A 72,089-nucleotide genomic window follows, 5' to 3' on the forward strand; every position below is an offset into this window, starting at 1 on the left:
ATCGACCCTAATATAATTACTTTGGTTGAATCTGATCCTTTCTATGGCTATGAATCTGAAATTGTTGTGGGACATCTTACTAAATTAAATGATATAGCTACCTGATAACCCACAAGTATAGGGGATCGCAACAGTTTTCGAGGGTAGAGTATTTAACCCAAATTTATTGATTTGACACAAGGGGAGCCAAAGAATATTCTCAAGTATTAGCAGCTGAGTTGTCAATTCAACCACACCTGGAAACTTAGTATCTGCAGCAAAGTGTTTAGTAGCACAGTAATATGATAGTGGTGGTAATAGCAACAAAAGTAAAGACAGCAAAAGTAATGTTTTTGGTATTTTGTAGTGATTGTAACAGTAGCAGCGGGAAAGTAAATAAGCGTAAACCAGTATATGGAAAACTCGTAGGCACCGGATCAGTGATGGATAATTATGCCAGATGCGGTTCATCATGTAACAGTCATAACATAGGGTGACACAGAACTAGCTCCAATTCATCAATGTAATGTAGGCATGTATTCTGTATATAGTCATACGTGCTTATGGAAAAGAACTTGCATGACATCTTTTGTCCTACCCTCCTGTGGCAGCGGGGTCCTATTGGAAACTAAGGGATATTAATGCCTCCTTTTAATAGAGAACCGGAACAAAGCATTAGCACATAGTGAATACATGAAGTACTCAAACTATGGTCATCACCGGGAGTGGTCCCGATTATTGTCACTTCGGGGTTGCCGGATCATAACACATAGTAGGTGACTATAGACTTGCAAGATAGGATCAAGAACTCACATATATTCATGAAAACATAATAGGTTCAGATCTGAAATCATGGCACTCGGGCCCTTGTGACAAGCATTAAGCATAGCAAAGTCATAGCAACATCAATCTCAAAACATAATGGATACTAGGGATCAAACCCTAACAAAACTAACTCGATTACATGATAAATCTCATCCAACCCATCACCATCCAGCAAGCCTACGATGCAATTACTCATGCACGTCGGTGAGCATCATGAAATTGGTGATGGAGGATGGTTGATGATGATGACGGCGATGAATCCCCCTCTCCGGAGCCCCGAACAGACTCTAGATCAGCCCTCCCGAGAGGTTTTAGGGCTTGGCGGCGGCTCCGTATCGTAAAACGCGATGATTTCTTCTCTCTGGTTTTTTTCTCTCTGAAAGCAAATATATAGAGTTGGAGTTGGCGTCGGAGGGTCAACAGGGGGCCCATGAGGTAGGGGCGCGCCCTAGGGGGGCGCACCCCCACCCTCGTGGAAAGGGTGTGGGCCCCCTGGTCTTCATATTTGGCAAGGATTTTTTATTATTTTTTCTAAGGTATTCCGTGGAGTTTCAGGACTTTCCGAGAATATTTGCTTTCTGCACATAAAACAACACCAAGGTAATTCTGCTGAAAACAACGTCAGTCCAGGTTAGTTCCATTCAAATCATACAAGTTAGAGTCCAAAACAAGGGCAAAAGTGTTTGGAAAAGTAGATACGACGGAGACGTATGAATTCCCCCAAGCTTAAACCCTTGCTTGTCCTCAAGCAATTCAGTTGACAAACTGAAAGAAAGAAAGAAAAACTTTTACAAACTCTGTTTGCTCTTGTTGTTGTAACTATGTCAAGCCAGTATTCAAGTTTTCAGCATAAATCATAACTAACCACGTTTGCAATAATTCTCAGGTCTCATCATTACCCATACCAATATCATAATCAACTAGCAAGTAATAATAATAAATCTTGGATGACAACACTTTCTCAAAACAATCATAATATGATATAACGAGATGGTATCTCGCTAGCCCTTTCTGAGACCGCAAAACATAAATGCAGAGCACCTTTAAAGATCAAGGACTGACTAGACATTGTAATTCATGGTAAAAGAGATCCAATCATAGTCATACCCAACATAGATTAATAGTGATGAATGCAAATGACAGCTGTGCTCTCCAGCTAGTGCTCTTTAATAAGAGTGTGATGAGTCAACATAAAAGTAAATGGATAGGCCCTTCGCAGAGGGAAGCAGGGATTTGTAGAGGTGCCAGAGCTTGGTTTTAAAATAGAGGTAAATTGCATTTTGAGCGGTATACTTTCATTGTCAACGTAACAACTAAGAGATGGCGATATCTTCCATGCTAAACACATTATAGGCAGTTCCCAAACAGAATGGTAAAGTTTATACTCCCCTCCACCAACAAGCATCAATCCATGGCTTGCTCGAAACAACGAGTGCCTCCAACATACATCAGGTTCCAGGGGGAGTTTTGTTTGCAATTAATTTTGATTTAGTTTGCATAAAGCATGGAACTGGGCATCCCGATGACCAGCCATTTTCTCGTGAGTGAGGAGCGGAGTCCACTCCTCTTGAGAATAACCCGCCTAACACGGAAGATAAGGACAACCTTTGTTGATACATGAGCTATTCGAGCATACAAAACAGAATGTTTATTTGAAGGTTTAGAGTTTGGCACATACAAATTTACTTGGAACGGCAGGTAAATACCGCATGTAGGAAGGTATAGTGGACTCATCTGGAATAACTTTGGGGTTTAAGGGATTGGATGCACAAGCAGTATTCCTGCTTAGTACAGGTGAAGGCTAGCAAAAGAATGGGAAGCGACCAACTAGAGAGCGACAACAGCCATGTACATGCATTAAAATTAATAAACATTGTATGCAAGCATGAGTAGGATATAATCCACCATGAACATAAATATCATGAAGGCTATGTTGATTTTGTTTCAACTACATGCGTGAACATGTGACAAGTCAAGTCACTTAAATCATTCAAAGGAGGTTACCACCCCATCATACCACATCATAATCATCTCAATAGCATGTTGGCATACAAGGTAAACCATTATAACTCATAGCTAATCAAGCATGGCACAAGCAACTATGATCTCTAATTGTCATTGCAAACATGTTTATTCATAATAAGCTGAATCAGGAACGACGGGCTCATCATATTTACAAAAACAAAAGAGGTCGAGTTCATACTAGCTTTTCTCATCTCAGTCAGTCCATCATATATCATCATAATTGCCTTTCACTTGCACGACCGAACGGTGTGAATAATAAGAAGAGTGCACGTGCATTGGACTAAGCTGGAATCTGCGAGCATTCAAGAAACAAGAGAAGACAAGGCAATATGGGCTCTGGGTTAAATCAACATTAAAGCATATAAGAGCCACTACAACAATTTAATTGTGGTCTTCTCCTACTGACCCCCAAAGAAAAGAAAAGGAAATAAAACTATTTACACAGGAAAGCTCCCAACAAGCAAAAGAAGAACGGGAAATATTTTTTTGGGTTTTCTTTTTAATTACTACTACAACAGGAAAGTAAATTACTACTAATTTTTTGGTTTTTCTTAAGGTTTACTAAACACACAAGAAGAAAGAAGGAAAAGGAAAATAAACTAGCATGGATATTACAGTGAAAAAGTATAAGCACCGACATCTAGCAATGAGTGTGTGTGAACATAAATGTAATGTCGGTGAGAAAAGCGTACTCCCCCAAGCTTATGCTTTTGACCTAAGTTGGTCTATGGCCACGGCTGGCCTGGCGGATATCCATAATAATAGTTGTTGGGGTCGTACTGTGATGAGGAAGAATAGTTGGGATCATATTGTTGTGCAGCGGTTATCGCCTGCTGAGCTGCAGGATGGAGTCGAGCTGCCTCCGCTCTCCTCTCGTACTCTTCTGCCTCCTCTCTGGTAATAAGATATCTTCCTTTTGTCTGTGAATCAAAGAAGGCAGGAGCAGCGAGAGTAATATGGAAAACACGTCGTTTATCAAAAATTATGCGATATAAGAGAGGTGATTCAGGCCTCTCGACAAACTGGTGCGAAGCCATAGAGTTATAATCTAAATATGCAGGAGGCAACTCCATATCACCCTCACGAATGTCTATTTCAAGAAAATGAGCTAAGCGGGTTGCGTAAATTCCTCCAAAGAAATCTCCATTATGTCTATTATGATGCAACCTACGAGCTACAATGGCTCCCATATGATAAGATTGGTCTCCTAACACAACACTCCTAAGAATGCTAAGATCAGGGACACACATGTGACATGCTTCATCCTTAGCATTTATGCATCTACCGATAAAGAGGGCAAAATAATGTATAGCAGGAAAGTGAATGCTCCCTATGGTAGCCTGCGTTATGTCTCTGGATTCCCTCACAGTTATACTAGCAAGAAAGTTTCTAAATTCAGATTTAGGGGGATCCCTAATACTGCCCCGTGATGGAAGTTTGCATGCAAGAGTGAAATCCTCTAAGTCCATTCTATAAGATTTATCATAAAGATCAAACATGACTGAAGGAGAATTACGCGAAGATGAATACTCAAACCTCCTCACAAATGAACTTGTGAGATCATGATACTGGGGGCATTTGTTGGCCTCAAATTCCTCAAGACCGGCATTGCGCAAATATGCTTTGAATTCTTCCTTAATTCCCGCACGGTCCATAAAATTTTCCGACAGCCACTCGCAAGGCCGTACCGGAGCGTCTCTTGGTGGATCCTCGTCAGCATCGCGCATAGCAATCCTGGGTCCTTGCTTCTTAGAGGAACCACCTTGGAACATCTTCCTAAACATATTTTTTTTCTCTGAAAAAATTCTGAAATTTTTAGTAACTTCAAACAAAAGTGAACCAACTTCAATAATATTGATAGTAACTACTCCTACAAGTGCCTAGAGCCTATATCAAGCATTAGAACTACTTGGAACCATATAAATTTGACATGCAAGCTCAAGAACATGGTCACCTATGCAACACAAATTTGCAAAGAATAGAGCACTAGAACAAAAACTAATTGGACCAATGGAGGAGTCACATACCAAGGAACAATCTCCCCAAGCAGTTTTGCGAGAGGTGCCTTGAGCAAGGAGATCGAAAATCACAGCAAAAGTGGCTGGAACTCGTGCTTGAGTTGGTTTTTTGGGTTTGTGTGAGGCAGAGGAAGAAGACGGGTGCTGGGATAAGTGGAGGAGGACCACCATGGGCCCACGAGGCAGGGGGCGCGCCCTATGGGGGGCGCCCACCACCCTTGTGGCCAGGTGGCAGCTCCTCCCGTGGTAATTTTTGCACAGTAAATCCTCAAATATTCCTGAAAAAATCATATTAAATTAGCATGGCATTCTAAGGACTTTTATTTTCGGGATATTTTTATATTGCATAGATAAGACAAGAAACAGACAGAAAAATACTATTTTTACTTTATTTCTACTAATTAACAGAAAATATAAAGAGGGTACAGAAGGTTGTGCTTCTAGTTTCATCCATCTCATGCTCATCAAAAAAAATCCATTAACAAGGTTGATCAGGTCTTGTTAACAAACTCATTCCGATAATCATGAAACCGGAGAAATTTTGAATAACACTAAGTTACCTCAACGGGGATATGCACATCCCCTATAATAATTATATCAAATTTCTTTTTGACCGTAGGAAGATGAAATTCCAAACCTCCAATTATAATTGATGGAATTTTTCCAATGGAGTTGATACTATGAACTTGAGGTTGTTTCCTCGGAAAGTGTACCATATGCTCATTACCATTAACATGAAAAGTGACATTGCCTTTGTTGCAATCAATAACAGCCCCTGCAGTATTAAAAAAAGGTCTTCCAAGAATAATAGACATACTATCATCCTCGGGAATATCAAGAATAACAAAGTCCGTTAAAATAGTAACGTTTGCAACCACAACAGGCACGTCCTCACAAATACCGACAGGTATAGCAGTTGATTTATCAGCCATTTGCAAAGATATTTCAGTAGGTGTTAGCTTATTCTACGATATAAAGAGAGAGGCATAACACTAACACCGGCTCCAAGATCACATAAAGCAGTTTTAATATAATTTCTTTTAATGGAGCAAGGTATAGTGGGTACTCCGGGATCTCCAAGTTTCTTTGGTATTCCACCCTTAAAAGTATAATTAGCAAGCATGGTGGAAATTCCAGCTTCCGGTATCTTTCTTTTATTAGTAATGATATCCTTCATATATTTAGCATAAGGATTTGTTTTGAGCACATCAGTCAATCGCATACGTAAAAAGATAGGCCTAATCATTTTAGCAAAGCGCTCAAAATCCTCATCATCCTTTTTATTGGATGGTTTAGGAGGAAAAGGCCTGGGTTTCTGAACCCAAGGTTCCCTTTCTTTACCATGTTCCCTAGCAACAAAGTCTCTTTTATCATAACGTTGATTCTCTGATTGTGGGTTATCAAGATCAACAGCAGGTTCAATTTCTACATCATTATCATTACTAGGTTGAGCATCATCATGAACATCATCATTAATATTTTTACTAGGTTCATGTTCATTACCAGATTGTGTTTCAGCATCAGACATAGAAATATCATTTGGATTATCAGGTGGTTCAGCAATAGGTTCACTAGAAGTTTGCACAGTTCTATCATTTTTCTTCTTCTTCTTTTTAGAAGAACTAGGAACATCAATATTATTTCTCTGAGAATCTTGCTCGATTCTCTTAGGGTGGCCTTCAGGATATAAAGGTTCCTGAGTCATTCTACCAGTTCTAGTAGCCACTCTAACAGCATAATCATTTTTCTTATTATTTATTTCATGGAGCAATTCTTTTTGAGCTTTAAGTACTTGTTCTACTTGAGTGGTAACCATAGAAGCATGTTTGCTAAAAATTTTAAGTTCACCTTTAATATTAGCCATATAATCACCCAAGCATCTAATCGTATAAGCATTCTCTTTAATTTGTCTACCAAAATAAGCATTGAAGTCATCTTGCTTAAACATAAAGTCATCAAACTCATCCAAACATGGACTAGCAATTTTAGTAGGAGGGACTTCAGCTTTATCATATCTATAGAGAGAATTTACCTTTACTACCTGTGTCGGGATATCGGGAGGTTCTTCAATGAATAAAGGATTAAGATCATATACTTTGTCAACGGGCGGTATATTCAGACCATGTATTTCTTCAATAGGAGGTAAATTCTTAACATCTTCAGCTTTAATACCTTTTTCTTTCATAGATTTCTTTGCCTCTTGCATATCTTCAGGACTGAGAAATAGAACACCTCTCTTCTTCGGAGTTGGTTTAGGAATAGGCTCAGTAATTGGAGCGGGATCTAGCTCAGGAGCTGGCTCAGGAGGTGCCCAATTATTTTCATTTGTTAACATATTATTCAATAGAATTTCAGCTTCATCCGGTGTTCTTTCCCTGAAAAGAGAACCAGCACAACTATCCAGGTAATCTCTCGAAGCATCGGTTAGTCCATTATAAAAGATATCAAGTATTTCAGGTTTCTTAAGAGGATGATCAGGCAAAGCATTAAGTAACTTGAATAGCCTCCCCCAAGCTTGTGGGAGACTCTCTTCTTTAATTTGCATGAAATTGTATATTTCCCTCAAAGCAGCTTGTTTCTTATGAGCAGGGAAATATTTAGCAGAGAAGTAATAAATCATATCCCGGGGACTACGCACACAACCAGGATCAAGAGAATTAAACCATATCTTAGCATCACCCTTTAATGAGAACGGAAATATTTTGAGTATATAGAAGTAACACGATCTCTCATCATTAGTGAATAGGGCAGCTATATCATTTAACTTAGTAAGATGTGCCACAACAGTTTCAGATTTTTAGCCATAAAAAGGATCAGATTCAACCAAAGTAATTATATCTAGATCAACAGAGAATTCATAATCCTTATCAGGAACACATATAGGTGAAGTTGCAAAAGCAAGATCAGGTGTCATTTTATCTCTAAGTGATTCTCTGTTCCATTTAATCAATAACCTTTTAAGCTCATATCTATCTTTGCAGGCTAAAATAGCTGAAGAAGAATCTTTATCAAAAAGATAACCTTCAGGAATAATAGACATATTTTCATCATCACTATCATCATCGTATTCAGTTTCATCAATTTCTCTTTCTCTAGCCCTAGCAATTTGTTCTTCAAGAAATTCACTAAGGGGCACAGTAGTATCAGGCATAGAAGCAGTTTCATCATAAGTAAAATGCATAGTAGAAGTGGCATCATTAATAACATGCGACATATCAGAACGAATAGCAGAAGCAGGTGTAGGTGTCGCTAACTTACTCATAACAGAAGGTGAATCAAGTGCAGAGCTAGATGGCAGTTCCTTACCTCCCCTCGTAGTTGAGGGATAGATCTTGGTTTTTGGATCTCTCAAGTTCTTCATAGTGTCCAGTAGATATAAATCCCAAGTGACTCAAAGAATAGAGCTATGCTCCCCGGCAATGGCACCAGAAAAAGGTCTTGATAACCCACAAGTATAGGGGATCGCAACAGTTTACGAGGGTAGAGTATTTAACCCAAATTTATTGATTCGACACAAGGGGAGCCAAAGAATATTCTCAAGTATTAGCAGCTGAGTTGTCAATTCAACCACACCTGGAAACTTAGTATCTGCAGCAAAGTGGTTAGTAGCATAGTAATATGATAGTGGTGGTAATAGCAACAAAAGTAAAGACAGCAAAAGTAATGTTTTTGGTATTTTGTAGTGATTGTAACAGTAGCAGCGGGAAAGTAAATAAGCGTAAACCAGTATATGGAAAACTCGTAGGCAGCGGATCAGTGATGGATAATTATGTCGGATGCGGTTCATCATGTAATAGTCATAACATAGGGTGACACAGAACTAGCTCCAATTCATCAATGTAATGTAGGCATGTATTCCGTATATAGTCATACGTGCTTATGGAAAAGATCTTGCATGACATCTTTTGTCCTACCCTCCCGTGGCAGCAGGGTCCTATTGGAAACTAAGGGATATTAAGGCCTCCTTTTAATAGAGAACCAGAACAAAGCATTAGCACATAGTGAATACATGAACTCCTCAAACTATGGTCATCACCGGGAGTGGTCCCGATTATTGTCACTTCGGGGTTGCCGGATCATAACACATAGTAGGTGACTATAGACTTGCAAGATAGGATCAAGAACTCACATATATTCATGAAAACATAATAGGTTCAGATCTGAAATCATGACACTCGGGCCCTAGTGACAAGCATTAAGCATAACAAAGTCATAGCAACATCAATCTCAGAACGTAATGGATACTGGGGATCAAACCCTAACAAAACTAACTCGATTACATGATAAATCTCATCCAACCCATCACGGTCCAGCAAGCCTACGATGCAATTACTCACGCACGGCGGTGAGCATCATGAAATTGGTGATGGAGGATGGTTGATGATGACGATTGCGACGAATCCCCCTCTCCGGAGCCTCGAACGGACTCCAGATCAGTCCTCCCGAGAGGTTTTAGGGCTTGGCAGCGGCTTCGTATCGTAAAACGCGATGATTTCTTCTCTCTGGTTTTTTTTCTCTGCGAAAGCAAATATATAGAGTTGGCGTCGGAGGGTCAACAGGGGGGCCACAAGGTAGGGGGCGCGCCCCCCACCCTCATGGAAAGGGTGTGGGCCCCCTGGTCTTCATATTTGGCGAGGATTTTTTATTATTTTTTCTAAGGTATTCCGTGGAGTTTCAGGACTTTCCGACAATATTTGCTTTCTGCACATAAAACAACACCAAGGTAATTCTGCTGAAAACAGCGTCAGTCCAGGTTAGTTCCATTCAAATCATACAAGTTAGAGTCCAAAACAAGGGCAAAAGTGTTTGGAAAAGTAGATACGACGGAGACGTATCACTACCCTGTTCACTAATGATGAGAAAACTCGCTATTATTATATCCTTAAATTATTTCCGTTCTCATTAAAGGGTGATGCTAAGATATGGTTTAATTCTCTTGATCCTGGTTGTGTGCGTAGTCCCCAGGATATGATTTATTACTTCTGTACTAAATATTTCCCCGCTCATAAGAAACAAACTGCTTTAAGGGAAATATATAATTTTGTGCAAATTGAAGAAGCGAGTCTCCCACAAGCTTGGAGGAGGCTTCTCCAATTACTTAATGCTTTGCCTTATCATCCCCTCAAGAAAAATGAAATACTTGATATCTTTTATATTGGACTAACCGATGCTTCCAGAGACCACCTGGATAGTTGTGCTAGTTGCGTTTTCAGGGGAAGAACACCAGATGAAGTTGAAATTCTATTGAATAATATGTTGACTAATGAAAATAATTGGACACTTCTTGATCCAATGCCTGAACCAACTCCTAAGCCAACTCTGAAGAAGAGGGGTATTCTATTTCTTAGTCCTGAAGATATGCAAGAGGCAAAGAAATATATGAAGGAAAAAGGATTAAAGCTGAAGATGTTAAGAATTTACCTCCTATTGAAGAAATACATGGTCTTGATTTACCGCCTGTTGAAGAAATACATGGTTTTAATCCATCACCAATTGAAGAAATACATGGACTTGATAACTTGACACAGGTAGTAAAGGTAAATTCTCTCTATAGATATGATAAAGTTGAAATCCCTTTTACTAAGTTTGCTAGCCCATGCTTGGATGAGTTTGATGACTTTATGGTTAAACAAGAAAACTTCAATGCTTATTTTGGTAGAGAATTAAAACACAATGCTGATATGCTTGAACACTTGGGTGATTATATGGCTAATGTTAAAGGTGAACTTAAACTTATTATTAAACATGCTTCTATGGTTACCACTCAAGTAGAACAAGTACTCAAAGCTCAGAATGATTTGCTCAATGAATTAAATAGTAAGAAAAATGGTAATGTTGTTAGATTTATGACTAGAGGTGGTAAAATGACTCAGGAACCTTTGTATCCTGAGGGCCATCCTAAGAGAATTGAGCAAGATTCCCAGAGAAAAAATATTGATGCACCTAGTCCTTCTAAGAGGAAGAAAAAGAAAAATGATAGGACTTTGCATGCTTCTAGTGAACCTGTTATTGACACACCTGAGAATCCCAATGATATTTCTATTTCTGATGTTGAAACATAATCTGGTAATGAACATGAACCTAGTAATAATGTTAATGATGATGTTCATGTTGATGCTCAACCTAGCAATGATAATGATGTAGAGATTGAACCTGCTGTTGATCTTGATAACCCACAATCAAAGAATCAGTGTTATGATAAGAGAGACTTTGTTGCTAGGAAGCATGGTAAGGAAAGAGAAACATGGGTTCAGAAACCCATGCCTTTTCCTCCTAAACCATCCAAGAAAAAGGATGATGAGGATTTTGAGCGCTTTGCTGAAATGATTAGACCTATCTTCTTGCGTATGCGTTTGACTGATATGCTCAAAATGAATCCTTATGCTAAGTATATGAAAGAAATTGTTACAAATAAAAGAAAGATACCGGAAGCTGAAATTTCCACCATGCTTGCTAATTATACTTTTAAAGGTGGAATACCTAAGAAACTAGGAGATCCCGGAGTACTAACTATACCATGCTCCATTAAAAGAAACTATGTTAAAACTTCTTTATGTGATCTTGGAGCCAGTGTCAGTGTTATGCCTCTCTCTTTATATCGTAGACTTGATTTGAATAAGTTGACACCTACTGAAATATCTTTCCAAATGGCTGATAAATCAACTGATGTACCTATCGGTATTTGTGAGGATGTGCCTGTTGTGGTTGCAAACGTTACTATTTTAACAGACTTCGTTATTCTTGATATTCCCGAGGACGATAGTATGTCTATTATTCTTAGAAGACCCTTTTTGAATATTGCAGGGGCTGTTATTGATTGCACCAAAGGCAATGTCACTTTTCATGTTAATGGCAATGAGCATACGGTACACTTTCCGAGGAAACAACCTCAAGTTCATAGTATAAACTCTATTGGAAAAATTCCATTGATTATTTTTGGAGGTTTTGAATTTCCTCTTCCTACTGTCAAGAAGAAATATGATATTCTTATTGTTGAGGATGTGCATATCCCCGTTGATGTAACCTAGTGTTATTCGAAAATTCTCCGATTCCATGTTATTCGGAATGAGTTCGTTAACAAGATCTGATCAACCTTGTTAGTGGATTCCTTTTGATGAGCATGAGATGGATGAATTTAGAAAACACAACTCTCTGTACCCTCTTTTTACTTTCTGTTATTTATATTAAATAAAGAAAAATAGTAATTTCTGTCTGTTTTCTGAATTATCCATGCAATAAAAAATACCCCGAAAATAAAAGTTCTCCAAATGCCCTGAAATTTAAATGTGTTTTTTTCTGGAATATTTGAGAATATCTGGCACTGAGAACACAGCAGGGGGAGCAAGCACCTGGCCACGAGGGTGGAGGGCCCGCCCCCTGCCTCGTGGGCCCATGGTGGCTCCCCTCCACTTATTCCAGCTACCACACACTCCTTCCTCCCAAAAACATCACTAACCAGCTCAAACCTGATTCCAATCTCGTTTTGCTGCCATTTTCGATCTCCTTGCTCAAAGCACCTCTCACAAAACTGCTTTGGGGGATTGTTCCTTGGTATGTGACTCCTCCAATGGTCCAATTAGTTTTTGTTCTAGTGCTTTATTCATTGCATATTTTTGCTGCTTAGGTGTCTTGAGCTTGCATGTCAAATTTTATATGGTCAAAAGTAGTTTTGATGCATGATATTGCCTCTAGGCACTTGTAGGAGTAGTTGCTATCAATTTTGTTGAGTTTGGTTCACTTTTATTTTGAAGTTACTAAAAATTTCAGAAATTTTCAGAAAAAGATGAAGAGATTTTTGAGGGGCTCATCGAGCCGAAGCTCGAATGACAAGCAAAGTGAGGAGGATAAGAGGCCGAAGTATAATCTCCCTCGCACCGCGGAGGTCCGACCGTGTGAATGGCCTTGTGATAATTTCTTGAGAGCAGCCGGGATTTATGATGATTTCTATGAATTGGCTGAGAATGCAGGCCTCACCACCTTCCTCCACGACCAACGCGAACAGTATCTCTTACTCACCAATATCTTTGTGCAAAACTTTCATTCTATGCTAGGATCTCACCACCTACGGTGTAATTTTATTTATATGATGAGCATAAGGAGATGTCACTTCATGATTTTTGTCGGGTTTGTTTGATCCCTTTCAAGGGCAGCGTAGAGGAACCACATCGTGACAATGTGGATGGGTTTATTGATACCATTACTGTAGGGGAAACGAGGAAGGTTTCCGACACACGAATTACTAGCATACACTTTCCTGTTCTACGCTACTTTGCTATATTTGCTAGTAGATGCTTAATTGGGCGCGGAAACTGTGGAAACCTGAGTGCCCCTGATATTGTTATTTCGTGCCATGCCTTATTTCGTGATGACACATTCAGTATGAGCGCTATTATTGCAAAGCGGTTAAATCTTAACCGTACTAAGGGCCTCGTCCTTGGAGGCATCTTCGCCTCGCGCCTCGCTGCACACTTTAACATACCTATTAGGCATTATGAGAAGGAAGAGAAGTTGTTGCCTCCTGTTTATTTCGATTATAAGAGTATGGTAGCACATGATTTTATTGTTAAGAATAGGGAAAAGGCTCTTAAGTACAAATTAATATTTGGTAAAAATCATCCTGAGACTATTACCTTGCCTGCACCTTCCTTGTTTGATTTATCTGCACGCAAGTACCTTGTTCCGTTGGAGGCCATTCACGCCTACCGGACCCTACATTAGTTACAGAGCCAGAGCTAGAACCACAATTGATCCTCCACGACGGTCTGATTACCAGTGGGATCCGGAGGTGATGCCAACCAGTAGCAATCCGAGGCTTCCTCACAGTACAACCCCAACTATTACTTTGGATATCCACCAGGCCAGCCGTGGCCATAGACCAACTTAGGCCAAAAGCCTAAGCTTGGGGGAGTACGTATTTCTCACCGACATTACATTCATGTTCACACACTCATTGCTAGTTGTCGGTGCTCATACTTTTTCATTGTATCATCCATGCTAGTTTATTTTCCTTTTTTATGCTTTCTTCTTGTGTGTTTAATAAACCTTAAGAAAAACAAAAAAATAGTTGTAGCTTTTAATTAGTTTACTTTCCATGCTTGTAGTAGTAATTAAAAAGAAAACCCAAAAAGATTTCTCATTCTTCTTTTGCTTGTTGGGAGCTTTCCCGTGTAAATAGTTTTATTTCTTTTCTTTCCTTTGGGGTTGAGAGGAGAAGACCATAATGAAAATGTTAAAGTGGCTCTTATATGCACTATCGTTGATCTGACAAAGAGGCCATATTACCTTGTCTTCTCTCTTGAATTGAATGCTTGCAAATTCCAGCTTAGTCCAATGCACGTGCACTATTATTATTATCCACACTATTCGGTCGTGAAAGTGAAAGGCAATAATGATGATTATATGATGAACTTATTGAGATGAGAAAAGCTGGTATGAACTCGACCTCTCTTGTTTTTGTAAATATGATTAGTTCATCATTCCTGATTCAGCCTATTATGAATAAACATGTTTGCAATGGCAATTAGAGATTATAGTTGCTTATGCCATGCTTAATCAGCTAGGAGCTTATAATGGTTTACCTTGCATGCCAACATGCTATTAAAATGGTTGTGATGTGGTATGATAGGGTGGTATCCTCTTTTGAATGATTCGAGTGGCTTGACTTGGCACATGTTCATGCATGTAGTTGAAACAAAATCAACATAGCCTCTACAATATTTATGTTGATGGTGCATTATATCCTACTCATGCTTGCATTCGGTGTTGATTAATTTTAATGCATGTTCATGACTGTTGTCGCTCTCTAGCTGGTCGCTTCCCAGTCTTTTGCTAGCCTTCACCTGTACTAAGCGGGAATACTGCTTGTGCATCCAATTCCATAAACCCCAAAGTTATTCCATATGAGTCCACCATACCTACCTATATACGGTATCTACCTGCCGTTCCAAGTAAATTTGTATGTGCCAAACTCTAAACCTTCAAATAAACATATTGTTTTGTATGCTTGAATAGCTCATGTATCAACTAGGGTTGTCTGTATCTTCCATGTTAGGCGGGTTATTCTCAAGAGGAGTGGACTCCGCTCCTCACTCACGAGAAAATGGCTGGTCACCGGGATGCCCAGTCCCATGCTTTATGCAAATCAAATCAAAATAAGTGCAAACAAAACTCCCCCGGGACTCTTGTTAGTTGGAGGCACTCGCTGTTTCGAGCAAGCCATGGATTGATGCTTGTTGGTGGAGGGGGAGTATAAACTTTACCATTCTGTTTGGGAACCGCCTATAATGTGTGTAGCATGGAAGATATCACCATCTCTTGGTTGTTATGTTGACAATGAAAGTATACTGCTCAAAATAGTATTCATATCTATTTCAAAACTGAGCTCTGGCACCTCTACAAATCCCTGCTTCCCTTTGCGAAGGGCCTATCCATATACTTTTATGCCGAGTCATCATCCTCTTATTAAAAAGCACCAGTTGGAGAGCACCGCTGTCATTTGCATCCATTACTATTAGTTTACATTGAGTATGACTTGACTAGTTCTCTTTTACCATGAATTACAATGTCTAATTAGTTCTTCATCTTTAAAAGTGCTCTGCGTTTATGTTTTGCGGTCTCAGAAAGGGCTAGCGAGATACCATCTTGTTATATCATATCATGATTGTTTTGAGAAAGTGTTGTCATCCGAGATTTATTATTATTGCTCGCTAGTCGATTATGCCATTGATATGAGTAAACATGAGACCTAAATGTTATTGTGAAAATGGTTAGTTCATAATCTTTGCTGAAAACTTGAATGCTGGCTTTACATATTTACAACAACAAGAGCAAATAGAGTTTGTAAAAGTTTTTCTTTATCACTTTCAGTTTATCAACTGAATTGCTTGAGAACAAGCAAAGGTTTAAGCTTGGGGGAGTTGATACGTCTCCGTCATATCTACTTTTCCAAACACTTTTGCCCTTGTTTGGACTCTAACTTGCATGATTTGAATGGAACTAACCCGGACTGACGCTGTTTTCAGCAGAATTGCCATGGTGTTATTTTTGTGTAGAAATAAAAGTTCTCGGAATGACCTGAAAATCAAAGGAGAATTATTTTGGAATATATAATAAATACTGGATGGAAGATCCACGTCAGGGGGGGGCTCCACCTGTCCACGAGGGTGGGGGCGCGCCCCTGCCTCGTGGGCCCCCTGACGCTCCACCGACCTCAACCTGGACTCCATATATTCACTCTCGGGGAGAAAAAACCAGGGAGAAGGATTCATCACGTTTTACGATACGGAGCCGCCGCCAAGCCCTAAACCCTCTCGGGAGGGCTGATCTGGAGTCCGTTCGACGCTTCGGAGAGGGGAATCCATTGCCATCGTCATCATCAACCTTCCTCCATCACCAATTTCATTATGCTCACCGCCGTGCGTGAGTAATTCCATCGTAGGCTTGCTGGGCGGTGATGGGTTGGATGAGATTTATCATGTAATCGAGTTAGTTTTGTTAGGGTTTGATCCCTAGTATCCACTATGTTCCGAGATTGATGTTGCTATGACTTTGTTATGCTTAATGTTTGTCACTAGGGCCCGAGTGCCATGATTTCAGATCTAAACTTATTATGTTTTCATCAATATATGAGAGTTCTTGATCCTATCTTGCAAGTCTATAGTCACCTATTATGTGTTATGATCCGTTAACCCCAAAGTGACAATAATCGGGATACTTACCAGTGATGACCGTTGTCGGTGTCAAAACCGGCGGATCTCGGGTAGGGGGTCCCGAACTGTGCGTCTAGGCCGGATGGTAAAAGGAGACAAGGGACACAATGTTTTACCCAGGTTCGGGCCCTCTTGATGGAGGTAAAACCCTTTGTCCTGCTTGATTAATATTGATGATATGGGTAGTACAAGAGTAGATCTACCACGAGATCAAGGAGGCTAAACCCTAAAAGCTAGCCTATGGTATGCTTGTTGTATGATGAAGTTGTCCTACGGACTAAAACCCTCTGGTTTATATAGACACCGGAGAGGGTTAGGGTTACACAAAATCGGTTACAATGGTAGGAGATCTTGAATATCCGCATCGCCAAGCTTGCCTTCCACGCCAAGGAAAGTCCCCTCCGGACACGGGACGGAATCTTCAACCTTGTATCTTCATAGTCCTGGAGTTCGGCTGAAGGTATAGTCCGGCTACCCGAACACCCCCTAATCCAGGACTCCCTCAGTAGCCCCTGAACCAGGCTTCAATGACGATGAGTCCGGTGCGCAGATTGTCTTCGGCATTGCAAGGCGGGTTTCTCCTCCAAATTCTTCATAAAAGTTTTGTAAACACCAAGAGTAGTGTCCGGCTCTGCAAAATAAGCTTCCACGTATTGCCATAGAGAGAATAACATTAACACCAATTTAATCTGCTGACGTATTCCGCAGCGTGACATCACACTACGGCCAAGCCTTTATTCGAATCGTTTTCACTTCTCCACCTCAGCGTGTTTTGCGAGGCGGTTTCCTTGGCACGTCTTGTCAAAGCAGAGATCGTGTCCCCTTTGTTTACGGGATTTTCGTTAATACAGACATGGGTAACCCAACCGCGCCACTTATCACGGCGCTTGGGAGGCAAGCGAGTTTTACTAGGCTGGTGGGGACGCATAGTCGCATCCGCCCATATAAGGGGATAAGGATCCACCTTTTTACCTACGCCTTCTTCCTCCTTTGCCTACCCATCTTCTACGCACCCGAGCTCCAGCGCCCGAGCCCGCACTTCCTACCTCAACCCTCTCCAACAATGTCCGGAGCGGGATGCAAGTGGATAGTCTCCTCCGTCACGGAGGGCCATGTCAAAAGGTTAAGGAAGGCCGGATACTTGTCCAAAGACATCGCGCACCGGCTTCCCGAGGAGGGGCAGCTTCTCCCCACCCCAAGGCCCCATGAGAGGGTAGTATTTCTTCCCCATTTCCTCCGCGGATTGGGTTTTCCTCTCCACCCATTTGTCTGCGGGCTCATGTTCTACTATGGCCTAGATTTCCATGATCTGGCCCCGAACTTCATCCTCAATATCTCGGCGTTTATTGTCGTGCGCTAGGCTTTCCTCTGCATTCACCCCCATTTCGGCCTCTGGCTCAAGACCTTCAACGTCAAGCCAAAGGTGGTGCACGGCCACCAGGCGGAGTGTGGAGGTGCCATGGCGGGCAAAATCGCCAACGTCCTATGGCTCGAGGGCTCCTTTGTGGAGACCTTGAAGGGGTGGCAGTCAGGGTGGTTTTACATCACCGAGTCACACGATCCAAAGTGGATCGCAGCACCTGAATTCCGATCCGGACCCCCTACGCGGCTCACGTCCTGGAAGGAGACGAGCTTGTTGTGGGGCGACAAAGAAGAGTTGACCGGACTGCAAAAATGCATCAAGTCCCTGGTGATCAAGCAGCTCAAGCTTGTCAACGTAATCTAGGTCATGCTCGTCCGCCGGATCCTTCCGTGTCAAGAACGGGACTTCAATTTGTGGGTGTTCAACCCGGCGCAGCACCGAACTCTAAGCAGGCTCTTCGACACGACGTACGAAGATGTCTGGAGGGGGCTAACCAAAGGCGCCGAGGCTCCCACATCCGCCTCTGCAGACCGCGGATTCAGCTCGCAGCGTCCTGCTGGCGAGGTAAGATATTTCCATCTTTTACAGGATGTTAAATTTTTTCATAGTTTGACTCTATGCGGGATCTAAACTCCCTCACCTTTGATAGGATTGGCGGGAGAAGTCCGGACAGATTAACTGTCCGGCTCCCTTGCCCGAAGACCCAGCCCCTGCTCTCCTAGAGAAGCTGCTGGTTCCGGCACCTTATGTGGTGCCGGAGAAGAAGGCCAAGAAGAAGAAGGCCACGGGGACTCGAAAGAGTTCCCGGCATATGGTGGTGTCGGACTCGTCGTCCGACGAGTCCGAGACGCACTCCTCCCGTGAAAACGAGGAGGAGGAAGAAGAAACCTCTCCCCCTCCAGCGGGGGGAGGAGAGAAGAAGAAGGCCGCCCCAGTAGGGGAAGCCGAGGGGTCCAAGAAGAGGAAAACCCCTCCGTCGGACTATGTCCCCGACGCCGACGAGGACAAAGAGGAGTGGATCGCAGCACCTGCATTCCGATCCGGACCCCCTACGCGGCTCACGTCCTGGAAGGAGACGAGCTTGTCATGGGGCGACGAAGAAGAGTTGACCGGACTGCAAAAATGCATCCAGTCCCTGGTGATCAAGCAGCTCAAGCTTGTCAACGTAATCCAGGTCATGCTCGTCCGCCGGATCCTTCCGTGTCAAGAACGGGACTTCAATTTGTGGGAGTTCAACCCGGCGCAGCACCGAACTCTAAGCAGGCTCTCGACACGACGTACGAAGATGTCTGGAGGGGGCTAACCAAAGGCGCCGAGGCTCCCACATCCGCCTCTGAAGACCGCGGATTCAGCTCGCAGCGTCCTGCTGGCGAGGTAAGATATTTCCATCTTTTACAGGATGTTAAATTTTTTTCATAGTTTGACTCTATGCGGGATCTAAACTCCCTCACCTTTGACAGGATTGGTGGGAGAAGTCCGGACAGATTAACTGTCCGGCTCCCTTGCCCGAAGACCCAGCCCCTGCTCTCCTAGAGAAGCTGCTGGTTCCGGCACCTTATGTGGTGCCGGAGAAGAAGGCCATGGGGACTCGAAAGAGTTCCCGGCATATGGTGGTGTCGGACTCGTCGTCCGACGAGTCCGAGACGCACTCCTCCCGTGAAAACGAGGAGGAGGAAGAAGAAACCTCTCCCCATCCAGCGGGGGGAGGAGAGAAGAAGAAGGCCGCCCCAGTAGGGGAAGCCGAGGGGTCCAAGAAGAGGAAAACCCCTCCGTCGGACTACGTCCCCGACGCTGACGAGGACGAAGAGGAGTGGCCGAACAGGGCCAAGCGTCCGGCGAGATCGTAAGTGTTCGGATACCAGAGTAACTCGTGATATTCGTTTTGTTGCACAGCTTTCCCTAATGTCGGATATAATCATGCAGTCCGCCCAAGGACGGGCTCGGCGAGTCGTCGAGCGGCTCCCTGGATTCATCGGACGTGAATTCAGTTCCGGCCGCTGCTTCCCCCTGTGTTGCGGATGACACCGAAGTGGCGTCACGATAAGCTCCGGGGCAAGAGGAGGTGGTCCAGGAGGAGCCGCGAGGCGACCTCCCGGACTCCAGGAGTGAAGGGGACAAGACCCCCCTAGGTTCCAAGTCTGGCTTTAAGCCGGACACTGCGCCGGAATCATCAACGGTTCCGGACCGCGGTAGGCGAACTCCTGCCAAGAGGAGCAAGCCTACTGAGCCGGCGTCCTCCATCCAACCGGAGGCACTAGACAATCTGCTGGAGGAGCTTAAGGGCGCCTCCATCGACGAGGAGCACCGTGCCATCATGAATACGGTGGTCCAGAAGGTTCGGCCCGCCAAAAGCGGACTGGATGAAGCTTGTGCTAGCCTTCTAACAGGCTTCGAGGTAAGAAAAAATATGTAAAAATATTACCGTATAGACAGTAGCCCCTGATGCTCTGTTTGGCGTTCAGAAAGAAAAGCCGAATAGAGGATCTATTAAATATCGCAGGAGTCTAACTAAAAAGGAGTCAATATACGTATGCAGGCTTCGCTGCTGGCCATCGCCGCACTGACTGCGGAGGTGGGTGCCCTGAAGCAGGGCCTCGAGCGGACCGAGCAAGAGCTCAGCCTTGCCAAACGGCAGCTCGAGGAGAAAGAAGGTAAGAAATACCTTATAGAAAAATACCTATAGGAAGGTGCAATTGCAATAAATGACAGGAGTATACTACTTATTGTAGGGGCCACAACTGAGGTGGCGACCCTCAAGCAGGCGCTGTCCGAGGCCGAGAAGAAAGCGGCCATGGAGCGCACCGAGTGGGAGAAATTTGAGGCGCAGGTCGGCAAGGTGCGGCAAGAGCTTCAGGTTCTCATGCAAAAACATGAGAGTTTGGAGCTCGACTCGAAGACGCGAGCGTCCGAGCTTGCTGCGGCCCTTAAAACTGCCAAATCCGCCAAGGCCGAAGCCCAGAAGGCCCTCCAGGAATTGGATGCGGTGAAAAAGATAGCGGCGGGTAAGGCATTCTATATGCAAAGCAAACATATAAAAGTAAACTACTTGTTACTTACCCAAATCCGGAGCTCTCCAGGGGCATTCGTAGATCTTCCCCATAGCGTATCCGATGCCGCCGCATTCTACCGAGCCGAGGAAGGCAGCTCGACGGATAAGGTGTTCTAGTCTCAGTATGCTGAGGCCGGACACCCTATGCCCTTGAGCGACCAGCTGAAGCAGCTGGTCGAGCTCCACAAGGCGGCCGAACAGGCCCTGAAGGGCTTCATAGTTCGGCTGTGGCCTGGAGAGGCCCTGCCTGGGAGCTACTTCGGACTGGTGCGGCGGCTGGTGGAGGCTTGTCAAAGGCTCGAGGTCATCAAGCGCTCCGTCTGCATCGAAGGTGCCCGTAGGGCCCTTGCCCGTGCAAAGGTGCACTGGGGTAAGCTGGACGGTGAGAAGCTTGTGAAGGACGGGCCGCCGCCGGGGAAGGAGCATCGCAAGCCCGAGAACTATTACAAGGATGTTCTTGCTGGTGCCCGCCTTGTGGCGGATGAATGTACCAAGGATGTAATTTTTGAATGAAAACTTGTTCATATGCCCTAAGCAATGCTTGAATTTAAAATATTACTTTCTGTGCGGTCGTTTATCAAAAAATTGAGAGATGGCCAGTCGTCGGCTTCAGCCCCCATCCCACTAGTGCTGGGGTGTTCAGGATAAACCTGAGCGCTCTTTTTCCCATGATTGGGTCCGTCGAGGGAGGCGGTCAGCACAATGAACAAGGCAATTAGACTATAATGCTTGAACACTCTCACTTAGCCATAGAACTCTATAATTTTAAATTTTGGCGAAGCCTCTAGTATTCGGAAGACCGAGTTCGGGGCGCTATCCACGCCTTGGCCGGAGAAAGCCGGTTCCTCGCTCGAAGCGGCATAAGCCTTTAAGGACTCGAAAAACCTCTCGAACAGCGACCGGTCTCTCGCCTCATCATGACAGTCAGTTTTAGCTTTCTCCACTGAGGTGCTCGGCCCAGCTCAGCTGGGGCACAATCGCAGTGGTTCTCCTAGTGCTACCTTAGCCGATATAGTGGAACGTAAGGCACAAAAACATAGGAGCCAGGCAAACCCAACTATTGACCCAAATCATGATTCGGAGCCGATGCATATAGTGCTATAAGTTCGGGGTGCCGCACTTGTGAAAGTGGACGGACTTCTCACGCCATATTGATGGGTACTGAAGCCCCTGGCGTATTTTGTCGTATCACAGTGTACGGATGCAACATGTTATTGATAAACATATATATAAAAAGAGGGTAATGCAAAAAAATAGACAAAAAGCTATGCATTGTTTATAGAAAGGCTGCTATGAAAGCGGAACGATACAAATAGTGCGATAAGCAAAATAAATTGGACTATTTAACATGTCCTGGCTAGGGGCAGGCCGGGGAATTGTATTAAAAACAGGTATACTGCTCGCAATAGAGACCACCTGGGAGTTCCATAATGCGGCGTGGCTTGTCTGCTTCCCTGGATCTTTCATCATTTGTGCGGCAGTTGAATTGCCGAACAGGTCGTCTGAAGTATAGAGTCCTGAGAGTAAGAGAAAAAAGAAGGAATCCGGCAGCCCCTGGTGCGGTTTAAGCCGTATTTGGGGCGTGCCGTGATAGTGCCCCTTCCCCTGTGCCCATGGTATTTCAAGAGCGTAGTTATGTACGCGAAGCGCTGGTTTCGCTATATCGCAAGGGCTAGGGTTGGGGCCGCATTACTAGGCTAGCTCGGAACGTGCCAGGCGGTCTTGTTGTAGGGTACTCCGGGCGCGCTTGACAGTGTCCGGCTTTTTGAAGGCCGAACTGGAGAACTGCCTAGAGAGGCTGCTTTGTACTTCTGCTGCGAGCGTTGTCGTGTGCTCCTCTATTCGGAGGGAGCGTTCAGTGTTCCCATTGACCGTGATTACTTCTCTAGGGCATGGCATCTTGAGCTTGAGGTATGCATAGTGCGGTACCACGTTGAATTTTGCGAATGCGGTTCGCCCAAGAAGTGCGTGATAGACACTACGGAACGGGACTATGTCGAAGATTAACTCCTCGCTTCGGAAGTTATCCGGAGATCCGAAGACCACTTCCAGTGTAACTGAGCCTGTATAGTTGGCTTCTACACCTGGTATGACGCCTTTAAAGATCGTTTTGGTGGGCTTGATCCTCGAGGGATCTATGCCCATCTTTCGCACTGTATCCTGGTAAAGCAGGTTCAGGCTGCTGCCGCCGTCCATGAGGACTCTTGTGAGATGAAATCTGTCAATGATTGGGTCTAGAACCAATGCGGCGAAGCCTCCGTGACGGATGCTAGTGGGGTGGTCCCTTCGATCAAAGGTGATCGGGCAGGAGGACCATGGGTTGAACTTTGGGGCGACTGGCTCCATCGCATATACGTCCCGTAATGCACGCTTCCGCTCCCTCTTGGGGATGTGGGTTGCGTATATCATGTTCACCGTCCACACTTGCGGGGGAAATCCCTTCTGTCCACTGTTGTTCGGCTGCCTGGGCTCCTCCTCGTCGTCGCTATGCAGCCCCTTGTCCTTGTTTTCGGCTCTTAACTTGCCTGCCTGCTTGAACACCCAACAATCCCTGTTGGTGTGATTGGCTGGCTTTTCGGGGGTGCCATGTATCTGGCACAAGCGGTCGAGTATTCGGTCCAAACTGGACGGGCCCTGAGTTTTTCTTTTGAATGGCTGTTTCCGTTGACCAGATTTGTAGCCTCGGAATCCGGCATTAACTACCATATCCTCGTTGCTGTCGCTGTTAACGCGGCGCTTTTGTTTGTTCCGACATGACCTGTCACTTTTGTCCTTGGTATTCAAATTACCAGTGTTCTTGGTTAAGTTGTTACTGCGAGCTAGCCAGATGTCTTCTCCCGCGCAAAAGCGGGTCATGAGTGTCGTGAGGGCTGCCATAGATTTCGGCTTTTCGTGTCCCGGGTGCCGGGCCAGCCACTCGTCACGGATATTATGCTTGAAGGCTGCTAAGGCCTCTGTGTCCGGACAGTCGACTATCTGGTTTTTCATTGTTAGGAACCGTGTCCAGAATTGCCTGGCCGATTCTTATGGCTGCTGAATTATGTGGCTTAGGTCATCGGCGTCCGGTGGTCGCACATAAGTGCCCTGGAAGTTGTCAAGGAATGCGGCTTCCAGGTCCTCCCAAGAATCGATTGAGTTTGCTGGCAAGCTGTTAAGCCAATGCCGGGCCGGTCCCTTAAGTTTGAGTGGGAGGTATTTGATGGCGTGTAGATCATCGCCGCGGGCCATGTGGATATGAAGGAGATAATCCTCGATCCATACCGCAGGATCTGTTGTGCCATCGTATGATTCGATGTTTACGGGTTTGAAGCCCTCAGGGATTTTATGATCCATTACTTCATCTGTGAAGCATAGTGGGTGTGCGGCGCCTCTGTATTGGGCTATATCACGACGCAGCTCGAAGGAGCTTTGTCTGTTGAGTTCCGCCCGGCCGTATTCATTGCGTCCGGAGTGACGATCACCGTCACGTGTCGTGGGGTGCCTGCGCGATCCGTAGATCGATCTTGTTTGCCTTGCCTTGTCCTCCAGGATGTCACACAGGTCGGGCGCATTTTCCCATGCCTTAGTATGCTTGACGCGGTGCCGGGGCATGGCTTGAGTGGAGGGCCAAGAGGCCTCTCTGTCGCGGCCACGAGGTGGCCGGTCGGCCATGTCGTGCACTGGTGATGTAGGTGCTTCCTCCTCTAGTCGGGGTAGCAGCCTGCGCTTTGGGTAACTCTTGGAGGGGTGTTCGAGTTCATACTCTTCGGCCGCAAGGACTTCAGTCCATCTGTCAGCTAGCAAATCCTGATCAGCTCTAAGTTGTTGCCGCTTTTTCTTGAGGCTGCTTGCCGTGGCCATGAGCCTGCGTTTAAAACGCTCTTGTTCGGCAAGATCATCTGGCACGACGAACTCGTCGTCGTCGAGGCTTGCCTCATCTTCTGAGGGAGGCATATAATTATCGTCCTCAACCTCTTGGTCCGCCGCCCTCTCATGAGGGCTGGCTTCTCTGTCCTCCCGTGCCGAATTTTGCTGGAGGGGGTGTTCTTCGGTGCTATCCGGAGTAGTATTATCTCCCGTGCCGGAATCACCGTTTTTGCTATGGCGGGATTTAGAGCGGCGCCGCTGATGCCGGCGCTTGGGCTGTTTCTTAGAGGTATCATCCATCGCTGTTCCATCGCCATCTCCATCCTTTGGAGTGTCCACCATATATATGTCATATGACAAGGTGGCCTTCCAACGCCCTACAGGTGCTGGTTCTTGTTCGTCTCCTGCATCGTCGTCCATGCCGTCGATGTCTTCGGAGTCGAAGTCAAGCATGTCGGTTAGGTCATCGACAGTGGCGACGAAGTGGGTGGTGGGTGGGTTTTGAATTTCTTCATTGTCCGTATCCCAACCTTGCTGACCGTAGTCCGGCCAGGGCTCTCCTGATAAAGAGAGAGACTTTAGAGAATTCAGGATGTCACTGAAGGGCGAGTGCTGAAAGATGTCCGCGGTGGTGAACTCCATTATCGGTGCCCAATCGGATTCGATCGGCGGGGGCACGGGGGGCATGGAGTTCGGAGAAGAATCCGGCTCCTTGGAGTCACGGGCCATGTGGAGTGCGGGGCTGGAGCTCGGCTCGATCGCCTCTGAGATCGCAGCCCCTGAGGCAGCGTCCAACCACTGATCCTCGATTGGCGCAGTGGGCTCCGAATCAATGGTTGGAACCGATGTGTGTGCGGCCTCCAAGGCGCTGTTCGGCGGCAGAGCTATATCATGCCCATCGAGACAGTGCGGCACGCTTGGCTGTGGCTCGAATCCGTCGAAGATCAAGTCCCCGCGGGTGTCAGCCGTGTAGTTTAGGCTTCCAAACCTGACCTGATGGCCAGGGGCGTAACATTCGATCTGCTCAAGGTGACCAAGCTAGTTGGCCCGCAGTGCGAAGCCGCCGAAGACGAAGATCTGTCCGGGGAGAAAAGTCTCACCCTGGACTGCATCGTGCTTGATGATCGAAGAAGCCATCGGGCCTGAAAGCGACGACACAGAGGAACTCTCAATGAAAGCACCAATGTCGGTGTCAAAACCGGCGGATCTCGGGTAGGGGGTCATGAACTGTGCGTCTAGGCCGGATGGTAACAGGAGACAAGGGACACAATGTTTTACCCAGGTTCGGGCCCTCTTGATGGAGGTAAAACCATACGTCCTACTTGATTAATATTGATGATATGGGTAGTACAGGAGTAGATCTACCACGAGATCAAGGAGGCTAAACCCTAAAAGCTAGCCTATGGTATGATTGTTGTATGATGAAGTTGTCCTACGGACTAAAACCCTCCGGTTTATATAGACACCAGAGAGGGTTAGGGTTACACAAAATCGGTTACAATGGTAGGAGATCTTGAATATCCGCATCGCCAAGCTTGCCTTCCACGCCAAGGAAAGTCCCCTCCGGACACGGGACAGAGTCTTCAATCTTGTATCTTCATAGTCCTGGAGTTCGGCTACCCGAACACCCCCTAATCAAGGACTCCCTCAACCGTAGTTTGAGGAGTTCATGTATTCACTATGTTAATGCTTTGTTCTGGTACTCTATTAAAAGGAGGCCTTAATATCCCTTAGTTTCCAATAGGACCACGATGCGGGAGGGTAGGAAAAAAGATGTCATGCAAGTTCTTTTCCATAAGCACGTATGATTATATTCGGAATACATGCCTACAATACGTTGATGAATTGGAGCTAGTTCTGTGTCTGTAAGTGCATCTAGTGCCTCTTAGTGATTTTGGTGTATTGAAGACTTATAGGTTAAGGGACTGATGCGTTTTTGAGTGTACACAGGTATATAAGTCTATGAGGAGTTTGATATTTACAAAGAAAGTCGACCCCTAAAAATGAAGTTCTTTGACTGAAGACTTTGAATTTCTGGAGACTTTGAAAGTGAAGAAATTGGTGTAATCCTGAAGACTTGGTATTCATTCGAGGAACATGAAGCATGAAGAATTTTGTTTTCGTAGTTTCATTTTCTCTTTCTTGAGTCATAGGAAACACCGTACTATTAAAGGGGGTCGAGGAAATACAAACGAAAATTTTCCATGTGATGCTCAACTCAAAATCCTACACCTACCAATCCCTTCGAGTGAAGCCATTGGAAATCTTAAACAGTTCAGTCAAATTTCTTCAATGACAGAGACGAAGTTCTTCAGGTCTCTAAGGAATTTGTTCTGACTGAGGAGTTAGTAATTCGCCAGTGTTGATTGCCTACACAGTGAGGAACATGATAGCCCTGACGAATTTGATACTCAAAATTCTGACCGTTGCTGTGCTATGCGCCAGCTGTCCCAAAATATCTACCCACCTAACGGTCATATCATTGAAGGGCATTTATGTCTTATCATGTCGGGCTGCTCCCTAGGCTATAAATAGCCGCCCCCTACAACCACTAGCTGGTTGGCTGCTCCGAGAAAACTGACACTTGTCATTTGAGAGCATCCCATCCTCCGAGGACTTTGAGTGAAAATCATCAAGTGAGGAAAACCCAAACCCAAACACCTACAAACCCCAAGTGATTGAGCATCACTGAAGAGATTGATCATGCGTGGATCCGACGCTTGTTACCTTTGAAGACTATGCATCTTCTAGACGGTTAGGTGTCATGGTCTAGAGCATCCAAGAGGAAATTGTGGATCAGCGAGTGACCGAGTCTGTGAAGGTTTGGAAGTCACCTGAATACTTACCACGAGTGATTGGGCAAGGTCTGTGTGACCTTAGCTCAAGGGGAATACGGTGAGGACTAAGTGTCCTGGACTGTGTGTTCAGGACTGGGTGTCTGGGACTGTGTGTCCTTAGGTTTAAATACCTAGCCGCCCTAACCAGACGTACAACTGTCACAGTAGTTGGAACTGGTCTACCAAATCATTGTCTTCACCAAGCTTAACTGGTTCTATTTCCTCAACCCTTCCGTTCCCTCTTATCTATGTTGTGTGCTTGTTCATATCTGTTTGAAGACTTTAACCGGAGACTTTCTCTATTTCCTTAGTTCAACTTCTTCAGTCAGTCTGTCTTATCCTATGTTATCCTGTGTTTACGCTTTCTGTACTCTATGCTTGTTTTCATTTCTTCATGAAGACCATGCTCATGCTCGGTTATGTTTACTTCTGAGTACTTATTCCGCTGCAAGTAGTTCTTCACTCAGGAATTTCCTCACCCTGAAATTCCTCAGTGAAGAATTCATAAAAATCGCCTATTCACCCCCCTCTAGTCGATATAATGCACTTTCAATTTGTATCACAGCAAGGTACTCCCTTGTTCTGTGTGATTTTGGTTTAACCGCCTGGAGTTTTAGTTATGTCGACCATAGGAATGAAGACTGTGACATGCCCCATCTTTGACGGCCATGATTATCCCAAGTGGGAGGCCATGATGAAAGAAGCGCCTCATGGAAATGAACATTGAACTCTGGACTGTCACCGAGATTGGTCTTACTCACCTATGCAAGATGGAGGAGGCTGATGATATTCGCAAATACACACTTCTCAACCTCATGGCGAAGTACATCATCTGCTCCAGCTTGTCACAAAATCAGTTCAGGAACATTATGCATCTCAACGATGTGAAACTCATCTGGGACCGACTCTCTGAGGTTTATGAAGGTCATCGATCTCACCACGAACCCTGGTTTGAAGAGTTCATGGAATTGCGCAAGGCTATGACTTTCAATCCAGAATCATCATCCTCTACATCATGCCTTATGGCAAAAGGTGCTAAGGTAACTGAATGCTACCTATCCGAGTCCAGTGATGATGAATCTAGTGATGAATTTGGGCCCAGTTATGTCAAACTTGCTTCCCTTGCCACTAAATAACAAAGAGCTTTGGAAAAAGTTCAATACATGCTGCATAAGAGCGATGATATGTTGGGTGAAGAAATGGATCAGTCGGAAGCTTTGGCTGATAGTCTTCAGAGATTTCAGTCTAAGTTTGACACCCTTCAAGCTCATCATAACACTCTCCTATCTGATCATGAGAAGCTTTCTTATGAATTTCTTCAAAGAAAGCTAGATCTTGAGCAGTTAAGAGTGAGTTGTGAAGATCTTTAGAAGGAGCGTGATTCATTACTTGCTCAACAGATCAGCACTACTCAGGATGTGATGCCCCGAGACCGATGTGCCAGGTGTCTTCCGGTTATTCGCTGTTGTTGCCTTGCCTTTTGTTTGTGTGTTGCATCTTGCCATGTCATCATCCGCATTGCATCTACATGTTTTCAAAAATTGCATTCGTCCCAGTCTCCTCGTTCTGTCCGTTGTCCGTTCAGAGCCCAGACACACTTGCACGCGCCCGCGGCATGTCCGAAATAGTATTTTATAAGTGGCCGGAGAATGTTCTCGGATTGGGTTGAAAGTTGGCGTGCGGTCTTACTATAGTGTAGATAGACCGCCTGTCAAGTTTCATCGCATTCGGAGTTCGTTTGACGCCCCAACGATTAACTATAGCGACATTATAGTCGGTCAAACGTCGGACGTTTTCGGTCTCCAGAAATAGTCGCCGGGTCTTTCGCTCTTCTCTTTTCTCAGCCTAAGGCCTTCTGCATAGTACACTACCTACCGCCAGGCCCAACCGAACCTCTTTCTTCAGCCCACGGCCCTCCTCGCGCGCGCGGCCAAAAGTTGTCCCGGACCCGACCCGGACAGTCGTTACCGTTGTGCCCGGATCATCCCCAAACATCTACAAAACGTCTCTGTTTTGTAAATTGGACTTCCTAGCATATTTTTTCTCGATCGCTCGATTTTATTGGAGGGACGGTTTAGCCCCTAAACTCTCCCTCTTTCCTTATATATATACTCCCTAGTCTAAATCTAGACCAAACCCTAAAATCTAGGGGAACTGTCCCCTCCTTCCTCCTTGCCGCCGCCACACTCAAATCACATCGGGATCCTCCCCGATCCCCTTCTCCTCGTTCTCCTCCTCCATCCAATCGAACCAACCACCACTCCAGCTCGTTGTCAACACCGGACAAACCCGCAACCAACCAGAGCCCAAATCCCGATTGGATCGAGGCCCTTCTGCCTCCCTCCGCGCCATCCAGGTGATCCCCGAGCCAGAGCTCGTCCGTGAGCAGAGCCGCCGTCGCCCGTCCGGCGCATCCTGGCAACTTGCCGGACCAGGGCCCCGTTGCCTTGCTCCTCCTCATCTCCCTACATCTCCTTTTCTGTTCGGCCTCTGTTTGCTCATCCTCGTCGTTTTCTTCTTAGGATCAGCGCTCGCTCGTCTCCATGCTCGTTTTGGTTCGGGAGAGGAGCTCCTGACCATGCCTTCCCACGTTGCCGCCTGCTCGCCGGAGCGCCGTCGCCGGTGACCACCTTCAGCAAGACCCCGAGCCCCTTCCTCTCATTTCTTCTTTGCTGAAGCCCTCTCTCTCTTTCCCTCACGATCTCTCTTTCTCTCTATTGTCTTCGCAGCATCGCCATGGATGGCCTCCCGCACATCCACCAGGTCGATCCCTCTCGGGACTTTGCTGCTGCTCCTCCCACCGGAGAGCGCCACTAGCAGCGCCGCCAGGCCTCTGCTCCATTCCTTTTCCCTTTCCTCTGGCCCGAGCAGAGCTCCGCCTACGCTCGATCTGCTACCCTCCGCCTATGCCTTGCCCCGCGCCCTGGGTCCTACCGGGAACCAGCTCCCCGTCGTCAGGACTCCTCAGATCCGTGCCGCCGCCTCGCGATGCCCTGACCTCGAGCTCTTCCCGCTGCCGCCTGCTTCTTCTCGTCAGAGGAGACGAGCACACCGCGTTGACCGCTTCCCTCCAGTGCCACATCATGAGGCCCAGCGGACCGCCTCTACTAGCGCCCCTTTCAGCCTCCCTCCTCTGCCGACCGGGCCTTGGCCCATGGTGAGGAGACCCCCCAGCACCTCCTTTTTTCCTTTCTTTGGCCCAACTGGATTTCGTCCCATTTGTTTTTTTTCCAGATCTGTGATTTTAGCTTTTTCCAGAGAGTGCCAGTTTTACAGAAAAGACCCTCATGTTCATTCATTTAATATCTCACAAACTAAGCATCACATGTAAAAACTTTGTATATGAAAAATGCTTAGAATCTTGTCTAGTTTCATAATATGCAATTTTCATCCATGTTTAAAATGTTGTTTGATTAATTTTTGCTCTATGCCAGGCTAAAATGCTTTATTTCATAACTAATTAACCGTAGCTCGGATTTAAATAATCTTTATATGTAAATGGGGTAGAAAAATGCCTAGTTTAGCATGGTGGCATCACTTTGCGTGTTTAACAACTCTAAAATTGTATAGAGGGCAGAACAGTACCAAACCTGATATATGCATATGGGGATTTACCGGAATTGTTGTTCGTTGCTTCCGGCCTCATTTAAACTTGACTAGATAGGTAGTTTTTACTTTGCTTCATCCTCTTGCCATGTTTAACAACATTTAATATTGTTGAGTACATAAACGAGATTGAAACTAAATAACTTGTTGTGGTGTTTCGTCAATATGCAACTCGTTGCATATTGAGCTCCACTTAATTTGTAGAATTGCTTGTGCACTTTGCCATGCCATGCTTCATTAAACCGGACATGCATCATACTTGGGTGTGCATCGTGCCATGCTTATGTGATGGTTGTTTACGATGTTGTTTGCTTCTTTCCGGTATGCTTCTTCAGGTTGGTTCCGGTAATGTTGCGTTTGTGAGGATACGTTGGCTACGTCCGTTTGTCTTCTTCATGGACTCGTTCCTCTTCCTTGCGGGATCTCAGGCAAGATGACCATACCCTCGAAATCACTTCTATCTTTGCTTGCTAGATGCTCACTCTTTTGCTATGCCTATGCCGCGATACCTACCACTTGCTTATCATGCCTCCCATATTGTTGAGCCAAACCTCTAACCCACCTTGTCCTAGCAAACCGTTGTTTGGCTATGTTACCGCTTTGCTCAGCCCCTCTTATACGTTGTTAGTTGCAGGTGAAGATTGGAGTTTGTTCCATGTTGGAACATGGATATTTTGTTGGGATATCACAATATCTCTTATTTAATTAATGCATCTATATACTTGGTAAAGGGTTGGCAGTTCGCTTTGAATAAAACTACTCCAGCAAGGCCCAACATTGGTCTTACTATTCGCCTCATAGCCTTTTTCTTTCCCTTGGGTCGGCCAACCCAAGGGTCATCTTTATTTGACCCCCCCGGGCCAGTGCTTCTCTAAGTGTTGGTCCAACTGAGCGATGTCCGGGGCTACCAGGGGCAACTCTGGGCTGGCCTACCCGACGTCTTGCTCATCCGGTGTGCCCTGAGAACGAGATATGTGTAGCTCCTATAGGGATTTGTCAGCACATCTGGGTGGCTTTGCTGGACTTGTTTTACCATTGTCGAAATGTCTTGTAACCGGGATGCTGAGCCTGATCAGATTGTCTTGGGAGAAGGAATATCCTTTGTTGACCGTGAGAGCTTGTGATGGGCTAAGTTGGGACACCCCTGCAGGGTTTTGAAGTTTCGAAAGCCGTGCCCGCGGTTATGGGCAGATGGGAATTTGTTAATGTCCGGTTCTAGAAAACCTGAAGTTGATCTTGATTAAAATACATCAACCGCGTGTGTAGCCGTGATGGTCTCTTCTCGGCGGTGCCCGAGAAGTGAACACGGCGTTGGATTTATGCTTGACGTAAGTAGATTTGGATTGCTTCTTGATCATACTTTCTCGAACGTGCTTTGCCTTCTCTTCTCGCTCTCACTTGCATATATGTTAGCCACCAAATATGCTAGTCGCTTGCTGCAGCTCCACCTCATACTTTTACCCTTCCTATTAAGCTTAAATAGTCTTGATCGCGAGGGTGTGAGATTGCTGAGTCCCCGTGACTCACAGATGCTTCCAAAACCAGCTTGCAGGTGCCGATGATACCAAGCAGGTGACGCAACCAAGCTCAAGGAGGAGCTCGATGAAGATCTTGTCCTTTGTGTTGTTTCGTTCTAGTTGATCAGTAGTGGAGCATAGTTGGGACGATCGAGGATCTGTGTAGCATTTGGGGTAGTCTTCTTTCATTTTGGTTCCGTAGTCGGACCCTGATTGTATCGGGATGATGTAATTCTTTATTCATGTATTGTGTGAAGTGGCGATTGTAAGCCAACTATGTATCTTTTTCCCTTATGTATTACATGGGTTGTGTGAAGATTACCTCACTTGCGACATCGATTTCAATGTGGTTATGCCTCTAAGTCGTGCTTCGACACATGGGAGATATAGCCGCATCGAGGGCGTTACAAGTTGGTAATCAGAGCCTTCCCCGACTTAGGAGCCCCCTGCTTGATCGAATCGCTGGCATTGTTGAGTCTCGAAATATGTTTTGAGTCATTTTGGATTATATATATTGGAGAGTTAGGAATTCTTTGTACTCCTCAGTCCCTTCGTCGCTCTGGTGAGGCATCCTAACATAGAGTTTTGACTCTTCTCTTCTCAAATTTCACGATTTTTTTAGGATCACGCGGGTATCTTGGAATCGTTCTGATGGTTTTGTGACGAGAACATTGTTCTTGGTGCCTCCTGACATTTAGGGGTTGTGGCAGTGTCCTGGGGAGTTGAACTCCGAGGTGTTGTCATCACAATTTTATCGTTGCAGTTCTGGAATACCTGAGTTTTGCCGACATCGAAAATGTCTTTTATGCAGTTGTTGGTGAGATAACCTCGACGCCACCCAGTACTGGGGTAGGAGTTGAGGAGTATTGCCATAACTTGTATAACGGATGCTTTTCGAAGGTTGAGGTAAACGATTTCCGAAGGTTTCTTGGTTATGTGTTGAAGGATGGATACAGCTGGATGTAGGATTGTGTAGTTTTGGGTGAGATATTATGCTTCCCCTGTATCCCCAACACCTGATTGCATAACCAGAAAGTTTCGGGAGTTTATAAGTGGGAATTCAAGTAGCTCGTAGGATATCTTTCCGACAGATGTATGATATGAAATTGGGGTTCGACGTCTAGTGGTACTCCTATCCACGGTTGGTTTTAAAGTGGTCTCGTTGTGTCTTAAAGAGTCCTTGGCTATGCCGACTCGGGGACGCTTCATATGTCATGTGCACTACCTTGTACATGATGGTGTTGTACGATCGAGCCCGTGTAGGCCCCACCACAAAAACTTCGGACGAAATCTCTATCATATGTTTGTTCCGGCTTATTTTGCAAGCCAATCCTTTGTTTTGTGTTGAGTTGTGGTATTCGAGTTGCTTCGAAGTCAAATGTTGATTCCATACCTTTCCTAAGTGGTGTTCTCATATTTCAATGTGAATACTAATCCTTCATGACAATCGAGATCGTCATGCCAATCCTTTTCAACCGGTGTGTTTCTCTTCAAGTGGATCCGATCATTTCAACATCCGCAAGATCAACTCAGTTCTTCCCAACGTTGTTTGTTTCATTCGTCCCAAGTTGCCTTTGTTTTCCCGCCCACCCACCCTTTTTCTTCAAGGAATCCGATGTCTTAATCAAGTATCCTTTTATTATTGTGAAGTCTCTCCATCCTTTCCTGTTAATATTATTATCTGGTGATTCTCATGAAGATCCTAACGGAGCCTCAAGTTCATCATTATTTGTTTTTTTCTTCTCCGGTGGAACCAATTCAAGCTTTTGGTGTTGATCATATCCTTTTTCCTCGTTTCAAATGCCTTCTCATGCCAGTGCTCCTCATATTCATTCATTTCTCGCTATTCAATTGTTCCGGAGTGCTGAAGATATCTCAGAAGGCTCGTCTTTTCATTCAAGATCCGTTTAAACCTATCTCGAGGTTGTTATCTCATTCAAGCCATTGGATTCAACCGGTGCAATCTCTCTCTCTTTAAATCTTTTCAATGGTGTTGCTCTAGAGAGGGCCTTAACCCACAGGTCTTTTCCCAGGATCTTACCTGACTCTTCTTATTTTCTCGGAGCTATCCTCAAATTTCTTTTCGAAGTTTGACGTAAGAATGATTTATCATCAGTCAAATGCCTTTCTCCAAGATCGGTTAAATTATTTTCATCATTGGCTCAATCTCTTCGCTTTTGATTCTTCCGGAGTGCCTCAACAATTCTCAGTGGTGGTTCTCATCATCATTCTCAGAATTTGAAGACCGAAGAAGAATTTTACCTCCATATCTTATCAGTTCTCTCAGAGATTCATGGTTCTAGTTCGAGGCCATCCTCTCTTAATTGTTTTGATTGTGAGAATTCTTTTCACCCATCCGGTGCAATTCAAGGGTCTTTTCAGTTTGATTCTCCGAAGGCCATCATTTCGGGATTATTCATTCTAGCTTTTAGCTCTCATCCTCTAAAATTTACCGGTGCATCAATCAAATATCCTCTAGTCAGTGCATGATCTCTTCGTTCTCTCATATCTAAATTCTCTCAAGCATCTTCATTCATTTGCTAATTCTTCCTGTTGTTTCTTTATCTTCTCTTCGTTCATTTTCAATTCTTATGGTGGCTATTCAAGATTCTTCTTCCTTTGTTTATCATATCAATGCATTCGTTCTTTCCAATCCTACCAGTGGTTCATTGAAGGTTTTCCCAAGGTTGTGCTATATCTATCTTAATCCTTTCTACGAGAATAAGTGGTATGCCAAATATGTTGCTCGTCATCAATTTAATTGGTGAAGGATACACATAACATAATTCTTATTTTTGATTCACCCAAATGGATTAATTCTTTATTCCAGAGGCTCATCAAATTCTCGGTTTAAATTGTTCCATCTTTTCTTTTCTGGAGTTCCATGTTTTTCGCATTATATCATCACGAAGATCCATCTAAATCATTGCAAGGCTTCAACCTTATTCTTTTCATCCGTCATTTCGTTTGTTCATTCTTTTCTTACCGGAGTTCTTCATGGAGGCTCTACATGATGGTTATTCAAGGACTTAATCCGTTCTCGAAACGTTCATCAAGATTCTTTTCAGAGGAGTTCAAGCATTCTTCATCTTGCAATTCAGAGTGCAATTGTTTTCTTCCTTATCTTTTGAGGGGGTAATATATCATTATTTGTTCACAAGAATGAGATATGTAAACCCATCAATCTCTTCATTCGAGTTATCTTGGGTTATATTTCACCTAAAGCTTTCCCTAAGGATTGTTGCTTTTATGGTGCTTATAAATGATCCAAGTTCTTCATTTATCCTCCCGGTGAAATTAGTTTCTCGTCTCCTTGTTCTTATCAATACAATCTTGTTTTCGTTAGTGGCGGATTTTCACCTTACGTTTTGGGATGTTTTCATAAGCCCACAAGCAGCTTTTGTTTTCATTGTTGATTTCCCAACAACTCTGTTCAATACTTCTTTTTAAGGATGCTTTTAAAATTCTATTGTGGTAGAAGATGTCATTTTCTTCTCAACTTTTTCCTTTCCAACGATCCAACTTTTATTCTTTTGTTCCGAAGGCATTGTGATGTTGCTCTCTTCAACCCATCTTCTTGTTTTTTCAGGATCGTGTTCTTTTCATGCTTATCAATTTAACCGGAGTGTTGTGTCCTCTGTGCAAGATCTTTTCGCCTTATCAAGTCTTGCATCTCTTTTCAACCGGAGTGCTGCCCGAATTTGTTCTACCTTCTTCCTCCTTCCTAACGAGGTGTTTTCAACTTCGTTCATCTCCGTTGTATTATTTCTTTCAATTTGTTCAACCTTCCAAGGTTCTTTGGTTCCACTCATTTGTCAGAGAAGCAACTTAGTTTTACCTCTTCTCTTTCTCTTCCGTTTTTCCCTCCGGTGCCATTCTAGATATCGGGACGAGATCCTCTTGTAGTGGTGGAGTGTTGTGACGCCCCGAGACCGATGCGCCAGGTGTCTTCCGGTTATTCGCTGTTGTTGCCTTGCCTTTAGTTTGTGTGTTGCATCTTGCCGTGTCATCATCCGCATTGCATCTCCATGTTTTCAGAACCTGCATCCGTCCCGGTCTCCTCGTTCCGTCTGTTGTCCGTTCAGAGCCTAGACACACTTGCACGCGCCCGCGGCATGTCCAAAATAGTATTTTATAAGTGGCCACAGAATATTCTCGGATTGGGTTGAAAGTCGGCGTGCGGTCTTATTATAGTGTAGATAGACCGCCTGTCAAGTTTCATCGCATTCGGAGTTCGTTTGACGCTCCAACGATTAACTATAGCAACATTATAGTCGGTCAAACGTCGGACGTTTTCGGTCTCCGGAAACAGTCGTCGGGTCTTCTCTCTTCTCTTTTCTCAGCCTGAGGCCTTCTGCATAGTACACTACCTACCGCCAGGCCCAACCTAACCTCTTCATTCAGCCCGCGGCCCTCCTCGCGCGCGCGTCCAAAAGTTATCCCAGACCCAACCCGGACAGTCATTACCGTTGTGCCCGGATCATCCCCAAACATCTACAAAACGTCTCCGTTTTGTAGATGGACTTCCTAACATATTTTTTCTCGACCGCTCGATTTTATTGGAGAGCCGGTTTAGCCCCTAAACTCTCCCTCTTTCCTTATATATATACTCCCTAGTCTTAATCTAGACCAAACCCTAAAATCTAGGGGAACTGTCCCCTCCTTCCTCCTTGCCGTCGCCACACTCAAATCACATCGGGATCCTCCCCGATCCCCTCCTCCTCGGTCTCCTCCTCCATCCAATCGAACCAACCACGCTCCAGCTCGTTGTCAACACCGAATGAACCCGCAGCCAACCAGAGCCCAAATCCCGATTGGATCGAGGCCCTTCCGCCTCCCTCCACGCCGTCCAGGTGATCCCCGAGCCAGAGCTTGTCCGTGAGCAGAGCCGCCGTCGCCCGTCCGGCGCATCCTGGCGACTTGCCGGACCAGGGCCCCGTTTCCTTGCTCCTCATCGTCTCCCTACATCTCCTTTTCTGTTCGGCCTCTGTTTGCTCATCCTCGTTGTTTTCTTCTCAGGATCAGCGCTCGCCCGTCTCCATGCTCGTTTTGGTTCAGGACAGGAGCTCTTGACCATGCCTTCCCACGTTGCCGCCTGTTCGCCGGAGCGCCGTCGCCGGTGACCACCTTCAGCAAGACCCCGAGCCCCTGCCTCTCCTTTCTTCTTTGCTGAAGCCCTCTCTCTCTTTCCCTCACGATCTCTCTTTCTCTCTGTTTTCTTCGCAGCATCGCCATGCATGGCCTCCCTCACATTCGCCAGGTCGATCCCTCTCGGGACTTCGCTGTTGCTCCTCCCGCCGGAGAGCACCACCAGCAGCGCCGCCAGGCCTCTGCTCCATTCCTTTTCCGTTTCCTCTGGCCCGAGCAGAGCTCCGCCTACGCTCGATCTGCTGCCCTCCGCCTATGCCTTGCCCCGCGCCCTGGGTCCTACCGGGAACCGGCTCCCCGTCATCAGGACTCCTCGGATCCGCGCCGCCGCCTCACGATGCCCCGACCTCGTGCTCTTACCGCTGCCGCCTGCTTCTTCTCGTCAGAGGCGACGAGCACACCGCGTTGACCGCTTCCCTCTAGTGCCAGATCACGAGGCCCAGCGGACAGCCTCTACTAGCGCCCCTTTCAGCATCCCTCCTCTGTCGACCGGGCCTTGGCCCATGGTGAGGAGACCCCCCCCCCCAGCACCTCCTTTTTTATCCTTTCTTTGGCCCAACTGGATTTTGGCCCATTTGTTTTTTTCTAGATCTGTGATTTTAGCTTTTTCCAGAGAGTGCCAGTTTTACAAAGAAGACCCTCATGTTCATTCATTTAATATCTCACAAACTAAGCATCACTTGTAAAAACTTTGTATATGAAAAATGCTTAGAATCTTGTCTATTTTCATAATATGCAATTTTCATCCATGTTTAAAATGTTGTTTGATTAATTTTTGCTCTATGCCAGGCTAAAATGCTTTATTTGATAACTAATTAACCGTAGCTCGGATTTAAATAATATTTATATGTAAATGGGGTGGAAAAATGCCTAGTTTAGCATGGTGGCATCACTTTGCATGTTTAACAACTCTAAAATTGTGTTTAGGGCAGAACAGTACCAAACCTGATATATGCATATGGGGATTTACCGGAATTGTTGTTCGTTGCTTCCGGCCTCATTTCAACTTGACTAGATAGGTAGTTTTTACTTTGCTTCATCCTCTTGCCATGTTTAACAACATTTAATATTGTTGAGTACATAAACGAGATCGAAACTAAATAACTTGTTGTGGTGTTTCGTCAATATGCAACTCGTTGCATATTGAGCTCCACTTAATTTGTAGAATTGCTTGTGCACTTTGCCATGCCATGCTTCATTAAACCGGACATGCATCATACTTGGGTGTGCATCGTGCCATGCTTATGTGATGGTTGTTTACGATGTTGTTTGCTTCTTTCCAGTATGCTTCTTCGGGTTGGTTCCGGTAATGTTGCGTTTGTGAGGATACGTTGGCTACGTCCGTTTGTCTTCTTCATGGACTCGTTCCTCTTCCTTGCGGGATCTCAGGCAAGATGACCATACCCTCGAAATCACTTCTATCTTTGCTTGCTATATGCTCGCTCTTTTGCTATGCCTATGCCGCGATACCTACCACTTGCTTATCATGCCTCCCATATTGTTGAGCCAAGCCTCTAACCCACCTTGTCCTAGCAAACCGTTGTTTGGCTATGTTACCGCTTTGCGCAGCCCCTCTTATAGCGTTGTTAGTTGCAGGTGAAGATTGGAGTTTGTTCCATGTTGAAACAGGGATATTTTGTTGGGATATCACAATATCTCTTATTTAATTTATGCATCTATATACTTGGTAAAGGGTGGAAGGCTCGGCCTTATGCCTGGTGTTTTGTTCCACTCTTGCCGCCCTAGTTTCCATCATATCGGTGTTATGTTCCCGGATTTTGCGTTCCTTACACGGTTGGGTTCTAATGGGAACCCCTTGACAGTTCTCTTTGAATAAAACTCCTCCAGCAAGGCCCAACATTGGTTTTACCATCCGCCTCATAGCCTTTTTCTTTCCCTTGGGTCGGCCAACCCAAGGGTCATCTTTATTTACCCCCCCCCCCGGGCCAGTGCTTATCTAAGTGTTGGTCCAACTGAGTGATGTCCGGGGCTACCAGGGGCAACTCTGGGCTGGCCTACCCGACGTCTTGCTCATCCGGTGTGCCCTCAGAACGAGATATGTGCAGCTCCTATCGGGATTTGTCGGCACATCTGGGTGGCTTTGCTGGACTTGTTTTACCATTGTCGAAATGTCTTGTAACCGGGATGTCGAGCCTGATCGGATTATCTTGGGAGAAGGAATATCCTTCGTTGACCGTCAAAGCCTTTGATGGGCTAAGTTGGGACATCCCTGCAGGGTTTTGAACTTTCGAAAGCCATGCCCGCGGTTATGGGCAGATGGGAATTTGTTAATGTCCGGTTGTAGAAAACCTGAAGTTGATCTTGATTAAAATACATCAACCGCGTGTGTAGCCGTGATGGTCTCTTCTCGGCGGTGCCCGGGAAGTGAACACGGCGTTGGAGTTATGCTTGACGTAAGTAGATTTGGATCGCTTCTTGATCATACTTTCTCGAACGTGCTTTGCCTTCTCTTCTCGCTCTCACTTGCGTATATGTTAGCCACCAAATATGCTAGTCGCTTGCTGCAGCTCCACCTCATACTTTTACCCTTCCTATTAAGCTTAAATAGTCTTGATCGCGAGGGTGTGAGATTGCTGAGTCCCCGTGACTCACAGATACTTCCAAAACCAGCTTGCAGGTGCCAATGATACCAAGCAGGTGACGCAACCAAGCTCAAGGAGGAGCTCGATGAAGATCTTGTCCTTTGTGTTGTTTCGTTCTAGTTGATCAGTAGTGCAGCCCAGTTGGGACGATCGGGGATCTGTGTAGCATTTGGGGTAGTCTTCTTTCATTTTGGTTCCATAGTCGGACCCTGATTGTATCGGGATGATGTAATGCTTTATTCATGTATTGTGTGAAGTGGCGATTGTAAGCCAACTATGTATCTTTTTCCCTTATGTATTACATGGGTTGTGTGAAGATTACCTCGCTTGTGACATTGCTTTCAATGCGGTTATGCCTCTAAGTCGTGCTTCGACACGTGGGAGATATAGCCGCATCGAGGGCGTTACACAGGATGAATTTGTTCCTCCATGTTTGAAGTGCATTGAACGTGAAACTGCTAATTCTTCACCTGAATGCTAAAATACTTCCATTGCTGCAAATTCTTCAACTGCCTCTCCTATCACTAACTCCTCATCTGAGGACATTACTAGTATCACTGATGATGCAGGGCTGAAGGAATTGTATATGATAGGCATGTACAAAATCCTCAAAGGGCATCAGGCTCTTTGTGACGTGCTTAAAAAGTAGATCCTCAACAGGAACCCTAGGAAAGAGGGTATTTCCTTTGAGAGGAAAATCAATGCTGATGGGACCTACTGGAAACCTGAGCAGTATCCCAAAACCTTATGGGTTGCTGCAAAGGGACCTTCAGTGGATCCATCTACTTTATCTGGCTTTACATGTGAATCTTCATATTCTTCTGATGAGTCAATTGACTCCAACTATAAACTGTTCAAAAATCAGAATGGTGAAGTATTTGCTAGATATGTTGGCACTAACTACAGGACCGGTCCTCCTATGAAGAAAATCTGGGTTCCCAAAAGGTGCCTTGAAAATCTTCAGGTGAATGTCATCATGACACCACCTGTGAAGAATAGGAATCCCAAATCAAATTCTTCATATGGACTAAATTCTTCATATGGATCCAAGTCCTCATACGGACCAAACTCCTCACATGGGTTAAATTCCTCAAAAGGATCAAAGTCCTCATATGAACATCATCATGCTAACATGCATGTTTCGCAAGGAAGATCGAAGGATTATGGATATGTGCATTATTCTTCAAATCATTATATTCATAAGTCCTCGAAGAATTTCTCTGCTTACTCTTATGCTTACCCTAACCCCTCTTATGTGAAGCAAAGTGGATTGGCATCTATGCCACCTTTCTCTTATGGAGCTCACAGAATGATGAACTCTTTTCCACCCCTTCAGATGCGGGTGGTGAAGAAAAAGAACTAATCTCTTATATAGGGTCAGGTCTCCAAACGAACTTAATCATCTGAAGAATTTGCTGGAGACCTGAATGTGCTTGAAAGGACACAAGATAATCATGAAGAAATGATTTTTCATTTCTCACGTCCTCCTACTGCTTTATCTGTTTTATTGTCTGATAAAATTAATACCATATTCTTCACTGATGAAGTATATGAATTCGTAAGCTGCACTAATTCATCTGCAGGATGGTCAACCCAAAGCCACTGAGTGGGTCCTCGATAGTGGATGTACAAATCACATGACTGGTGATAGGAGCTTATTGATGGATACTTCTTTATCTCCATCACATCTGAAGCATATCACCTACGCCGACAAAGGCAAAAGCAAGGTATTGGGTCTAGGTAAGGTTGCAATCTGAAAGAATCGACACATGGACAAAGTCATGCTTGTCGAGTCCTTAGGGTTCAACCTCATGTCTGTCTCAATACTTTGTGATCTTGATATGGTTGTTTTCTTTGGCAAGTATCTTGTGTTGTGATCATGGAATCTGACAATTCCAAAGTCTCCGAAGGCTTTAGGAGAGGAGATTTGTATATTGTTGATTTCTCTACAGGACCACAACCTACTACATGTCTACCTGCAAAAGCTTCAGAAGGCTGGCTATGGCATCGACGATCGTATAAAGTTTATTTTCACCCACACTAATAAGTCATACATATTTAAAGAGTAATTTTTATTGCTTTGCACCGATGACAACTTACTTGGAGGATCTTACTCAATCCATAGGTAGGTATGGTAGACTCTCATGGCAAAACTGGTTTAAGGGTATTTGGAAGCAGAAGTAGTATCTCTACTTGGTGCTATGAATTTGGCTAGCATGAGAGGGAAAGGCAAGCTCAACCATGTTGGATGATCCATGACAATATAATTTATTTCAGATGTAAGAAAACATAACCCATTACGTTGTCTTCCTTGTCCAACGTAAACTCTTTAGCATGTCATATTTTAATGAGTGCTCACAATCATAAAAGATGTCCAAGATAGTATATCTATGTATGTAGACCTCTCTTTCTTTATTACTTCCTATTAATTGCAACGATGACCAAAACTATGTTTGTCAACTCTCAACAACTTTTATTCAACATACTTTTCTATGTGAGCTCATTACTCTCCATAAGATCCATATGATCTCTTTGTTTCCTTTTTTATTTATTTCTCTTTTCTTTTATTCACTTAGGATCATGGAAAAATAATCAAGCCCTTGACTCAACACTAATCTTTATTATATATAGCTCACAGACTCGATTACATAGAGGGAGCATAAAGCAAAACTCACAACTAGATCATACTAAGAACTTTTATTCTACTAGATCAAGATATTACCAAAAGGATCGAACTAAGAAAAACGGTAAGATAAAAGTGATGGTGATACGATACCGGGGCACTCCCCCAAGCTTGGCAGTTGCCAAGGGGAGTGACCATACCATATACTCAATTCTTCTTTGTTGGTGGAGAAGGTGATGGTTTTGTTGATGGCGTAGGCTTCTTCCTTAATTTGCGCTTGAGGACAGAATTTTGGTCCCTTAGGTCCTCGATCTCTTGCTCCAGGCTCAGTATCTTTTTGCATAGTTCTTGTTTGTTTTCCTGCAAGAGGCGCAAAGGGATAAACTCGATCTTAGGTTTCTTTACTCTATCAGGGAGGCTTGACTTTTTGAACTCCACATGCATGTCCCCAGGTTGAGGTAGTGGGACTTCATCTTCATCTGAGCTCGTTTCCTCCTTTCCCTTAGGTTCATAGTCCTCTTCTTCTTCCGTAGTCCAACCACAATGCTCCACATCCCCATAGACTTTAGGATCTGCAAGGTAATCAGCCACATAGCTCTCTCCTTCCGAATCATGGGACGACATGTTGCTCAAATCTGCAGCAGGACAGCTCGAAACAAAGACAAGAGATATTTGCGTGATACGGGAGTCAAAACCTCTGGGAGATTATAGAATGAATTTTTACTGACCAAAATACGTGTCGTGTAAGAAAATGGAGTCCGGGAAGCGCACGACGTGCCCACGAGGTAGGGGGCGCGCCAGGGGGTAGGACGCGCCCTCCACCCTCGTGGAGGTCTCGTGTCCTTCCCGGACTGCTACTTATTTTTCTATTTTTCTAAATATTCCAAAACGGAGAAATGTTGCCTTAAAACTGTTTTGGAGTCGGTTTACTTACCGTACCACATACCTATTCCTTTTCGGAGTCTGAAACGTTCCGGAAAGTGTCCCTTATGTATTCCTCCAGGGTTATGGTTTCAATAACATTGGTTTCAACATTTATAGGATTACCTGAGATATAATGTTTAATTCTTTGACTGTTCACCACCTTCGGATTTGTGCCTTCGAAATTGTTGATTTTTATGGCACCGGAATGATAGACCTCCTTGATAACGTAAGGACCTTCCCATTTAGAGAGAAGTTTTCCTGCAAGAAATCTTAAACAAGAGTTGTATAGCAATACATAATCACCTACGTTAAACTCACGCTTTTGTATCCTTTTATCATGCCATCTTTTAACTTTTTCTTTAAACAACTTGGCATTTTCGTAGGCTTGGGTTCTCCATTCATCGAGTGAGCTAATATCAAATAACCTCTTCTCACCGGCAAGTTAAAATCATAATTGAGTTCTTTAATAGCCCAATATGCCTTGTGTTCTAGTTCGAGAGGTAAATGACATGCTTTTCCATAAACCATTTTATACAGAGACATACCCATAGGATTTTTATATGCAGTTCTATAGGCCCATAATGCATCATCAAGTTTCTTGGACCAATTCTTTCTAGATCTATTAACAGTCTTTTGCAAAATTAATTTGAGCTCTCTATTACTCAATTCTACTTGACCACTAGACTGTGGGTGATAAGGGGATACAATTCTATGATTAAGATCACACTTAGCAAGCATTTTACGGAAAGCACCATCAATAAAATGTGAACCACCATCAGTCACTAAATATCTAGGGACTCCAAATCTTGGAAAAATGACTTCTTTAAGCATCTTAATAGAGGTGTTATGATCAGCACTACTAGTTGGAATAGCTTCTACCCACTTAGTAATGTAATCAACAACAACTAAAATATGTGTATATCCATTAGAGGAAGGAAAAGGCCCCATATAGTCAAAGCCCCAAACATCAAATGGTTCAATAACAAGTGAATAATTCATAGGCATTTCCTGACGTCTACTAATATTACCAATTCTTTGACATTCATCACAAGATAAGACAAACTTACGGGCATCCTTGAAGAGTGTAGGCCAATAAAAACCAGATTGCAATACCTTATGTGCAGTTCTATCTCCAGCATGGTGTCCTCCATAAGCTTCGGAGTGACACTTGCGTAGGATCTGTTCCTGTTCATGCTCAGGTACACAACGTCTAATAACACCATCTACTCCTTCTTTATAAAGATGAGGGTCATCCCAAAAGTAATGCCTCAAATCATAGAAGAACTTTTTCTTTTGTTGGTATGTGGAACTAGGTGGTATGAATTTAGCAACAATGTAATTAGCATAATCAGCATACCATGGAGCAGTATGAGAAGTATTTATGACATTTAATTGTTCATCAGGAAAGCTATCATCAATAGGTAGTGGGTCATCAAGCACATTTTCTAACCTAGACAAGTTGTCTGCAACGGGGTTTTCAGCTCCCTTTCTATCAACAATATGTAAGTCAAATTCTTGTAGCAAGAGAACCCATCTAATAAGTCTAGGTTTAGCATCTTTCTTTTCCATAAGATATTTAATAGCAGCATGATCAGTGCGAATGGTTATTTTAGAATCAACAATATAAGGTCTGAACTTATCACAAGCAAATACAACTGCTAAGAATTCTTTTTCAATAGTAGCATAATTTCTTGAGCATTGTCTAGGGTTTTACTAGCATATTGAATAACATTTAATTTCTTATCAACTCTTTTCCCTAGAACAACACCTACAGCATAATCACTAGCATCACACATAATTTCAAAAGGTAAATTCCAATAAGGTGGCTGCACAATAGGGGCAGAGATCAATGCTTTCTTAAGTATTTCAAATGCTTCTACACAATCATCATCAAAGACAAATGGTATATCTTTTGTAATAAATTAGTCAGAGGCCGAAATTTTTTTGAGAAGTCCTTAATGAACCTCCTATAAAATCCGGCGTGACCAAGAAAACTTCTTATACCTTTGATGTCCTTGGGACGTGGCATCTTTTCAATAGCATCAACCTTGGCTTTATCAACCTCAATACCTCTTTCAGAAACTTTATGCCCCAGGACAATACCTTCATTAATCATAAAGTGGCACTTTTCCCAATTCAAGACAAGATTAGTTTCTTCACATCTCTGCAAAACTCAATCAAGGTTGCTTAAGTAGTCATCAAAAGAAGATCCATAGATGGAGAAATCGTCCATGAAAACCTCACAAATCTTTTCACAAAAGTCAGAGAATATAGCCATCATGCATCTTTGAAAGGTAGCAGGTGCATTACAGAAACCAAAAGGCATACGTCTATAAGAAAAAGTACCAACAAGGCAAGTAAAAGTAGTCTTTGATTGATCTTTGGACGACACAAGTATTTGAGAGAAACCAGAATAACCATCTAGAAAGCAAAAATGTGTATGTTTGGATAATCTTTCTAGCATTTGATCAATAAAAGGTAAGGGGTAATGATCCTTTTTAGTGGCCTTATTTAATTTGCGGAAATCAATTACCATCCTATAACATGTAATAATTCTTTGAGGGATCAATTCATCTTTATCATTAGGAACAACAGTAATACCTCCCTTCTTGGGGACACAATGGACATGACTTACCCACTGACTATCAGCAACGGGATAAATTATACCTGCCTCAAGGAGCTTTAGTATTTCCTTTCTTACCACTTCTTTCATTTTAGGATTCAGCCGTCATTGATGATCACGAACTGGTTTAGCATATTCTTCCAAATTTATTTTATGTTGACATAGACTGGGACTAATGCCCTTAAGATCATCAAGAGTATACCCAATAGCAGCACGGTGCTTCTTTAGAGTTTTCAATAATCTCTCTTCCTCATGCTCTAAAAGGTTAGCACTAATATAACAGGATATATCTTTTTCTCATCAAGATAAGCATATTTAAGAGTATCAGGCAACGGTTTAAGCTCAAACACGGGTTCACCCACTACAAAAAAAGATACATCCATGACATTTTGGGCCAAACGAAATTTTTTTGTCATACATATGACACTTCTATGACGATAATTGTGACAAAACCCGGTATCATCATAGATGTGGTGGGCCCCTACTTCTATGACAAAAAATCATGACAGAAAATGGGCTTTTCGTCCTGGGCGGGCCGGAGACGCAGCTGCATGACATTCTTTGGGCCGTCCATGATGGAAAAAACCATGGTAGAAGCGAGGGCGAGGAAAATTTCAGGAAGTTCCCTGTTACGGTGGGAGGTCGGGGGCCGAGCGATGCACGTTTCTCTCGTACACGTACGCGCGTGTGTGCGAGGCATTGGCTCTAACTAAACCCGAGTGAGGCGTTGGGCTCTAACTGAACCCGAGAGATTGCACTGCAGGCTACACGTTACTGAACCCGAGCGATCGATCGATGGCTGTTAACTGAACCCCATCGAGCGATTCCTTCGCTACTGCTGCTAACGGAAGCCGATCGATTGGATGAACAGTGAGTGTTGCGGGGGGGTTGGATGAACGGTGACCGGTGGCGTTGCCTCTGGATGAACAGGACCCCGTGGTGTGGAGGGCTGGATGAACAGTAGACGGTGGAGGGGTGCCCGTGGAGGGGTGGTTGAACAGGACCCCATGGTGTGGAGGGCTGGATGAACAGTAGACGGTGGAGGGGTGGTTGAACGGTAGCCGGTGGAGTAGCGCACGGTGGAGGCTGGATGAACAGGAGCTCGTGGAGGCTGGAGGAGGTCGACAGTAGCCCGTGGAGGCTGGAGGAGGTCGACGGTGGAAATGAACAGTATCCCGTGGAGTCCCGTTTTGCGGTACGCCACACCCCTCCCGATGAACAGGACCCCCGTTTCGACCGTAGTGCTCCAACACAATTCCGTTTCGTCCATTTTGCGGTACGCCACACCCCTCCCGATCAACAGGACACCTGTTTTGACCGTAGGAGGTCTGTTTCCTCCATTTTGTGGTACGCCACACCCCTCCCGATCAACAAGACCCCCATTTCGACCGTAGGAGGTCTGTTTCCTCCATTTTGCGGTACGCCACACCCCTCCCGATCAACAAGACACCGTTCCAAACGTAGGAGGTCCGTTTCCTCCATCTTGCGGTACACCAGGCCTCGTTTCCATCGCATGTTCCGTCCAAGCCCTCCCGATGAACACGACCACGCATTCTGTTCCGACCCAGCCGGTTGGCTCCCACGCGTTCCGTTGCCTCCCGATGAACACGAGGCATGCCGTTGCCTCCCCATGAACACGACGACAACGATGTTTCTCCGATCCGACCCAGCCATGTACACGAGCCCTGGCCGTACGTATGCGCGAGTAGGCGTGCGAGACCCCGCCCGTATGTACACATACGTGGCCATATTTTCTTTCTTGCACCCTGGCCACCGTACGTACGTGTACATGCTACGTGCGCGCCTCTACTATGACACGTGCGCGCTTCTACTACGACACATGTGCTCCTCTACATCGACCAGTATGTGCGTACACGTTCGCGACCAGAATGACAACGCTACGTACGCTTCGACCAGATTGGTCCCGACTGTCAGGCACTTCCTTGCGTGCGAAGATGTAGCTGGTGGGTCCCAGCAGTCAGGGGGCGAATCATTTTGTTTTTTTGTTTTTTCCCGGACGCACTTCCTTGCGTGCGAAGGTGTAGCTGGTGGGTCCCAGCAGTCAGGGGGGAAACGTTTTTTTTTGCGAAATACGATGGCCCGTCCGGTGGGTCCCTACTGTCAGGTTTTGCACGTAATAAGGAGGCACTTCCTTGCTGCGGCCGTGGACCTAGCTGTCAGCCTCTCCACGTACAGTCCACGTCCGATGGAAGTCGTTCCTTGACCACGTTGACCACGCCGCGCCAAGAACACCAGGGCGGTGGACGACGGCGAGGCCTAGGAAGGGGACGACGCGGAGCCGGGGAAGACGCGGCAGTGGATGCCCACGCGTAGAGGAGTATGATGGTTCACTGGTTTGCTGTGGTGTGAGGCTGCCGTCGCCACAGAATAACAGGGGTGTGGGTGAGTAGAGGGATGGCCTGGCCAGCGGTAGGAGTAGTAGGGGGCGGTGAGGCCTCTGCCGCATCACAGCCGGCCACGGGAGGCAGGAGCACGAGGCACGACTGGCGCTGGTTTGGGCGGCTGGAGCAAGAAGACCACAGGTTGAAAAAGCACTACGGCCGTTGGATGGACATCGTACGGTCACTGGAGCTAGAATCGTGCATATTGACTAAGTTGACAAAGACCTCCGTCCCCGTCAACTTAGTAGGCCCACAAGTCAGCCTGCCACTATACTGGGTCCCAGCTAACAGGGGGTATTCATTTTTTTGTGCGTAATAAGGAGGCACTTCCTTGCGTGCGAAGATATAGCTGGTGGGTCCGAGCTGTCAGTGGCGGTAACAGTTTTTCGTGAAAAACAGAGGCCCTTTCGGTGGGTCCCTGATGTCAGGTAGATGAATCATTATTTTACGCGTAATAAGGAGGCATTTCCTTGCATGCGGCCGTGGACCCAGCTGTCGGCCTCTCCACGTACACTCCACTTCAGATGCATGTCGGTCGTTGACCATGTTGACCAAGCCGCACTGAGAGCACCAGGGCGGTGGACGACGGCGAGGCCTAGGAAGGGGACGACACGGAGGCAGGGAAGACTCGGCAGTTATTTCCCACACGGAGGGGAGTACGACTATATGAGGGTTTACTGGTTCGTCTGCCGTCGCTGGAGAATAACAGCAGGTGTGGTTGAGTAGAGGGATGGCTAGGACAGAGATGGGAGTATGGTGGGGCGGTGAGGCCTGCGCGGCAGCAGAGCCGGCCGCTGGGAGGAGGGAGAAGGCAGTCCCGCCGCCGCTTGTTTGAGCGGCTGGAGCAGGAAGAGCAGAGATTGAAGAAACACGACGGCTGTTGGATGGACATCGTACGGTCACTGGAGCTAGAATCGTTCATATTAACTAAGTTGACAAAGCCCTCCGTCCCCGTCAACTTAGTAGGCCCACAAGTCAGCCTCCCACCATGGTGGGTCCCAGCTAGCAGGGGGAGTGTTCATTTTTCTGTGTGTAATAAGGAGGCACTTCCGGTGGGTCCGAGCCGACAGCGGGGGGAACATTTTTTTCATCAAATACGATGGTCCGTCCAGTGGGTCCTAGCAGTCAGGGGCAAACGTTTTTTTCACGAAATACGGTGGCACGTCTGGTGGGACCTAGCAGTCAGGGGGGAAACGTTTTTTCCGCCAAATACTAGTGGCCCGTCCGGTGGGTCCCTGCTGTCAGGTGGAGGAATAATTATTTTGCACGTAATAAGGAGGCACTTCCTTGCGGCTGGCATGGACCCAACTGTCAGCCTCTCCACGTACAGTACTCTTCCGGTGGAAGTCGGTCGTTGACCACATTGACCATGTCGTGCCAAGAGCACCACGGCGGTGGACGACGGCGAGGCCTAGGAAGGGGACGACATGGAGCCGGGGAAGACGCGGTAGTGGATGCCCACGCGGAGAGGAGTATGAGGGTTCACTGGTTCGGCTGCAGTGTGAGGCTGCCGTCGCCGCAGAATAACAGGGGGAGTGAGTGAGTGGAGGGATGGCCTGGCCAGTGATGGGAGTAGTATGGGGATGGTGATGCCTCCGCGGCAGCACAGCCGGCCACGGGAGGCAGGAGCATGCGACACGACCGGCGCTGCTTTGGGCGGCTGGGGCAGGAAGACCAGAGGTTGAAGAAGCACTACGGCCGTTGGATGGACATCGTTGACCACGCCGCGCCGAGAGCACCAGGGCGGTGGACGACGGCGAGGCCTATGAAGGGAACGACACAGAGCCGGGGAAGACATGGCAGTGGCTGCCCATGCGGTGGAGAGTACGAGGGTTGACTGGTTCGGCTGTCATCGCCGGAAAATAACAGGAGGTGTGGGTGAGTAGAGGGATAGACAGGCCAGGGATGCGAGTATGATGGGGCCGTGAGGCCTGCCCGGCAGCACTGCCGGCCACGAGAGGCGGGAGCTGGCGGTTCCGACGGCGCTGGTTTGGGCGGCTGGGGCAGGAAGATTAGAGACTGAAGAAGCACGATTGCCGTTAGATTGACATCTAATGGTCTGACGCTGGTAGAGTCGATTGTTGACTAAGTTTCTTTTTTGAGACACCTTGTGTACACATGAACTTAGTAGGCCCACAAGTCAGCCTCCAAATATGTGGCAGACAACATAAAGCCCATTTGCTATTTTTTATAATTTGCAGCCCATTTGCTAATTCTTAAGTAATTTATTACAGCCCATTTTCTGCCCAGGACCACGGTCAAAAAGTTCAACCTTATTTTGCATATTTCGGTGGAGTCCGAACTATTGTAATCCCGAAATGACAAACATTTTTTAAGAACTTATTGATTTGCCAAAAAAATCGTTTTGTTTTTGTAAGCAAATAAGACGTGGGACAATTGAGTTGGTTTAAGGGAAAACCAGTGGTAAAAAAATCAGCGCTGGGTGGGAAAAAACAACAAAAATAAGGATGTAAATATGAAAAGGGAATTTTATGTGCTTTCAATATAATGATATGTGTATATGAACTAGTAAAACTATAGGTAGAGATTAGAAAACGGATGTAGGACATGCGTTTCAAGAGGAAAATAGAACTGGGCTGTGTGTTTGATTTAGTAAAAAAACTGCATGCAGATGTTGTAAGACAAAATATAACTAACGCTGGCGGTCCAGAGGCCAGCAGATACCTGCGGGATCTTTGTGCCCCGTTGTCGTCATGGGCTGGGCCTGTTAAAAACAAAACCAACCCTGGGCAGTCTACAGCCCAGTTGAAACTTGCTCGACCTGAAAAAACAATATACGTGCTCAATAAACGAGAGAATTCTACAAGTACAGACTGATAACTAGGATGCACTTGTTTCAAAAAAATTGGAGAACTGGGAATTCGAACGGCGGGTGCTTATGCTACCCATCAAATAAAAATCAGGTGCCTAAAAATTTGTTTCGAAACAAATGATTCAGCTTTATATCCACGTCGACCCTCGGCATGATGGTTGGAAGCAAATGCAAGTTCATACCAAAAGATCGTTAACAACAATACCAACTTGCGGACAACAAGGTAGTACAACTACCAATACTAAACTAACTTATAATCTTTTTACTCCTGACCCTAGTGTTTGTCTGGTAGAAAATCTTGCAGAGGACCAGCTCCCGCTCCTTCTCTTGCTCCAAGTCCCCGAGGTGGTACTGGTGCATCACCCAGTTGGTCCTCTGTTGGTCGACGTTCTTATTGGTGTGCAGCACCAGAACCTTTTTTGCTGCCCGTCTGCCGGTCGTTGACCATCACCGGCAAGGCATTACCGGTCTTGTGCCACATCGCGTGCATACCGCACTCCGACTGTATCTTGCGACGCGTCCACGTGTCCCTTTTGAACGCCCTGGAATTGCACTAGAAGAAATGCTTCCTTAGGCCACTCAGTGTGATACCTGCAGTATTGTGGAATACAGGTTTTAGTGTACCTAGTTGGCATTTTCATAACATCTTTGGCATGTTGCGGTCACTTGTTTCACTTTTTATTAACTGTCAAATTGTAATTGCTTCACCAGGTCTGTGTCTAAAAAGAAAATTAGAGCTATAAACAAAGGAATATGTTTGTGCAAGTAGACGGCCGATTGGTGTCTTACCTGGGAGTTTCTCAAGTTGGGTGCAGCATATGCCGTGCTCGCTGTCGATGGTTGGTATGAACAAATCGATGAGAGACTGAAATCTCGCGCTGTCAGCACTCACTTTGGCCTCAAGGTGCTCGATCAACTTCTGATCCGTGGGATCGAACTTGACGCAAGCCGGCACCACCGGCCAATCCTTCTTCGACTTGCATAGGTAATTCCAATTATATGGTACTCAATGTATGATCAATCGACTATTTTAATTGAATGATGAAAGATTTCGACAGATAATGGTACTCCAAATCTGAAGTCCAGAATACCAGAACACGCCGCCGGGGTTCTTGTGTAACCTCACGCGCAGCGTGTTGTCACGTCAATTCAATGTGTGGACATGATGAATAATTTGACCGACGTATACTAGTACTGCTACTGTACTACTTACTAGTCATATTTAGTGTCACAATTTATACATAGGTTTAACTAACAAGTACGCACTTGAAGCCTAACTGATATATATATATGGCTTCTGCACAGCATCTCCATCATCATTATCAGTACATCCTACGCAGGTGAGTTAGGATGCACTTGATCCCAGGAAGGTATCTATCCTTCAAACCAGAGGAGTGCTTCAAACTAACAACATTACAAAATATCCAACAAAAGAGGGTCGTGCTACAGCAGCAGAATACATGGCTCAGTCTAGATATCAGCACAAATCAAGTTGTGCATATTTGCTGTTGGCATGAACCACATCGCTGCATGTCGGGTTTGCAAAAGCCATCCATCGCATGGAAGCTTGATGCCTTTCACACACTGAAGATTATCTGGCAAGAAGCTATGTCGAGAATCTCTGGATATGGTGATTCATGAAACCCATGGTATGATGTGTAAACACAGCCCCCCTCGTGAATGGAAGTTGCATAACACAGTAATCATCGCCGGTGATATGATCGATGATTGGTTGGATGATCGGATAATTGAGCCCGAGGAACAAGGAGTGGTTGCCGAGGCTGCAAACCCGCCTCCAGTTGAATACGCCTGGCCCAACGGAGCTGGGATCTTTCTTGAACACGAAGCAGCCATAGCCATCAATGTCACGAACGCCCCATGCATTGTACTGCATGTGGTTTGATGTAATGGTTTGGTCAATTTGGTACGTGCGAATGAGCATCAAATGACCGCCGTCAGTTGAACGAGCGATAAACCACCACCCATCGGCTGGTATGATTCTAGGTCCTAGAATCATGAAGGCCAGCGCATTTGCGTCTGCTGCAATAGTTCAAATTGGAGACCAAAAGGACAAAAATAAACAATCATGTTCAGAGTATGTGTGGAATTAAGATTATTATAACAGTGACACATATCATAGACAGAGAATTGCAATGCCCAGGTCATAATCATACCCCAAGTTAAAAAAGTAAGCCAATGGCTTTCATATTCTAGAAATATGTCATGGTTCAAACATCATGTAACAATGAGAGGAAAACAGCTATGACAGCGCGTACTCATATTCCACCATAACGCTTACTACTACTGTTCTCATATCAACTCTAAGCAATAACATGCGTTGTTATAAAAATCTTGTAAACGAGAGTAACATATAGCAATCATGATGTTATGCTCATAATATGTATTCTAACAATCATTAGATGCCAATTGTTCTTATATCAACTCTAACAATAATATGTGTGGTCATAAAAATCTAGGAAATGAGAGGAACATATAGCAATGATGTGGTTATAGACATGCTATGCATTCTAAATTTGTAACAAATGAACAGGCAGTCGTATTCATAAGGTAAAGATGAGATGAGATAGAGCAATTACACGACGATAGATTCCACCAGTATAGGCAGCCAATCTGTGCGTCGACCGCGTAAACGATGCCATCATGCACTATAGCATCAGACAGAAATGTTGCCTCAACAGGATTGATGATGAGCCATAACCATGTATGGCGACCGGATTCCAGATAGACTAATCCCATGTTGAACAAGGCAATGAGCTTGTAATCCATGTAGTCTTCTGATGGTGTGGGCACTTCACAGATTACAACTTTCTGCAAACAGAGGTCGAGCCAAAAGCTTGACGTGTCTCGTGCGTAGTAGGCAGGAGTGTCCGACGGGCCGCGAGGCTCGATGGCGGCGGTATCCAACGATGGAAGGGTGATCTCTCGCTGGGTGTAGATATCCACGAGACGCCACGGACTACCGGTGTGGTGGATGAGGACGATCCAGTTGGCCTTCATGCCCGCCTAGTAGTGGTCGTGCATGAACGACAGGTGGACGGGTAGTGGTAGCATGTCGAGGGGCACCATGGCAACCTCCGTAGGATCGTCAAGTCGGTGTCTGGGCTACCTGCGAGGATTGGGCATTAGCAAGCAGGGTGTCTTGAAAAGAGCCGACCGGTTGCAGACCAGTAGACGGTACAAAGACACCGAGCATGCGGCCAGACGGACGGTGCTGAGTAGGTCCATACGACTACAGATCTGCTCCAAGGGAACATCGGGGAGGGAATTCCAATCGCGGCTCTACGTGTCAGTTGGTTCTGCCATTGGGGTTTTCGGTGCCTGCGAGCCAGCGGGGAAGTGGATTCGGGCGGGCAAGCGAAGAAGCTTCTCCTCGTGTGGCCAAGCAGTGAGCGGGGGGATATGGTACGCGCGAGCTACCAAGGAAGATGGCACGGGCGGGCGAGCAGTGAGCGGGGGTAAATGGTGTGCGGCCGACGATGGGGAAGAGAGGAGGAAGAAGAAGAGAGGAGGAAGAAGAAGAGATGGCAGTACTTGGTAAGACTGATTTAGTAACACCAACACGCTGGTTCAGCTTATTAGTTACGTGTCCCATCCGCTGCAGCGTGTATTGTCACTTCACTGCGAAGACTAGTTGAATAGTTCTCTCTGACCGAGATGGGGAATAATGGATCGCGAGGACTTCCTTTCTACAGTATCCCTATGCCTCTATGCTCACTTCACTCATTTTGCTCCGTACCTAGTCACTTGTTGAAATATGTAGAAAGACAAATACTCCGTATTTGGGAATAGAGGGAGGCTTTTACTCCGTACTATTTGGGAACAGAGGGAGTATCACCATATGGAGGGAACAGAGGAAGCTTGAAATATGAACATGTCAATGGGAGGGAGTAAGCCCCATGCATGCATGCATGCATGCATGCAACATGCAACACTCACACGTACACATGGACGCACGCAACACTCACGCACCCATGCGGTACACAGCACACGACGCAACACACACGCTCATGCTCAAGTGCTCAACCTACTCCCTACGTCCGTGAAAGATTGTACATTTAGAGATTTACACATTGACCAGGGCATAATTAACGCCGAAAAGTAGCAGAATCTGCGAGCATTGGACTAAGCTGGAATCTGCGAGCATTCAAGAAACAAGAGAAGACAAGGCAATATGGGCTCTGGGTTAAATCAACATTAAATAATATAAGAGCCACTACAACAATTTAATTATGGTCTTCTCCTACTGACCCCCAAAGAAAAGAAAAGGAAATAAAACTATTTACACAGGAAAGCTCCCAACAAGCAAAAGAAGAACGGGAAATATTTTTTTGGGTTTTCTTTTTAATTACTACTACAACAGGAAAGTAAATTACTACTAATTTTTTGGTTTTTCTTAAGGTTTACTAAACACACAAGAAGAAAGCAGGAAAAGGAAAATAAACTAGCATGGATATTACAGTGAAAAAGTATAAGCACCGACATCTAGCAATGAGTGTGTGTGAACATAAATGTAATGTCGGTGAGAAATGCGTACTCCCCCAAGCTTATGCTTTTGACGTAAGTTGGTCTATGGCCACAGCTGGCCTGGCGGATATCCATAATAATAGTTGTTGGGGTCGTACTGTGATGAGGAAGAATAGTTGGGATCATATTGTTGTGCAGCGGTTATCGCCTGCTGAGCTGCAGCATGGAGTCGAGCTGCCTCTGCTCTCCTCTCGTACTCTTCTGCCTCCTCTCTGGTAATAAGATATCTTCCTTTTGTCTGTGAATCAAAGAAGGCAGGAGCAGGGAGAGTAATACGGAAAACACTTCGTTTATCAGAAATTATGCGATATAAGAGAGGTGATTCAGGCCTCTCAACAAACTGGTGCGAAGCCATAGAGTTATAATCTAAATATGCAGGAGGCAACTCCATATCACCCTCACGAATGTCTATTTCAAGAAAATGAGCTAAGCAGGTTCGTAAATTCCTCCAAAGAAATCTCCATTATGTCTATTATGATGCAACCTACGAGCTACAATGGTTTCCATATGATAAGATTGGTCTCCTAACACAACACTCCTAAGAATGCTAAGATCAGGGACACACATGTGACATGCTTCATCCTTAGCATTTATGCATCTACCGATAAAGAGGGCAAAATAATGTATAGCAGGAAAGTGAATGCTCCCTATGGTAGCCTGCGTTATGTCTCTGGATTCCCCCACAGTTATACTAGCAAGAAAGTTTCTAAATTCAGATTTAGGGGGATCCCTAATACTGCCCCGTGATGGAAGTTTGCATGCAAGAGTGAAATCCTCTAAGTCCATTCTATAAGATTTATCATAAAGATCAAACATGACTGAAGGAGAATTACGCGAAGATGAATACTCAAACCTCCTCACAAATGAACTTGTGAGATCATGATACTGGGGGCATTTGTTGGCCTCAAATTCCTCAAGACCGGCATTGCGCAAATATGCTTTGAATTCTTCTTTAATTCCCGCACGGTCCATAAAATTTTCCGACAGCCACTCGCAAGGCCGTACCGGAGCATCTCTTGGTGGATCCTCGTCAGCATCGCGCATAGCAATCCTGGGTCCTTGCTTCTTAGAGGAACCACCTTGGAACATCTTCCTAAACATATTGTTTTTCTCTGAAAAAATTCTGAAATTTTTAGTAATTTCAAACAAAAGTGAACCAACTTCAATAATATTGATAGTAACTACTCCTACAAGTGCCTAGAGCCTATATCAAGCATTAGAACTACTTGGAACCATATAAATTTGACATGCAAGCTCAAGAACATGGTCACCTATGCAACACAAATTTGCAAAGAATAGAGCACTAGAACAAAAACTAATTGGACCAATGGAGGAGTCACATACCAAGGAACAATCTCCCCAAGCAGTTTTGCGAGAGGTGCCTTGAGCAAGGAGATCGAAAATCACAGAAAAAGTGGCTGGAACTCGTGCTTGAGTTGGTTTTTTGGGTTTGTGTGAGGCAGAGGAAGAAGACGGGTGCTGGGGTAAGTGGAGGAGGACCACCATAGGCCCACAAGGCAGGGGGCGCGCCCTATGGGGGGCGCCCACCACCCTTGTGGGCAGGTGGCAGCTCCTCCCGTGGTAATTTTTGCACAGTAAATCCTCAAATATTCCTGAAAAAATCATATTAAATTAGCATGGCATTCTAAGGACTTTTATTTTCGGGATATTTTTATATTGCATAGATAAGACAGGAAACAGACAGAAAAATACTATTTTTACTTTATTTCTACTAATTAACAGAAAATATAAAGAGGGTACATAAGGTTGTGCTTCTAGTTTCATCCATCTCATGCTCATCAAAAAAAATCCACTAACAAGGTTGATCAGGTCTTGTTAACAAACTCATTCCGATAATCATGAAACCGGAGAAATTTCGAATAACACTAAGTTACCTCAACGGGGATATGCACATCCCCTATAATAAGTATATCATATTTCTTTTTGACCGTAGGAATAGGAAATTCAAAACCTCCAATTATAATTGATGGAATTTTTCCAATGGAGTTGATACTATGAACTTGAGGTTGTTTCCTCGGAAACTGTACCGTATGCTCATTACCATTAACATGAAAAGTGACATTGCCTTTGTTGCAATCAATAACAGCCCCTGAAGTATTAAGAAAAGGTCTTCCAAGAATAATAGACATACTATCATCCTCGGGAATATCAAGAATAACAAAGTCCGTTAAAATAGTAACGTTTGCAACCACAACAGGCACGTCCTCACAAATACCAACAGGTATAGCAGTTGATTAATCAGCCATTTGCAAAGATATTTCAGTAGGTGTCAGCTTATTCTACGATATAAATAGAGAGGCATAACACTAACACCGGCTCCAAGATCACATAAAGCAGTTTTAATATAATTTCTTTTAATGGAGCAAGGTATAGTGGGTACTCCGGGATCTCCAAGTTTCTTTGGTATTCCACCCTTAAAAGTATAATTAGCAAGCATGGTGGAAATTTCAGCTTCCGGTATCTTTCTTTTATTAGTAATGATATCCTTCATATATTTAGCATAAGGATTTGTTTTGAGCACATCAGTCAATCGCATACGTAAAAAGATAGGCCTAATCATTTCAGCAAAGCGCTCAAAATCCTCATCATCCTTTTTATTGGATGGTTTAGGAGGAAAAGGCATTTGTTTCTGAACCCAAGGTTCCCTTTCTTTACCATGTTTCCTAGCAACAACGTCTCTTTTATCATAACGTTGATTCTCTGATTGTGGGTTATCAAGATCAACAGCAGGTTCAATTTCTACATCATTATCATTACTAGGTTGAGCATCATTATGAACATCATCATTAATATTTTACTAGGTTCATGTTCATTACCAGATTGTGTTTCAGCATCAGACATAGAAATATCATTTGGATTATCAGGTGGTTCAGCAATAGGTTCACTAGAAGTTTGCACAGTTCTATCATTTTTCTTCTTCTTCTTTTTAGAAGAACTAGGAACATCAATATTATTTCTCTGAGAATCTTGCTCGATTCTCTTAGGGTGGCCTTCAGGATATAAAGGTTCCTGAGTCATTCTACCAGTTCTAGTAGCCACTCTAACAACATAATCATTTTTCTTATTATTCATTTCATGGAGCAATTCTTTTTGAGCTTTAAGTACTTGTTCTACTTGAGTGGTAACCATAGAAGCATGTTTGCTAACAATTTTAAGTTCACCTTTAATATTAGCCATATAATCACCCAAGCATCTAATCTTATAAGCATTCTCTTTAATTTGTCTACCAAAATAAGCATTGAAGTCGTCTTGCTTAAACATAAAGTCATCAAACTCATCCAAGCACGGACTAGCAATTTTAGTAGGAGGGACTTCGGCTTTATCATATCTATAGAGAGAATTTACCTTTACTACCTGTGTCGGGATATCGGGAGGTTCTTCAATGAATAAAGGATTAAGATCATATACTTCGTCAACGGGCGGTATATTCAGACCATGTATTTCTTCAATAGGAGGTAAATTCTTAACACCTTCAGCTTTAATACCTTTTTCTTTCATAGATTTCTTTGCCTCTTGCATATCTTCAGGACTGAGAAATAGAACACCTCTCTTCTTCGGAGTTGGTTTAGGAATAGACTCAGTAATTGGAGCGGGAGCTACCTCAGGAGCTGGCTCAGGAGGTGCCCAATTATTTTCATTTGTCAACATATTATTCAATAGAATTTCAGCTTCATCCGGTGTTCTTTCCCTGAAAAGAGAACCAGCACAACTATCCAGGTAATCTCTGGAAGCATCGGTTAGTCCATTATAAAAGATATCAAGTATTTCAGGTTTCTTAAGAGGATGATCAGGCAAAGCATTAAGTAACTTGAGTAGCCTCCCCCAAGCTTGTGGGAGACTCTCTTCTTTAATTTGCATGAAATTGTATATTTCCCTCAAAGCAGCTTGTTTCTTATGAGCAGGGAAATATTTAGCAGAGAAGTAATAAATCATATCCCGGGGACTACGCACACAACCAGGATCAAGAGAATTAAACCATATCTTAGCATCACCCTCTAATGAGAACGGAAATATTTTGAGTATATAGAAGTAACGCGATCTCTCATCATTAGTGAACAGGGCAGCTATATCATTTAACTTAGTAAGATGTGCCACAACAGTTTCAGATTCATAGCCATAAAAAGGATCAGATTCAACCAAAGTAATTATATCTAGATCAACAGAGAATTCATAATCCTTATCAGGAACACATATAGGTGAAGTTGCAAAAGCAAGATCAGGTGTCATTTTATCTCTAAGTGATTCTTTGTTCCATTTAATCAATAACCTTTTAAGCTGATATCTATCTTTGCAGGCTAAAATAGCTGAAGAAGAATCTTTATCAAAAAGATAACCTTCAGGAATAACAGGCATATTTTCATCATCACTATCATCATCGTATTCAGTTTCATCAATTTCTCTTTCTCTAGCCCTAGCAATTTGTTCTTCAAGAAATTCACTAAGGGGCACAGTAGTATCAGGCATAGAAGCAGTTTCATCATAAGTATCATGCATAGTAGAAGTGGCATCATTAATAACATGCGACATATCAGAACGAATAGTAGAAGTAGGTGTAGGTGTCGCTAACTTACTCATAACAGAAGGTGAATCAAGTGCAGAGCTAGATGGCAGTTCCTTACCTCCCCTCGTAGTTGAGGGATAGATCTTGGTTTTTGGATCTCTCAAGTTCTTCATAGTGTCCAGCAGATATAAATCCCAAGTGACTCAAACAATAGAGCTATGCTCCCCGGCAACGGCGCCAGAAAAAGGTCTTGATAACCCACAAGTATAGCGGATCGCAACAGTTTTCGAGGGTAGAGTATTTAACCCAAATTTATTGATTCGACACAAGGGGAGCCAAAGAATATTCTCAAGTATTAGCAGCTGAGTTGTCAATTCAACCACACCTGGAAACTTAGTATCTGTAGCAAAGTGTTTAGTAGCACAGTAATATGATAGTGGTGGTAATAGCAACAAAAGTAAAGACAGCAAAAGTAATGTTTTTGGTATTTTGTAGTGATTGTAACAGTAGCAGCGGGAAAGTAAATAAGCATAAACCAGTATATGGAAAAGTCATAGGCAGCGGATCAGTGATGGATAATTATGTCGGATGCGGTTCATCATGTAATAGTCATAACATAGGGTGACACAGAACTAGCTCCAATTCATCAATGTAATGTAGGCATGTATTCCGTATATAGTCATACGTGCTTATGGAAAAGATCTTGCATGACATCTTTTGTCCTACCCTCCCGTGGCAGCAGGGTCCTATTGGAAACTAAGGGATATTAAGGCCTCCTTTTAATAGAGAACCAGAACAAAGCATTAGCACATAGTGAATACATGAACTCCTCAAACTATGGTCATCACCGGGAGTGGTCCCGATTATTGTCACTTCGGGGTTGCCGGATCATAACACATAGTAGGTGACTATAGACTTGCAAGATAGGATCAAGAACTCACATATATTCATGAAAACATAATAGGTTCAGATCTGAAATCATGACACTCGGGCCCTAGTGACAAGCATTAAGCATAGCAAAGTCATAGCAACATCAATCTCAGAACATAATGGATACTGGGGATCAAACCCTAACAAAACTAACTCGATTACATGATAAATCTCATCCAACCCATCACGGTCCAGCAAGCCTACAATGCAATTACTCACGCACGGCGGTGAGCATCATGAAATTGGTGATGGAGGATGGTTGATGATGACGATGGTGACGAATCCCCCTCTCCGGAGCCCCGAACGGACTCCGGATCAGTCCTCCCGAGAGGTTTTAGGGATTGGCAGCGGCTTCGTATCGTAAAACGCGATGATTTCTTCTCTCTGGTTTTTTTTCTCTGTGAAAGCAAATATATAGAGTTGGCGTCGGAGGGTCAACAGGGGGGCCACAAGGTAGGGGGCGCGCCCTAGGGGGGGCGCCCCCCACCCTCGTGGAAAGGGTGTGGGCCCCCTGGTCTTCATATTTGGTGAGGATTTTTTATTATTTTTTCTAAGGTATTCCGTGGAGTTTCAGGACTTTCCAAGAATTTTTGCTTTCTGCACATAAAACAACACCAAGGTAATTCTGCTGAAAACAGCGTCAGTCCAGGTTAGTTCCATTCAAATCATACAAGTTAGAGTCCAAAATAAGGGCAAAAGTGTTTCGAAAAGTAGATACAACGGAGACGTATCACTACCCTGTTCACTAATGATGAGAAAACTCGCTATTATTATATCCTTAAATTATTTCCGTTCTCATTAAAGGGTGATGCTAAGATATGGTTTAATTCTCTTGATCCTGGTTGTGTGCGTAGTCCCCAGGATATGATTTATTACTTCTCTACTAAATATTTCCCCGCTCATAAGAAACAAGCTGCTTTAAGGGAAATATATAATTTTGTGCAAATTGAAGAAGCGAGTCTCCCACAAGCTTGGAGGAGGCTTCTCCAATTACTTAATGCTTTGCCTGATCATCCTCTCAAGAAAATTGAAATACTTGATATCTTTTATATTGGACTAACCGATGCTTCCAGAGACCACCTGGATAGTTGTGCTAGTTGCGTTTTCAGGGAAAGAACACCAGATGAAGTTGAAATTCTATTGAATAATATGTTGACTAATGAAAATAATTGGACACTTCCTGATCCAATGCCTGAACCAACTCCTAAGCTAACTCTGAAGAAGAGGGGTATTCTATTTCTTAGTCCTAAAGATATGCAAGAGGCAAAGAAATATATGAAGGAAAAAGGATTAAAGCTGAAGATGTTAAGAATTTACCTCCTATTGAAGAAATACATGGTCTTGATTTACCACCTGTTGAAGAAATACATGGTTTTAATCCATCACCAATTGAAGAAATACATGGACTTGATAACTTGACACAGGTAGTAAAGGTAAATTCTCTCTATAGATATGATAAAGCTGAAATCCCTTTTACTAAGTTTGCTAGCCCATGCTTGGATGAGTTTGATGACTTTATGGTTAAACAAGAAAACTTCAATACTTATTTTGGTAGAGAATTAAAACACAATGCCGATATGCTTGAACACTTGGGTGATTATATGGCTAATGTTAAAGATGAACTTAAACTTATTAATTAACATGCTTCTATGGTTACCACTCAAGTAGAACAAGTACTCAAAGCTCAGAATGATTTGCTCAATGAATTAAATAGTAAGGAAAATGGTAATGTTGTTAGATTTATGACTAGAGGTGGTAAAATGACTCAGGAACCTTTGTATCCTCAGGGCCATCCTAAGAGAATTGAGCAAGATTCCCAGAGAAAAAATATTGATGCACCTAGTCCTTCTAAGAGGAAGAAAAAGAAAAATGATAGGACTTTGCATGCTTCTAGTGAACCTGTTATTGACACACCTGAGAATCCCAATGATATTTCTATTTCTGATGTTGAAACACAATCTGGTAATGAACATGAACCTAGTAATAATGTTAATGATGATGTTCATGTTGATGCTCAACCTAGCAATGATAATGATGTAGAGATTGAACCTGCTGTTGATCTTGATAACCCACAATCAAAGAATCAGTGTTATGATAAGAGAGACTTTGTTGCTAGGAAGCATGGTAAGGAAAGAGAAACATGGGTTCAGAAACCCATGCCTTTTCCTTCTAAACCATCCAAGAAAAATGATGATGAGGATTTTGAGCGCTTTCCTGAAATGATTAGACCTATCTTCTTGCGTATGCGTTTGACTGATATGCTCAAAATGAATCCTTATGCTAAGTATATGAAAGAAATTGTTACAAATAAAAGAAAGATACCGGAAGCTGAAATTTCCACCATGCTTGCTAATTATACTTTTAAAGGTGGAATACCTAAGAAACTAGGAGATCCCGGAGTACTAACTATACCATGCTCCATTAAAATAAACTATGTTAAAACTTCTTTATGTGATCTTGGAGCCAGTGTCAGTGTTATGCCTCTCTCTTTATATCGTAGACTTGATTTGAATAAGTTGACACCTACTGAAATATCTTTCCAAATGGCTGATAAATCAACTGATGTACCTATCGGTATTTGTGAGGATGTGCCTGTTGTGGTTGCAAACATTACTATTTTAATAGACTTCGTTATTCTTGATATTCCCGAGGACGATAGTATGTCTATTATTCTTGGAAGACCCTTTTTGAATATTGCAGGGGCTGTTATTGATTGCACCAAAGGCAATGTCACTTTTCATGTTAATGGCAATGAGCATACGGTACACTTTCCGAGGAAACAACCTCAAGTTCATAGTATAAACTCTATTGGAAAAATTCCATCGATTGTTTTTGGAGGTTTTGAATTTCCTCTTCCTACTGTCAAGAAGAAATATGATATTCTTATTGTTGAGGATGTGCATATCCCCGTTGATGTAACCTAGTGTTATTCAAAAATTCTCCGATTCCATGTTATTCGGAATGAGTTCGTTAACAAGATCTGATCAACCTTGTTAGTGGATTCCTTTTGATGAGCATGAGATGGATGAATTTAGAAAACACAACTCTCTGTACCCTCTTTTTACTTTATGTTATTTATATTAAATAAAGAAAAAATAGTAATTTCTGTCTATTTTCTGAATTATCCATGCAATAAAAAATACCCCGAAAATAAAAGTTCTCCAAATGCCCTGAAATTGAAATGTGATTTTTTTTGGAATATTTGAGAATATCTGGCACTGAGAACACAGCAGGGGGAGCAAGCACCTGGCCACGAAGGTGGAGGGCGCACCCCCTGCCTCGTGGGCCCATGGTGGCTCCCCTCCACTTATTCCAGCTACCACACACTCCTTCCTCCCAAAAACATCACTAACCAGCTCAAACCCGATTCCAATCTCATTTTGCTGCCTTTTTCGATCTCCTTGCTCAAAGCACCTCTCACAAAACTGCTTTGGGGGATTGTTCCTTGGTATGTGACTCCTCCAATGGTCCAATTAGTTTTTGTTCTAGTGGTTTATTCATTGCATATTTTTGCTGCTTAGGTGTCTTGAGCTTGCATGTCAAATTTATATGGTCAAAAGTAGTTTTGATGCATGATATTGCCTCTAGGCACTTGTAGGAGTAGTTGCTATCAATTTTGTTGAGTTTGGTTCACTTTTATTTTGAAGTTACTAAAATTTCAGAAATTTTCAGAAAAAGATGAAGAGATTTTTGAGGGGCTCATCGAGCCGAAGCTCGAATGACAAGCAAAGTGAGGAGGATAAGAGGCCGAAGTATAATCTCCCTCGCACCGCGGAGGTCCGACCGTGTGAATGGCCTTGTGATAATTTCTTGAGAGCAGCCGGGATTTATGATGATTTCTATGAATTGGCTGAGAATGCAGGCCTCACCACCTTCCTCCACGACCAACGCGAACAGTATCTCTTACTCACCAATATCTTTGTGCAAAACTTTCATTTCCATGCTAGGATCTCACCACCTACGGTGGAATTTTATTTATATGATGAGCATAAGGAGATGTCACTTCATGATTTTTGTCGGGTTTGTTTGATCCCTTTCAAGGGCAGCGTAGAGGAACCACATCGTGACAATGTGGATGGGTTTATTGATACCATTACTTTAGGGGAAATGAGGAAGGTTTCCGACAGACGAATTACTAGCATACACTTTCCTGTTCTACGCTACTTTGCTATATTTGCTAGTAGATGCTTAATTGGGCGTGGAAACTGTGGAAACCTGAGTGCCCCTGATATTGTTATTTCGTGCCATGCCTTATTTCGTGATGACACATTCAATATGAGCGCTATTATTGCAAAGCGGTTAAGTCTTAACCGTACTAAGGGCCTCGTCCTTGGAGGCATCTTCGCCTCGCGCCTCGCTGCACACTTTAACATACCTATTAGGCATTATGAGAAGGAAGAGAAGTTGTTGCCTCCTGTTTATTTCGATTATAAGAGCATGGTAGCACATGATTTTATTGTTAAGAATAGGGAAAAGGCGCTTAAGTACAAATTAATATTTGGTAAAAATCATCCTGAGACTATTACCTTGCCTGCACCTTCCTTGTTTGATTTATCTGCACGCAAGTACCTTGTTCCGTTGGAGGCCATTCACGCCTACCGGACCCTACATTAGTTACAGAGCCAGAGCTAGAACCACAATTGATCCTCCACGACGGTCTGATTACCAGTGGGATCCGGAGGTGATGCCAACCAGTAGCAATCCGAGGCTTCCTCACAGTACGACCCCAACTATTACTTTGGATATCCGCCAGGCCAGCCGTGGCCATAGACCAACTTAGGCCAAAAGCCTAAGCTTGGGGGAGTACGTATTTCTCACCGACATTACATTCATGTTCACACACTCATTGCTAGTTGTCGGTGCTCATACTTTTTCATTGTATCATCCATGCTAGTTTATTTTCCTTTTTTATCCTTTCTTCTTGTGTGTTTAATAAACCTTAAGAAAAACAAAAAAATAGTTGTAGCTTTTAATTAGTTTACTTTCCATGCTTGTAGTAGTAATTAAAAAGAAAACCCAAAAAGATTTCTCGTTCTTCTTTTGCTTGTTGGGAGCTTTCCCGTGTAAATAGTTTTATTTCTTTTCTTTCCTTTGGGGTTGAGAGGAGAAGACCATAATGAAAATGTTAAAGTGGCTCTTATATGCACTATCGTTGATCTAACAAAGAGCCCATATTACCTTGTCTTCTCTCTTGAATTGAATGCTTGCAGATTCCAGCTTAGTCCAATGCACGTGCACTATTATTATTATCCACACTATTCGGTCGTGAAAGTGAAAGGCAATAATGATGATTATATGATGAACTTATTGAGATGAGAAAAGCTGGTATGAACTCGACCTCTCTTGTTTTTGTAAATATGATTAGTTCATCATTCCTGATTCAGCCTATTATGAATAAACATGTTTGCAATGGCAATTAGAGATTATAGTTGCTTATGCCATGCTTAATCAGCTAGGAGCTTATAATGGTTTACCTTGCATGCCAACATGCTATTAAAATGGTTGTGATGTGGTATGATAGGGTGGTATCCTCTTTTGAACGATTCGAGTGGCTTGACTTGGCACATGTTCACGCATGTAGTTGAAACAAAATCAACATAGCCTCTACGATATTTATGTTCATGGTGCATTATATCCTACTCATGCTTGCATTCGGTGTTGATTAATTTTAATGCATGTTCATGACTGTTGTCGCTCTCTAGCTGGTCGCTTCCCAGTCTTTTGCTAGCCTTCACCTGTACTAAGCGGGAATACTGCTTGTGCATCCAATTCCATAAACCCCAAAGTTATTCCATATGAGTCCACCATACCTACCTATATACGGTATCTACCTGCCGTTCCAAGTAAATTTGTATGTGCCAAACTCTAAACCTTCAAATAAACATATTGTTTTGTATGCTTGAATAGCTCATGTATCAACTAGGGTTATCTGTATCTTCCATGTTAGGCGGGTTATTCTCAAGAGGAGTGGACTCCGCTCCTCACTCACGAGAAAATGGCTGGTCACCGGGATGCCCAGTCCCATGCTTTATGCAAATCAAATCAAAATAACTGCAAACAAAACTCCCCCGGGACTCTTGTTAGTTGGAGGCACTCGCTGTTTTGAGCAAGCCATGGATTGATGCTTGTTGGTGGAGGGGGAGTATAAACTTTACCATTCTGTTTGGGAACCGCCTATAATGTGTGTAGCATGGAAGATATCGCCATCTCTTGGTTGTTATGTTGACAATGAAAGTATACCGCTCAAAATAGTATTCATATCTATTTCAAAATCGAGCTCTGGCACCTCTACAAATCCCTGCTTCCCTTCGCGAAGGGCCTATCCATATACTTTTATGCCGAGTCATCATCCTCTTATTAAAAAGCACCAGTTGGAGAGCACCGCTGTCATTTGCATCCATTACTATTAGTTTACATTGAGTATGACTTGACTAGTTCTCTTTTACCATGAATTACAATGTCTAATTAGTTCTTGATCTTTAAAAGTGCTCTGCATTTATGTTTTGCGATCTCAGAAAGGGCTAGCGAGATACCATCTTGTTATATCATATCATGATTGTTTTGAGAAAGTGTTGTCATCCGAGATTTATTATTATTGCTCGCTAGTCGATTATGCCATTGATATGAGTAAACATGAGACCTAAATGTTATTGTGAAAATGGTTAGTTCATAATCTTTGCTGAAAACTTGAATGCTGGCTTTACATATTTACAACAACAAGAACAAATAGAGTTTGTAAAAGTTTTTCTTTATCACTTTCAGTTTATCAACTGAATTGCTTGAGAACAAGCAAAGGTTTAAGCTTGGGGGAGTTGATACGTCTCCGTCATATCTACTTTTCCAAACACTTTTGCCCTTGTTTGGACTCTAACTTGCATGATTTGAATGGAACTAACCCGGACTGACGCTGTTTTCAGCAGAATTGCCATGGTGTTATTTTTGTGCAGAAATAAAAGTTCTCGGAATGACCTGAAAATCAACGGAGAATTATTTTGGAATATATAATAAATACTGGATGGAAGATCCACGTCAGGGGGGGCTCCACCTGTCCACGAGGGTGGGGGCGCGCACCTGCCTCGTGGGCCCCCTGACGCTCCATCGACCTCAACCTGGACTCCATATATTCACTCTCGGGGAGAAAAAACCAGGGAGAAGGATTCATCACGTTTTACGATACGGAGCCGCCGCCAAGCCCTAAACCCTCTCGGGAGGGCTGATCTGGAGTCTGTTCGACGCTTCGGAGAGGGGAATCCATTGCCATCGTCATCATCAACCTTCCTCCATCACCAATTTCATTATGCTCACCGCCGTGCGTGAGTAATTCCATCGTAGGCTTGCTGGGCGGTGATGGGTTGGATGAGATTTATCATATAATCGAGTTAGTTTTGTTAGGGTTTGATCCCTAGTATCCACTATGTTCTGAGATTGATGTTGCTATGACTTTTTTATGCTTAATGTTTGTCACTAGGGCCCGAGTGCCATGATTTCAGATCTAAACCTATTATGTTTTCATCAATATATGAGAGTTCTTGATCCTATCTTGCAAGTCTATAGTCACCTATTATGTGTTATGATCCGTTAACCCTGAAGTGACAATAATTGGGATACTTACCAGTGATGACCGTTGTCGGTGTCAAAACCGGCGGATCTCGGGTAGGGGGTCCCGAACTGTGCGTCTAGGCCGGATGGTAAAAGGAGACAACGGACACAATGTTTTACCCAGGTTCGGGCCCTCTTGATGGAGGTAAAACCCTATGTCCTGCTTGATTAATATTGATGATATGGGTAGTACAAGAGTAGATCTACCACGAGATCAAGGAGGCTAAACCCTACAAGCTAGCCTATGGTATGATTGTTGTATGATGAAGTTGTCCTACGGACTAAAACCCTCCGGTTTATATAGACACCGGAGAGGGTTAGGGTTACACAAAATCGGTTACAATGGTAGGAGATCTTGAATATCCGCATCGCCAAGCTTGCCTTCCACGCCAAGGAAAGTCCCCTCCGGACATGGGACGGAGTCTTCAATCTTGTATCTTCATAGTCCTGGAGTTCGGCTGAAGGTATAGTCCGGCTACCTGAACACCCCCTAATCCAGGACTCCCTCAGTAGCCCCTGAACCATGCTTCAATGACGATGAGTCCGGCGCGCAGATTGTCTTCGGCATTGCAAGGCGGGTTCCTCCTCCAAATTCTTCATAAAAGTTTTGTAAACACCAAGAGTAGTGTCCAGCTCTGCAAAATAAGCTTCCACGTATTTCCATAGAGAGAATAACATTAACACCAATTTAATCTGCTGACGTATTCCGCAGCGTGACATCACACTATGACCAAGCCTTTATTCGAATCTTTTCACTTCTCCACCTCAGCGTGTTTTGCGAGGCGGTTTCCTTGGCACGTCTTGTCAAAGCAGAGATCGTGTCCCCTTTGTTTACGGGATTTTCATTAATACAGACGTGGGTAACCCAACCGCGCCACTTATCACGGCGCTTGGGACGCAAGCGAGTTTTACTAGGCTGGTGGGGACGCATAGTCGCATCCGCCCATATAAGGGGATAAGGATCCACCTTTTTACCTACGCCTTCTTCCTCCTTTGCCTACCCATCTTCTGCGCACCCGAGCTCCAGCGCCCGAGCCCGCACTTCCTACCTCAACCCTCTCCAACAATGTCCGGAGCGGGAGGCAAGTGGATGGTCTCCTCCGTCACAGAGGGCCATGTCAAAAGGTTAAGGAAGGCCGGATACTTGTCCAAAGACATCGCGCACCGGCTTCCCGAGGAGGGGCAGCTTCTCCCCACCCCAAGGCCCCATGAGAGGGTAGTATTTCTTCCCCACTTCCTCCGCGGATTGGGTTTTCCTCTCCACCCATTTGTCTGTGGGCTCATGTTCTACTATGGCCTAGATTTCCACGATCTGGCCCCGAACTTCATCCTCAATATCTCGGCGTTTATTGTCGTGTGTGAGGCTTTCCTCTGCATTCGCCCCCATTTGGCCTCTGGCTCAAGACCTTCAATGTCAAGCCAAAGGTGGTGCACGGCAACCAGGCGGAGTGCGGAGGTGCCATGGCGGGCAAAATCGCCAACGTCCTATGGCTCGAGGGCTCCTTTGTGGAGACCTTGAAGGGGTGGTAGTCAGGGTGGTTTTACATCACCGAGTCACGCGATCCGAAGTGGATCGCAGCACCTGAATTTCGATCCGGACCCCCTACGCGGCTCACGTCCTGGAAGGAGACGAGTTTGTCGTGGGGCGACGAAGAAGAGTTGACCGGACTGCAAAAATGCATCCAGTCCCTGGTGATCAAGCAGCTCAAGCTTGTCAACGTAATCCAGGTCATGCTCGTCCGCCGGATCCTTCCGTGTCAAGAACGGGACTTCAATTTGTGGGAGTTCAACCCGGCGCAGCACCGAACTCTAAGCAGGCTCTTCGACATGATGTACGAAGATGTCTGGAGGGGGCTAACCAAAGGCACCGAGGCTCCCACATCCACCTCTAAAGACCGCGGATTCAGCTCGCAGCGTCCTGCTGGCGAGGTAAGATATTTCCATCTTTTACAGGATGTTAAATTTTTTCATAGTTTGACTCTATGCGGGATCTAAACTCCCTCACCTTTGATAGGATTGGCGGGAGAAGTCCGGACAGATTAACTGTTCGGCTCCCTTGCCCAAAGACCCAGCCCCTGCTCTCCTAGAGAAGCTGCTGGTTTCGGCACCTTATGTGGTGCTGGAGAAGAAGGCCAAGAAGAAGAAGTCCACGGGGACTCGAAAGAGTTCCCGGCATATGGTGGTGTCGGACTCGTCGTCCGATGAGTCCGAGACGCACTCCTCCCGTGAAAACGAGGAGGAGGAAGAAGAAACCTCTCCCCCTCCAGCGCGGGGAGGAGAGAAGAAGAAGGCCGCTCCAGTAGGGGAAGCCGAGGGGTCCAAGAAGAGGAAAACCCCTCCGTCGGACTACGTCCCCGATGCCGACGAGGACGAAGAGGAGTGGATTGCAGCACCTGAATTCCGATCCGGACCCCCTACGCAGCTCACGTCCTGGAAGGAGACGAGCTTGTCGTGGGGCGACGAAGAAGAGTTGACCGGACTGCAAAAATGCATCCAGTCCCTGGTGATCAAGCAGCTCAAGCTTGTCAACGTAATCCAGGTCATGCTTGTCCGCCGGATCCTTC

The sequence above is a fragment of the Triticum dicoccoides genome, chromosome 6A (genome assembly GCF_002162155.2).
Source record: "Triticum dicoccoides isolate Atlit2015 ecotype Zavitan chromosome 6A, WEW_v2.0, whole genome shotgun sequence".
In the NCBI taxonomy this organism is placed as follows: Eukaryota; Viridiplantae; Streptophyta; class Magnoliopsida; order Poales; family Poaceae; genus Triticum; species Triticum dicoccoides.